The 63,769-nt window shown below is 57.1% G+C and overlaps 1 protein-coding gene across 3 annotated transcripts; it reads left to right on the top strand.

Annotated features, from left to right (window-relative positions):
• Positions 1 to 9,881: 9,881 nt before the first annotated feature.
• Positions 9,882 to 60,630, top strand: CCDC57 (coiled-coil domain containing 57). 3 transcript variants are annotated; one of them, XM_035025728.1, is made up of 15 exons: positions 9,882 to 9,949; positions 19,264 to 19,355; positions 21,113 to 21,741; positions 24,546 to 24,654; positions 31,855 to 31,956; positions 33,313 to 33,470; positions 33,588 to 33,662; positions 38,039 to 38,239; positions 42,063 to 42,221; positions 45,240 to 45,402; positions 45,837 to 45,971; positions 50,922 to 51,144; positions 51,685 to 51,837; positions 56,122 to 56,225; positions 59,459 to 60,630. In XM_035025728.1, exons 3-15 carry the CDS (start codon positions 21,335 to 21,337, stop codon positions 59,837 to 59,839), a joined length of 2,370 nt encoding a protein of 789 aa, XP_034881619.1. In that variant the 5' UTR covers positions 9,882 to 9,949; positions 19,264 to 19,355; positions 21,113 to 21,334; the 3' UTR covers positions 59,840 to 60,630. The 3 variants fall into 3 exon arrangements, with proteins under 3 accessions (XP_034881619.1, XP_034881620.1, XP_034881621.1); XM_035025729.1 differs by lacking the exon at positions 59,459 to 60,630 and adding an exon at positions 56,403 to 57,399; XM_035025730.1 differs by lacking the exon at positions 56,122 to 56,225 and having other exon boundaries at positions 59,459 to 59,600.
• The last annotated feature ends 3,139 nt before the right edge of the window (positions 60,631 to 63,769 follow it).

Below are 63,769 nucleotides of genomic sequence, written 5' to 3' on the forward strand. Positions count from 1 at the left end.
CAGGGTGACAGTATTGGCCTCCTGGCTGAGTCCACCATCCGACTGCCCCTCCTGAGATGCCAAGTCCACCAGGGCCTTCTGCTTTCTCTTTGGGATGCTGAGAGACCACACCCGACGTGTCCCCTGTGAAAAGAGGCCTGGCACTCACAGAGGCTGGGCTGGGTCTGCCCCTACCCCTGCTTGGGGCCTGACCACCCTCACCCCAAAAATGCTAAAGAAATCGCCCTGTAAGAAAAGGGTGAACAGAGCCCAAGTCTCCAGCTCTGGCACACGGTCGGTCCTAGGGCTTCCGGATGAAGGCCTGGATCCTGGGTATCTGTAGGGGCACTTGGGGGGGGGGGGACGCAGATGCCCACAGGGTCTCACAATCCAGCCCAGCCTCAGGAGTACCCCCCATTTGCCTACACCAGCCGATGTTCAACCCACAGGCTGGAGGTGGGGGTACCCTAGTGTGGGAGGGCATCAGAGGGGGTGGTGAGGCCTCAGGGTGCTTGGGGCAGGGTGCAGCTGCAGAAAGGAATCCCCCCACCTGTGGTGGTACTTCCAACCTCTGGAGGGTGGAGCACCGTCCTCCCCTGCCTCAGGTTATTTAGACACACACCCTGCCCAGCTCAGGCACCTCTTATCCCTCTTACCGCCACCCAGATGCCTCCCATCTTCACGGAACTTGGGGGCTATTGCACCCCACCCTGAAGACTGAAGATTCCTCTTGGGTAGGACCTGTGCAGCCCTCAGCCCCTGACCCCCAACCCCTGCCCCCACCCCAAGACCGAAGAGCACAGAGTGGCCAACAAGGAAAGGCAGGCGGGGATGGCTGGGGTCTTCCTGCTCTCTCCCAGTCTACCTAAGCCTACAGCTCGGTCTTCTCTGAGCTCCAAGACCTGGGAGGACCCCACACCTCCCCCAGTGATTGGAGGGAGTGCCTGGGATTCAGCCCTTGCGGCCCTAGGAGGGAAGGGACCTCGCAGGTCCAGCTAGGAGAGCTGGGGGCGGTCAGCCAGGGACACCTGGTTCTACAGGAGCCCTGAGGAGGGAGAGGACAGTCCCCCAGACTCAGAGCCCCTCAGGCATGGTCTTCTGTGGGTGTGTGTCCTGGGGCCAGCCTGCCTGTCCACCCAGAGCTGAGGCAGAGGGCAGGCTGGTCCGACACCCGCTTTGCAGCCTCCTCCCCTGCCCCAGTAGAGCATTCCAGGGCAGAGGGCTTTGACTGGGGGTGGGGTGGAAGACCAGAATGGGGGCTGGCAGAGTGATGACTGCTGGTGTGTGGGCAGATGGTTCTTCGTGGGAAGCCAAGTGGCTGACAACCAGAGGAAGACTCTCCCCAGGGCTTCATCCGGACCAGCCCTGCAGGGGAGGGCCAGGAGCCTCTGAGACCGGAAACCCTTGGCCTCACCTCTGAGGCCTCTGCCGGTCCCTTAACAAAGGTGCCCAGCACTGGGAGGGGCTCAGGTGGCCAGGCTCCATCCTGCACACAGCCCCACGCGGCACCTTCAGGCTTGGGCTGAGCCCCCTACCCTGAGCTTCCCCTAGACCCTTCATTCCGCTCAGATGGTGCCCTGTGCATTGCAGGCAGGAGTGGCTGCACTTCTCCAGGAGGGGCAGAGAAGGCCAAGGGCACCCACCGCAGACCCAGCCCCGATGCCCTTTCCCCGCCAGTGGCCCTGGGCCAGCCCCACAGCCCAGGCTGCCCTTTTCTGAACGGAAGGGAGTGGAGGACCTAGAGAGGTGTAGCCATCCTGGCGAGGGAGTGGCTTCACAGGATGGCCCTGTCCTGGGTGAGGGGCACTTCCGGATGACCTGATCTGGCCCTGGCCCTGCCTTCCCCCACGGTTAGCCACACCCCTCCTCTCTGTCTCCTGGACTCCCAATTCCTTGAATGGTTGCAAGTCACAGCTTCGGATCCTGTCAGGCCCCGCAGGGTGCTCCGAGGGGCCTCCAGGGCTGTCCCCAGCACCCCGCCCAGCCAGCTGCAGCCCCCGGGGGATACACTCTGCCTTTCTCAAGAGCTACTGGGTCTGGAGATGGACTCGGAGGAGGGTTGTCTGCTCAGCCCATCGTCTGCGGCTCGTCCCATCTCCATCTTCCCTGTGCATCCAGACAGAGGTGCCAGGCTCTGCCAGGCTCTGCTTCTCTCTCCAGAAATGACCCTGGACACCTGGAGAGACTTTGAGGGCAGTGGCCACAGGGAAGAGGGTGGAGGACAGGCTTCCTGCTCCTACCTGGGGCCAGACCTAGGGCTCCAGGTTGCTGATGGAGCCATGCAGATCTCCCATTCTCGAGTCCTGGGACCTCACCACTGGACTCCAGGCCATGCCACCCACCGGATGGACAGGACCAGGGCCAGGACCGGCCAGGGAAGGTGAAGAAGGCCATACCACGGCCCCTGCCCTCCTTAGGGAGCTGGTGCTCACTCCCTACCACACCTTCACCCACTCCAGGGTGGAGAGGCCACTTTTGCAGATGAGGCCAGCGGGAGCAGGGGACCCTCATCCAGCCAGGGCAGCTGGCCCAAGGCCGGGGGTTTCTTTTTTCTTTTTTTTTTTTTTTTAAGATTTTTATTTATTTATTTAACAGAGAGAACACAAGTAGGCAGAGCGGCAGACAGAGGGAGAGGGAGAAGCAGGCTCTCCGCTGAGCAGGGAGCCCCATGTGGGGCTCGATCCCAGGACCCTGAGATCATGACCTGAGCCAAAGGCAGACGCTTAATCATCTGAGCCACCCAGGCGCCCCTAGGCCAGGGGTTTCTAACCACTTTCCTCCCACCCCCTCCCTCCCCCAGGGCCTTTACCTGGGATCTGTTCAGGCTCCCAGAAAAATAAACACATTAGCCGCTTGGCCGGCCAGAGCTGTGAACAGAGGCAGAAAGAGGCTGCAGAGGCCAGATCCCAGCCCAGCCTGGCATGACTCACCTGCAGTCCCCACCGGGGCAGGTGTTGGGCATGGTGGCTGGGTGGTGTCTATTGGGGGGTGGGGCTGGGGATATCTGGACTGGGCGTATCTGGGGGAGGGTGGGGGTTTCTGGGGAGTTGCGGGTGTCTGGAGGGACATTGGCGGTATCTGGGGTTTGGGGTGTCTGGGGGGTTGGGGTACCTGGGGAAGGTTGGGGGTTTCTATGGATGGGGGTGTCTGGGGAGTTGGGGGTGTCTGTGGGTAGGAATCTGCGGGTTGGGGTCATCGCAGGTTGGGGTATCTGTGGGTAGGGCTATGGATTGGGAGTGTCTGTAGGTGGAGGTGTCTGGGGGCTGGGGGTGTCTGGGGTGGGGGTTGGCACGGCTGCCAGAACATTCACACCCCGAGGTCAGTGGGATAGCTGGGCAGATGTGCCCGAGAACCTGATCCAGTTGGGGAGAGGAAGCGGCAGAAAGCAAAGCCAAGTGGAGACTGGCTGGATTCAACCCTGAGACCTCTCCGGACCCCTCTCCTGTGTGGGAAGTGGGGGCGGTGAAGCCCGCCCAACTGCTCTTGGAAGACAAAGGTGCTGCCCTCCCTCCTGCCCCCGCCCCCGCCCCCCAGCTCAGCCTTTTGGCCTGGGGGCTGGACAGGGAGCAGCCCCAAGCATTTGGGCTCTCCCTGCCCCCACCTGCCGCCCCTCAGGCCCTGGTCTTGCCCCTCGTATGCTTTTCCTCCCCCTTGCTCCACTACTCCTGCCCTCCACCCCATGGATGGCCACAGGGGCTCTACTACTCTGTCCTTCCCAAGCTGTGGGGCCCTGGGGGTGGGACTGGGGCAGGTTTGGGAGGGGTATGAATTAGGATTACTAGGATTGGGATTGTTACTTGCTTCCCACTGGTGGGAGCCTCTGGCCTCCCTCCTCCCCACAGGGTCCTCCTGGACCTGGGCCCTCCAGGTCCCACCTGCCTTGGTCCCCGTGGTCCCTGTGGTCGCCGTGGTCCCAGCACCAGCAGACAACGCCTCTGCTGCCTGAGGTCCTGCCCTTCCTCCAGGTCCCCCAGGCGCAGAGGCAGTGGCTGTGGAGCGTGACTGGTGCTCTTCTCCCTCGCCTGCCACTGTTTGCCCCGCTCCCTGGCTGATGGAGCTGTTGCGAAGGAGCAGTGGGACATCCAGGCAGGGACCTCAGACACGACCCGTGAAGGGCTGGGGGTGGGGGCCCCTCCTGTGGCCCGGCCTGGCCCTGCGCACCCTCAGCTGCCCGGGAGACTCGAGTCCCAGCAGAAACTGGGGGCCCCAGGACCTCGGCTGGCAGTGGCCTGAGGGTGGCCACCCATGCCTACAACTCTACCTGCCCTTCAGGTAAGGCATGGCACCCATCCCCGGCCAGAGACAGCTCAGAAAGTTGGCTGAGCCTGACACTGCACAGGACCTCACTTCGTTAGGGCACCTTGCCCAGGGGGCTCCTGGCAAATTCATGCTACCCCTGTCAGGCCCCCAGACCTAACCCCCAAATGCAGTGGCCACTTCTCCGGCCCCAGCCTGCAGGGGTCCTCTGCCTGGCTCTCCCCCTGCAGCTCCGAGGGCTCTCCCAGGCCTCCTGACCCCTCTCCTCCTCTGTCCGTGACATCTGGGGTGTGGCCTCATCCACTCTCAGGGCTCTCAAGACCATCCTTGTGCTGGCGACCCCGAGACACACTGGAGCTCAGGCTCCCCAGGACCCCACACCTCTCGGCCCCAGCAGAACTCCCTCTGTGACCCTGCTCAACCCCTCTGAAGCCTTCCGCACGTCAGGCTACCCTCCGGTTTCCTCTCCTTTGCTCCAACATCCAGTCCCAGGCAAATCCTGGGCTCCTGTTGCCCGGGGCCATGGCCCCCCAAAGCTGGGAGAGCCTCTGCCTACCCTGGTGCCTGGAACGGTGCCTGGAACAGAGCAGGTGCTCCGTGAATGTAGGTGAGGGAGGGACGCTTGGGAGATGGAGCCCCCACACGCCAGGGGAGCCACCAGCCCTGTCCCTCCCTGGTCTAGTCTCCTCTCTGCCCACGCAGTGCCAGAGGGAACCTCCCAAACCACCCCTGTGGTCCAGCGCCCTGGCTGGGCCTCTGTCCTCTCTTCCTTGGCCATCGCTCAGGTCCAGTCTGCCCAGGTGGGCTGCGTGGTGGCCCAGCTGATGGAGCTCCGTCCACACACTCTGTACCTGACCTTATACTCAACCGGGCTCTGCGTCCCTGCTGAGGTGTGGCACAGGAGCGGGCCCACCCTGTTCGTTGATTTTACTCTCCAAGGATCAAGCTCGGCTTACGTGGGCTGCCCCCTCCATTACAGCCCCCTCAAGTCCCCCTCCTCTCAGTGTGGGGCATTCCAGGCCCAGGGGACAGAGGTAGAGACCTGGGCCCTGCCTGGCACATGGAGATACCGTGAAGGGTGATACCAGGTAAAAGATGGGCTTCTCAGCCTTCTGCAGGCCAGAGTGGCGGGCAGGAGGGTGGCAGCCAGGCCTTGGCTGGGGGCTGAGCCAGTGGGGCTGGGCTGCGTGCCAAGTGTGAGCGTTCCTACAGCCCACGGGGAAGGGAAGGCCTTGCCCCACCTTCCTGCTCCGACCGCAGTCCCCCCTCCCTGGTGACTCAGCACTGAGAGCTCGGCAGAACCACCTGGGGGTGCTGGGGAGGGGAGGTGGGATGCGGTTGGGGGACTCCGACAGCTGAGCCCAGTCCTGTGCCTCACACAGGGACGCCAGCCCTCAGGTGGGTTTCCACTGGGCGTGCGGGGGCCGGGTCCTGTCCTAGCTGTGTGTGGGCCACGAGAGCCCCTTGGCTGCCCTCACCTCCAAGCCCAGAGAGGTGAACCTCACAGTCTCTGGGATCCACAGTGTGAACCTGCCAGTCCCACGGGGTCCCCCAGCCTCTGGGCACCACCTCATAGGCTACACAGGAAGGTGGACGCCCACTCCCTGGTCAAGACAGCCCTGGGGCCGGGCCTGGTGGGGCACGCCCCTCTTGGTGCCCTCCTGTTGGGCAGCGTGCCCCTCACACCAGCCCTGGGGGGACGTCCGACAGCTCTGTATGTACCTCTGGGCTTTGACCTCTGGTCCCTTTGTCCCTCCAGGAGCACTGCCCTGCCCCCGGGAGTCCCCCCAGCCTGCTGCCCGGTTCAGGTTCTTGGAGGCAGGGACCACATAGCTGGCTGTCCAGGGCCTGGCACACACTGGGGATTGAAGGACATCTCCCACCAGCCCCCCGTCTAGGTACCCTTTTCCCCAGGATCCCACCAGGGGGTTACCCACCCCTTCTGGAGGCATCCTTCCAAGAGGCTCCTGCAGTGGGTGGCAGCCCAGCGTTCCCTGCCCCCAGGACCCACACGCAAATGGGGAAGTTGCTGTGGACCCAACACGGGTGAGGGGTACAGGGCAGGGTATTTCCTAATCCCAGAGGGAAGTGGCTTGCTCAACGCCATGCAGGTTTGTGCCCACACCAGCCCCACCCCCGACTGCTGGGGGGGGGGGACCCCATGGGAGGCCTACAAGGGGCATCCCACAGCGAGGTCAGCTCCGGGGCCAATGTTGGAGGAAGGAGCTGGAGTCCCGGGCCGTCAGGACGGGACCTCCTTGGGCAGCCCCCTGGTGCTCCCTCCATCCCCCTGGGGTACTGTCCTGGGAGGGAGCGCAGCGTCCAGGCCAGGCTGCCCACCCAGGGGCCACTCTGGCCACCAAGTCAAGCTGTATTACAGGATCCTGGAGCCACAGCCCAAACCCAGCCCTCTGAGCCTCGGCCCTTCCTGGCTTATGCCCTGACAGCAGAGTCAGCCTGCCACCCAGTGTTGAGATCCACTCTGGGCTTTGGCACTGGGGGCACAACAGAAGCAGGACAGCCCCTCTGGCCTCAGTCTCCTCATCTGTAAAGTGGGGAGAGATCCGGAACCACCCGAAGGGTGGCCATCCCCTATGATGCGCCAGGAAGCACGGCCCTCTCACTGGCCCTCCAGGCCTCCTCCAGTGTTGTTACTACCCCAGAACAATTACTGAGCTCCAGCTGCCCTGGGAGCAGTGCAGTCCAATCTTGGCTGTGCTAGTTGCCATTGGGCTGGGCAGGGTCCCTCAACCTCCACGGCTCTGTTTCCACTTCTGTGACAAGGTGACCACAAGGTGGCCTGGGGGACCTGGCCCCGGGGGGCTGTTGGCCAGCACAGCCCAGGGGAACAGTCTGTAGTGGGCTGACGGGTGGCCCCGAAGAGACAGGTTCCGGTCCTAACCGCCAGCTCTTCGGGATGCGACCTTACTTGGAAATAGGGTCTTTGTGGATGTAACCAGTTCAGATGAGCTCACTCGGGAGCAGGGTCCTAATCCAACATGACTGGCGTCCTTATAAAAAGCACAGCACGTGGAGACACAGGGAGAAGGCCAGGTGCCGACGGAGGCAGACACGGGAGCGACGTGGCCCCAGACCGAGGGACACGGAGGAGTGCGGGTCCACGCTAGAAGCTGAAGAGGCAGGAAGGGTTCTAGCCAGGGCCTTCAGCAGGAGCAAAGCCCTGCAGCCACCTTGAGTTTGGACTTGTAGCCTCCAAAACTGTTATCTTAAGCACCCCAGTTTGTGGTCATTTGTCCCCACAGCTCCAGGACACCCGGTCAGCGGTCAGCAACAGGGATTGTGGCAGGCTGGACGAAGCTCACAAGCCCTACAACCATAGGGTGAGCAGAGGGCATTCTGAGTGGGGGAGGGGAGGGTGTGAGTCTGGTCTCCCAGGAAGACTGGGAGAATGTGGGGTCTGGCCTGATGGGTGGGGAGACCAGGGGGAGAGAGGTGGGGAGCAGTCAGTGATCAGAGATGCAGGCAGGGAGGCTGTGGAGGGGGTCAGGCTACTTGGGTCACTGAGTGGATGCTGGCCCCAGCGGGGGTCGCCGTGTGTCAGTGCTATCTTTGGTGGGCCCAGGAGGCTGGAGCCCCTGGAGGACAGGGGAGGGCGGGCTCTGGCTAGGTGGTCACTAAATGCTGGTTAGATCAGTGAGGGATGAGGCAGGGGGGGCCTGAGGCGGGTGTGGGCACTGCTGAGAGGGGCATTGGCCAGATGGGGGCAGCGACTTTGGAAGGGCTCTGCAGGCCTGACTCTGGTGGCCAGGATGTCCCTTCATCTGCCCACAGACATGTAGTTGGCTACTGGGCATGGGGTGTGGATAAGCAGCCCCGGGGAAGCTGACTGGCAGATCTCGGAGGGGCCGTGGGGGTTGGCCACGTGTGAGGAGGCTCCCAGTAGGGCCCACTCTGGCTCCCACCATCTTGTTGGCTGTGTGACATGCAAGGGGAGGTGAGGACGGCACCTCTCTGGGCCTGGTACCCCAGAAGCCTTACTGGGATTCTGGGGAGAGGGTCAGAAGTTCTGGGGTTGTTGGGATCCTGAAGGGGCAGGGAAGGTGTGTGTCTCCCCAAAGGGCGGTAGGAGCCGGCCCTTCCCATGAGAAGTAAGGCCGTGCTGTGCCTTGGGGTTATCATAGGTTCAGGGGTGGGGTTGGGCTTAGTGTTGGGGTTACTGTAGAGTCAGGGTTGGGGGCCTAGGATGGCGAGGAACGGAGCTCATTGTTAGGATTTGTTCTCCTTCAAGCAGGCAGGTCCTGTAGGCACCTTTGTTTACCCAGACACACCTGGGGCCCCTTCAGGGGCCCTTTCTGACCCTCCAAGCAACAGGGAAGGGAGCATGTTCTCTCATTGTGTGGAGAAGCAAACGGAGTTCTGGAAAGATAGAAGACAGGAGTGGACTAGGATTTGAACCCTGGCTCTCTGACAGCAGGTTACCCAGGTCTGGAGGCAGCAAGGGGGCCCAGGACCTGCAGAATGCAGGTTCAAGGTTATGGGGACCCACTACAGCTCCTCCAGGCCAGCACAGCTATTTTCACCGGTTTCCGTGCAAGATGTGGAACCTCCCATTTTTCATGAGGCTTGAATTACTGACCTGCTTGATATTTAATAGCTCCTGGACCCCCTCCAGGAGCTGCCTCCTGAGCAGAGCCTTTCTAACCATTAGCTGGATTGGGACGTGTGTCCATCACTGGCAGGACTCGCCTGGGGATCGGCCTGGGGCAGCCAGCAAGCCATCGGGTGGAGAAAACACAGACAGACAGGAGGGGTGGCACCGAGGGCGGACAGGTGACTGTGTCCCCTGGGCTTGGAGCCCCACCCAGCCTCGGGCCAGGTGCGCCGAGCATGCGGTTCGCCCCGGCTTGCTGCGCCCATCGGGTCCTCTTCAGGCCCGTGGACCCTCAGAGGCTGGCGAAAGCTGTCCCTAAAGCAATGCAGGGGCCTTGGCAGGAAAGTCTGCCGTTGCCTCGGTGAGTGAGCAGGCTGCCTACAAAGGGGATTTCGTTTTGTTCTGAACTTACAATGGAACAGAAAAACAAAAGCGCACCGTGCAACGGCGCCCAAAAGACCAGCCCCACCCGGCCGGACCGCCCCTTCTCTGCCCCAGTGGGGTCCCCCCGCCGCGTGCCCTCCTCAAGGCCGCGCCTTTCACGGCCCATGCGCGATGCCGGGGGCGTGGAGGTCCAGCCGTCCGCGTGCAGCTGCGGGTGCCCCCAAGGACCCCCGCCCGGGGCAGCTCCGGGCCCCCTCCCACCGCCCCACGTGCATGCCCAGGCCCCCCCCACGCCCTCCTCTAGCAGCCCCGAGCCCTTGCCCTGCTCAGCAGGGTCCGGCCCCCGCCCGCGCAGCCCCCAGCCCCGGCCCGTCGGGGCAGCCAACAGCTTCGCGGCTGCGTGCTGCGTGCGCTCGGGGACCGGCGTCCGGGCGCCCCCGGGCCCAAGCGGGGCGCCTCGGCCTCCTCCGCTCCCCCCGCCCCGCCCCCGACCTCCGCGGACCCTCTCGCGGCGTCGGGTGGGCGCGGGGGCCCGCCCCTCTCCCCTTGGCGCCTGCGCGGGAGGCGCGTCGGAGGAGCCCGGAACCGTGCGCCGGCGCTCGCGTTTCCGGCCGGGGCGCCGCCGCGCTGCACCGGCGCGCCCGGACCGCGGCTGCCGGACGCGGGTCCCTGTGGCAACGCGGCGGGACCGGAGGCTGCTGCCGGCGGGCGCGCGCGGTGAGCCGGGCGCCGGGGCGGCGCGGGAGGCTCGCGTGGAGCGGGGGGTGCCTCCTTACGCGGGTCGGTCTGCTTTCTTGGTGGGCCGGGCGGGCCGGGCCTCCCGGCGCGGGCGTCCCCGCGCCCTCTCCCCCTTCCTCGTGCGGGCGTCCGCCCTCCCCCGGGTGCGGCACCCGCGCACACCCTCTTGGAGCCGGTGGCCCCGCGGGTGCCCGGTGCCGCCGACGGTGAGGGCCGGTTCAGACCGGGCGGTCTGGTCCCGGGATTTGTGTTTGTTCCAGTTGCCTGAGCCTCGCACAGAAGTTGGGAAAGCAGCGCCGAGATTTCCCCTGTACCTTTTTTTTTTTTAAGATTTTATTTATTTATTTGAGAGAGCGAGAATGAGAGAGAGCACATGAGAGGGGGGAGGGTCAGAGGGAGAAGCAGACCCCCCGCCGAGCAGGGAGCCCGATGCGAGACTCGATCCCGGGACTCCAGGATCACGACCCGAGCCGAAGGCAGTCGCCCAACCGACTGAGCCACCCGGGCGCCCCTCCCCTGTACCTTTTGCCGGGTCGCGTCGACGTGTTCTGCTCCCACGGGTCATTTAGCAAACTGAGGAATTGAGCGCTAGGACAAAACCGGGCTTCATGCCCGCGCCCCAGTTCCCTGCAGGTCCGCTGTGGGGCCTGCGTGGTCCCCCACTCTTCTTTCATCTGGACTTTTAGGAATTAGCTGTTTTGTAGAATGCCCCTTAATTTGGGTGTGTCTGATGTTTCCTCATGATTAATCTCAAGTTACGCATTTTTAAAACATTTTTATTTTAAAGTGATCTCTAATGTGGAGCTGGAACCCACACCTGGACTGAGCCAGCCAGGCGCCCCTCCAAGTTACGCATTTTTTATTTATTTATTTTTATTTATTTTTAAAAGATTTTATTTATTTGACAGAGAGACACAGCAAGAGAGGGAACACAAGCAGGGGGAGTGGGAGAGGGAGAAGCAGGCTCCCCGCCCAGCAGGGAGACCGATGCGGGACTCAATCCAGGGACCCCAGGATCACAACCCAAGCCAAAGGCAGCCGCCCAATCAACCGAGCCACCCAGGCGTCCCTGCCCCCCCAATTTTTTTAAGTAGGCTCCACACCCAGCATGGGGCTCGAACTCAGCACCCAGAGATCAAGTCACATGCTCTGCTGACTGAGTGCCCCAAAAACCTTCCCTTCTCCCCATTTTTCTACTTACTTATTCACGTTGGTATAGATGTTTTTATTTTATTTTTATTCCATCGGTTATAATCCATTGCTGTAATGTATTTTGTTGCTAATTCTCCAGATTTGGGTGTTGGGAGCCCCTTCAGGTTGGCTTCTGTGTCCTCTCAGCGTGCCCCCTGACATTTCTCAGCACCACCCCCATGTTCAGGCTCATCTTGTGCTTTCCGTGACCTAGCCTGAATCCATCACTTCTCTAAGGAGCTCTGGTTCCTCTTCGTTTCGAAGGGGGTGTTTAGAAATCAACGTCAGGTTGTAGGTATGCTTACTGCTCCTGCAGTGTCCTTGCTCTGTGGCTTTCTCAGTGGGCTAGGAAACCAGACCTGTCTGTATCTGTATGTGTAGATCTGTGTATATATTAAAAGCTGTGAGTTTAAATTGATACCTCCGATCAGTTACCCCAGGGTTCGTTCTACATTCCTTTTCCTCTTTAAATCTGGTTCCTGTTGTCAATGTATTTACTTACATGTACAATCCTAGACTACACATGAAGTAATTTCAGAATTGCCAATCCGTATTTCTGTGAAAAACCTATTAGCCAGAATATTTACTTATTTCTAATATTTGCATGCAGTTGTTTTTATCCTTAGAATATATAGTCAATGGGGCGCCTGGGTGGCTCAGTTGGTTAAGCGACTGCCTTCGGCTCAGGTCATGATCCTGGAGTCCCGGGATCGAGTCCCGCATCGGGCTCCCTGCTCAGCGGGGAGTCTGCTTCTCCCTCTGACCTCCCCCCTCTCAGGTGCTCTCTCTCATTCTCTCTCTCAAATAAATAAATAAAATCTTAAAAAAAAAAAAAAGAATTTATGGTCAAAATATTTCCTACAAGGTTATTTTAGTGCATTTATGTGGGTTTTTTTCATTTATGTTAATCATTTGTAATAAAGTTAGGTTCACTTGTTTCTATTCATCTTTCGTTATGAGTCCTTATTGATTTTAAGTTTTGGTATGTGAACCGTGTTGTTCTAAAGGTCAGCAGCTCGTGGGGCACCTGGCTGGCTCAGTTGGAAGACTACAGGTCTTGATTTCAGGGTCATGAGTTCAAGCCCCACCTTGGGTGTAGAGATTACTTAAATAAGTAAATAGGGGCACATGGGTGGCTCAGTTAGTTAAGCATCTGCCTTCGGCTCAGGTCATGATCCCTGGGTCCTGGGATGGAGCCCTGCATCGGGCTCCCTGCTCAGTGGGGAGCCTGCCTCTCCCTCTGCTGCTCCCCCTGCTTGTGCACTCTCTCTCTCTCTCCTGCCTCTCTCTCTCTGTGAAATAAATAAAATCTTAAAAAAAAAAAAAAGTAAATAAACAACCAAAAAATAAGTCAACGGTTTTTAACTATAAGATGATTCAACTTCCCTTCCACTTTATTTCTCATTTACTCACTTAATTTTTTTTTTTTAAAGATTTTATTTATTTGAGAGGGAGAGCACAAGCAGGGGGAGCGGCAGGCAGAGGAAGAGGGAGAAGCAGACTGCCTGCTGAGCAAGGAGCCTGATGCGGGACTCGATCCCAGGACGTTGAGATCATGACCTGAGCCAAAGGCAGACACTTAACCGACTGAGCCACCCAGGCGCCCCTACTCACTTAATTTTTATTTGTTTTTTGTTTTTTGTTGTTTTTGGCAAAGGAATTTGGCAGGTGTAAATTCTAATAAAGCACCACATACCCCCCACTGTAGTGGTACCCCTTACCCCCAGCAAGTGCCAGTGGTGGAATTAAGATCCATTTGTGGCTCATCTCTCTTATTTCAGATTTTGCAGATGGTTGTGGGGACTATTTGGCAGTCAGTGAAGGATGGGAAAAAAGGCTTGTGGTCATAGGCCCATGATTTTCATCCCCTAGACACGCTGAAAGAGTCCACGTACCGAGTTTAGCTCAGCCCATGTTGAGATTCCAGACGGCACCAGCGCTGAGCCCCATCTTGAGTGTAGAACAGATGAGCCACCTCTGGGCTTTCCTTCCAAGTCCCACAAAAACATTTTGTAAATTAAATTCACTAAATATGTTTATAGAGCAACAAGAGAACATTCCTTAATGAAGTCACTTTGGGTTCTTCTGCATTAGGAATGGTGGGGCTTATCTTATTAGTGGCTGAGTCCAAAGCCAAATGCATCCGGAGCCGCAGTCCTTCAGAGGAAGGAGCTAAAAAGAAACCCCTGCTTTGGATGTCTCTCTGCTTAGCTAGCGTGCCTAAACAACTTGTCCGTGAGCGTCTAGTGACCGACTTCTACCCTTTACGAACGCTCCCTTGTGTAAATTGTTGAGCCTGTAACTGCTTAGCTGTAAGGAGGTCATGCAGTGCTTTTCCAGTTAAGTACTTACCAAATGTTTATTGTAAAACAAATTGCCCCAAATTTTTGGTCAGCTGCACAGAGTGTGATTAATTCTAATGTCGTATCTGCGGAGTGGGTACCCTGCAGGTTCACATCTGATGATCTGGTCGCCTGCGGGAGTGGTAAGATTCATCCATGGCACAGAAGCGTCCTGTCATGGTCCTTCCCTGTTCATCCAGCATCTAGACACTGCAGGAGGGGTGGGGGCATGCCCAGGACGAGGCGAGCCCCCTGCAGAGCCCCCTGTGCTTGGAAAGCCCTTTACCTCCCGTATGGTTCTTTGTGGTTCACTGGGACACACCTTGGTCCCGAACTCTTCCCTCCTAACCGTGGTACCAGCTGTCAAGAACACTTGGCGTGGGCCCCGCCTGCGGCTCCGGCAGTCTGTGGCTCCGTCCTGATTTGTGAGGACTTGTCTGAGTCTCTCACTAACTGCAGGTGCCGACCTCTGAGCCCCTCTCTCCCTGTGCTCTGCGTGAGGAGCGCCAAGCCCCGGGCGTTGCCCTTGCTTGCCTCTGACAAGGCTGCCCCTGTGGTCAGGGTCACCCACTGCAGACCACTGGCGAGGTTCGGGTGAGCGAGTCCCACGCTGCTCCACACCCCTGGCGGCCCTGTCCTAACATCAGGGGCGCAGTCATGTGTATTTTGCTGACTGAGGTCATCTTCCAGATGGGGCCTCTGCCGCCTGCTTCCGTTTGGGGCCTGCAGGTTTTCCGTGTGTGGGAGACCATGGCTTTCATGAGGTGTTCTTTCCATCTTCTTAACACCTGGGGATTTCCAGGTGCTTTTCAGACCTGACAGGTCTGAAATAAGGGTTAGAAAGCTCAGTGTTTGACCAGCGAGAAAGAGTGATGGCATGGCCTAGTGTGGCTCTGCTCCATCCCCTACTCACCCCACCGGCTCTCCTAGGACACTCAACGCCATGAGCAAAGCCATGGTAACTGTGCATCTCTCCCCTCAGTGGAGATTTCTGTAGTTTCCCCAGAAGTTTCATGTGATCCCTCCTGAAAACCCCTGCTTGCTGGGGACATCTGCTGGCTGACAGGTTGGGTCCAGACTCTGAATCTGTGACATTGAAAGCGGATTAGCGTCAGCCTCAGGGCTTTTAGGATCATCCTTTGGTGAGATTACACAGCAGCAGGGCACAGCTGTTCTGCGATGAGGGAAGGGGAGGGCTCCTGGGCGCTGGGGGGGTCCAAGCTGCTCGCGCTGCAGGGAGGGAGCTGTCCTGGGCCTCTCCGAGTACTCTGCCAAACGGGTTGGACTCTACCTTGAAAATGGCCAGAGCCGTCTCCAGATACTGTACAGGCCTGGTGTCACTGGCCCCCCATCGGTACGGCAGGAGCAACCCCTGTGGGTGGCTGTGTGACCGGTGCATCTAAGAGGCGGAGCTGGTGGCAGGGTGCCCAGCGCAGGACAGGGCGCTAGTGAGCGGTCCCCGCAGGAGGGGAGGCCCGTTGACCTTGGTGTGTTCTCTGTGAGGGACCGTGGTGATGACTCATGGGCACTGCTGGGGACAGTCTGAGTCACCAGAGGTCCCAGCGGCGGGAGTGTTGTTTAGTGGTGTGTGTTTGCTTAAATCCTCTGCTTCCCCTGTGAGGCGGCACAGGCGTGTGGGGGGCCTGTGTGTGCGCAGGTGTTTGTTGACCAGACTGCCTGACACCAGCTCCCGGCTCCTACAGCCCCCCTGCTAGTTGGGGGGGGGGGTGCGTTGGGTGTTTTGGGCAGTTAGTGTGGGCAAACCCCCAACCGTGGAGGTCACCAGCTCCACCCCAGGGCGTTCCGTGGGCTTTGTGGCCTGCTGGCCTGCCGTAACCCTGGGTTCCCAGTGGTCCTGGGAGCCCTGCAGCCAGCGCAGGGACCGTGGCCCAGCAGGACCTGTTAGCCTCCTGAAGGCCAAGCAGAGCCCCTTCCTGCTCTTCCCTGGTGAGCGGAGGCTTCCCTGACCTCTGTCCGGAGCAACCCACGGCCCCTGCCACTCTGTTGATGTGGACAGTTACCTCCTCTGCCCATTTTCTTTTGTGCGTCTGTCTTGCCCCAGGATGAGAGTCCATTGGTGCAGGGACCTTACCTGTCTCCAGGAGGTAAAAAGCCCCTGGCACCTAGTAAGCGCTAAATAAATACTTGTTAAATGAACAAAGGAATGACTTTAAGAAAGCCTGCGGTGTCTGTTGGAATTTTTTGTTACCAGCCTCACTTCTTGCTGGTGACAGTGATGTGGCCCTTGAGATCAACAGCAGGGGTTTGCTCCTGCGTGAGGCAAACGTTTGTCATCCCCGTCTGTGTGCGGGGGCCTGCGGCTCCGAACAGCGTCTGAGGTGACCTCTGCACAGCTCAGCTGTCTACTTGGGGGAGATATTTGGCCACTGACTGAGTTTGAAGCCAGTGGCTTCCCTTTTTTATTGAATTAAAAACTCTTGAAAGTAAACGTCTCTAGTTTTTCTGTGATTCATTTATTCATCCACTAACACGTCTGAAGATTCAGTGACTGTGGATCTGGAGGGATGAGGGCTGGCGATTGGAGGGTGGGGTGCTTGGGTGTTTTGGATCGGGAGAAACCGTGGCCAGGGTGGGCCAGGCACCCCAGCAAACGGGTGCCCTGCCCCGTGGTGGGGCCTCCCACGCGGCAGGTGGTGGGCTCCAGGGCGTGTTCCAGCCCTGACAGAACGGGACAGTGGTTGCAGGTGTTGTGAAATGGGAACTCCCTAGCCGTAGGGAGTTAGGCTTTTTTTTCTTTTTTGTTTTTTGTAAGATCCCTTTGGCAGCCCTCAGAGTGAGTGCACAGCAGAAGGGCACTTCAGGGGCCCTCGCAGCGAGGTCAGGGATGATGGCGGCTGAGGTGTGCGGGGGTGAGAGACAGCCGGAAATCAAGGCTAACCCCACGTGTTTAGCTTGGGCAGCTGGATAGAGGGGTGCCTTTTTTTTTTTTTTAAAGATTTTATATATTTATTTGACAGACAGCGAGAGAGGGAACACAGCAGGGGGAGTGGGAGAGGGAGAAGCAAGCTTCCCACCAAGCAGAGAGCCCGATGGGGGCTCGATCCCAGGACTCTGGGATCATGACCTGAGCCGAAGGCAGACGCTTAATGGCTGAGCCACCCAGGCGTCCCTTGACTTTCATTTTCTTTTCTTTTTTTTTTTTACATTTTATTTATTTATTTGACAGAGAGAGAGAGAGGGAACACAAGCAGGGGGAGTGGGAGAGGGAGAAACAGGCTTCCCGCCGAGCATGGAGCCTGATGTGGGACTTGATCCCAGGACCCTGGGATCATGACCTGAGCCGAAGGCAGACACTTAACGACTGAGCCACCCAGGCGCCCCTAGAGGGGTGCCTTTGAAGGAGCCAGGAAAACTGGGGGGCAGAAGCGTGGGGTGCTGGGCTCAGGAGGTCTGTAACTCAAGACAGCAAGCAGGTGCCTGATGGGCGTGTTGCAGCTGAGCAGGGGTTGATGTGGGTGCAGGGCGAGGCCGAGAGGCATGTTGGCTCTGCCCGCAGTCCAGTCCGCCGTGGAGGAGCGCTGCCCTTCTCCGGACCCCTGCAGGGAGGAGCCCTGGGGCTGCCCCTGGGCAGGACTGGCCCCTGGGAGGATGCGGTGATCAGGGCGCTGGAGCTCTGCTGCCCCTAGCGATTAGGCCCCTGCTTCGCAGGCCTCCCTCCCTCTGCGCTCACACTCAGCTCTGCTCTGCCTCCAACGGGCATGAGGGGGCTTTTCCTCCACCAAGCGTTCTCTACAGTTGAACCAGATTCCCGGTTAGCGCAGGCCCCACAGGTTAAGGGCTCAGCCCCACAAGACTGGCCCCACCCAGACGCCAGTTGCAAGTCCAGGTTGTCACGACTGTGCTCCTGACGACCCGCGATACATCGGAGGATCCACGACCCCCTCCTCGGGCTCCATTTGCTGGAGCAACTCACAGAACTGAGAAACGTTTTACTTTCCAGATCACCAGTTTATTATAAGAGGATATTAACTCAGGAACAGCCAGATGGAAGAGGCCTGGGGCGAGGGGTGGGGGACGAGGTGCAGTGCTTCCACGCTGTCTCGGGGCACCTCCAATGTGTTCACCCACCTGGAAGCTCTCTGAACCCCTTGGCTGAGGATGTGTGTGGAGGCTTCATCATGTAGGCATGATTGATCGAGCCAGCCTCACGGTGGAAGCTGGCAGGCGGAGTCGAAAGGGAAACCCTGTAATCCCAAGGTTGGCTCCCCTGGCAACCAGCTCCATCCCGTGGTTCTCTGGGGCTTTCCAGAGTCACCTCGTAAACTCAGGTGTGGTTGACAGGTCTGATACGAGAAACAGAAGGTAGCCTCTCGCCTGGAATTATTTCAGAACCCGGGAAGAAGAACTAAAGCCAACGAAAGCTGCCCCTGTCGCTCCTGTCACTCGGGAAGTTGTGAGGGTTTTAGGGGCCGTGTGCCAGGAGCTGGGAATGAAGGCCATGATGTCTTTTTTTTTTTTTTTTAAAGATTTTATTTATTTATTTGACAGAGAGAGACACAGCGAGAGAGGGAACACAAGCAGGGGGAGCGGGAGAGGGAGAAGCAGGCTTCCCGCAGAGCAGGGAGCCCGATGCGGGACTCGATCCCAGGACCCTGGGACCATGACCTGAGCCGAAGGCAGTCGCTTAACCAACTGAGCCACCCAGGCGCCCCCATGATGTCTTTCTTACTGCACTGCCCATGGCAGGGTCCTGCGGTCTCCCCAGCCCTCTGCAGGCCCTCCTGCTGCTTCAGCCTCTCCCTCTGGGTCTTGGCACGGGCATTCCCTCTGCGCTCTGCTGCTCCCCTCCAGCGCCAGGTCGCCCCAAGACCGGCTGGACGTGAGCCCTGAGGGTTCGGGGCTGCAGGGGGCAGCCATTAAGAAATGACAGCAGCTGTTACCCGGTGATAAAGGTGCCCTGCACAGAGATGGAGGGCTTGACAAAGCAGGCTGGTGGGCCAGACCCAGCCCGCAGTTTGCACACTCTGTGCTGCTTTGCACGGAGCTGAAGAGTCGTGACAACCCTGTGGCCCACAGAGCCCTGAGTAATTACCCACTGCCCTTTACAGCGAGAGCTGGCCAGGCCCTGTCCTGCGTGATTCATTGCTCTTCCAGGAAGACCTGCATAAGGAATTCATTCAGATCCAAGTGCCAGTGCTGAGAAAATATTGGCTTCACCTGAGACATCGCCTTACTTTTTCCTTACGAAGGTGGGGGGTGCTGCGCTCAACCCTGTTCTTGGTGCTTTGTCCGCCGGCAAGCCTCCGGTTGGATGCGTTGTCTGATACTCCACAGTTACGTGGCCTCGATTGCCCAATCCTGACGTTTATCAAGCCGTGTTTTCCTCTTCGACTGCCAGTGTTCTAAGATTATTATTTATTTATTTATTGAGCATAAGCAGGGGGAGAGGCAGAGGCAGAGGTCAGGAGCAGACTCCCCACTGAGCAGGGACCCCGACGTGGGGCTCGATCCCAGGACCCCGGGATCATGACCCGAGCCGAAGGCAGACGCCTAACGGACTAAGCCACCCAGGCGCCCCTACTGTCCGAGTTATAAGCACTGTTCTGCTGAGCCCAGGGCTGACGTGTGTCTCTCGTTCGCGGGTCAGCTCCAGCCAAGCACGTGTCTTCTGTGAAATGCTCATTATCGTTTCTGGGGTCCTGGCAATATTTTGGGATTCTCCAAATACCAGCCCAGACCATTTTGACAGTTTCTCTTTTACCTTTTTTCCCCTTTCCTTTCTTTTTTTTCCACTTGTAGCGAGAATTACTACCAAACTCGACTCATTGGGCCAGAGACCCGTGTGCTGTTCGAAGACGACTTGCCCCTCACATAACATACTACCTGCACCTGTGAGTTCGTTGTTTTGCTTTGTTTTTTCATTTTTATTTATTTATTTATTTATTTATTTATTTATTTGAGAGAGAGAATGAGATAGAGCATGAGAGGGAGGAGGGTCAGAGAGAGAAGCAGACTCCCCGCCGAGCAGGGAGCCCGATGCGGGACTCGGTCCCGGGACTCCAGGATCATGACCTGAGCCGAAGGCAGTCGCTTAACCGACTGAGCCACCCAGGCGCCCCTGTTTTTTCATTTTATTACCAAGATGTTACAGTAACAGATTTGATTATATGGATAATTTTTTGTCGGTGGTTTTTATTATTAGTAATTTCAGGAGTGAAACAATACTTCATGTCCCTAAAAAGTAGTATCACTGATTCAGAGTGGTTGCTTACTTGAGAATTCTAGAATTAACATAAAGGATACCAAAAGCAGTAGCCCTTAGGTTCTCTTGTTCCTGTTTCTGAGTTTCTGTCTTTGCTCTATGCTGATGAGGTAGACCAGTGTAGGTGCTGTGGGGCTCACCTCAGGAATGGCTGCCTTTTACCTCTGTGACCCCACACAGAGTGTCCCCGCTGTCCATCTCCCCCAGTCCCTGAAGGCTCACCGTAAACACTGCTGAACCAGTGAGTCAAGAATTCGTGGGATGGTGGGAATTTTCCTTCTTTTTTTTTTTTTTTAACATTTATTTATTTATTTGGGAGAGAGAGAGAGCTCGAGCACATGTGAGCAGGGGGAGGGGCTGAGTGTGGAGCCTGACCCCAGGACCCTGAGAGCATGACCCGAGCTGAAACCAGGCGTTGGTTACTCAACTGACTGAGCCACCCAGGCACCCTGGGATTTTCTCCTCTTAAAAAAAAGACCCACTTCAGGGGTGCCTGGGTGGCTCAGTCAGTTGAATAACCAACTCTTGGTTTCAGCTCGGGTCATGATCTCAGGGTCCTGGGATTGAGCCCTGCATCGGGCAAAAAAAAAAAAAAAAGACCCACTTTATATGAATCAGACATTTTAGATTCTTTGGGATGACAGTGATACTCAGATGTCACTGGCAGGCGCCCCCGGCCCTTCTGGAGAGGTGCTCTCAGAGAAGGGCTGTGTCTGCCCCTGGCGCATCTGCCCCCAGGATGACCGTGGCCCTTGGGCCCAGCCTGCCTACCTTCTGGGCTTGCTGCGTGGCCGTGGGCCTGTTTGTGTAGGTCAGGGCCCCGAGCACCACGTGGTTTTCCGTGTCAGAATCCACCCCTTTCTGCCGGGCGATGGGACGTCGACAGTCCACGTGGTCTCTGGCACGCCTAGCGGCCCTTGCTAGCCCCCCCACGCATACTCATGCGGCCCACGCTTGGCAGACCGCCAGAGCAAGAGGTGTTTAGACCGTTGTTAGCAGTTTGACAAGGTGGTTTTATGCTGTTGGATCTAATAATTAAAAATTGGTCTTTGCGTTATATATCTTTGTTTTTTAATTATATTTTCCTTGAGTATTTTTATTGTTTTAGAAAATTATCAGTCTGTGATGGGTTGGAAATAAAAGAGCCAAGGAACGTGCTCCTGAGTGCTGGATCTCCAGGCGCCCCAGGCTGCTGCAGGAGCGGAGTGTGGGGCCGGAGGGGGCCTTGGCTCTCAGAGGCTGGCGGGCCCCAGCGCTTGCTCAGCTCCTTAGCGGCCCCGTTTTCTCACCTGCAAAGTGGGAGAGCCCTTCATGAGCCTGTTTTGAAGGACCTAGCTCTTGTTGGTGAGCAAACGGTGTTTCCTACCTTTCCTTCCTCTGCTGCAGGGTGAGGATCGGCTAGCAGAGCCCTCAAGGTCTGGGCCCTGGCGGGGGCCACCTGTGGCTCTTCCGAATGTGTGACCACACAGCTGCTAACTGGCCCAGAGCGTGCTCCCACTGGGTGACAGCGATGCCGTAGACGGGGATCTGGCGCGGGTATCGAGAAGGACAGCTAGAGCCCCTAACCCTGGGCCCGCTGCCCACCTGCTCCCCACTGCAGCTGTGCCCATGCTGCCGCCGCCCTCAGAGCAGGCCCTGAGCCAGCTGTGGGCTCACAAGGAGGGCGAGAGCAGAGCCCTGCAGGCCCAGCGCTGCCAGCCGCGGGACGCCGCGCTGCAGGACGCGCACAGCCAGCTGCACCAGGCGCAGGGGGCGCTGCGGCGCCTGCAGGAGGACTTCGTCTACAACCTGCAGGTGCTGGAGGAGCGGGACCGCGAGCTGGAGCGCTACGACGCGGCCTTCGCCCAGGCCCGAGGGCTGGAGGAGGCGCGGCAGGCGGAGGTGAGCGAGCTCAGGGTGGAGGCGGCCCGGCTGAGGCAGGCGCTCGCCCGCGAGGCCCGGCGGCGGGAGGACCTGCAGCGGCAGCACCAGCTGAAGCTGCAGGAGCACCGGCTGGAGCTGGAGCGCATCCACAGGTGAGCGCCCCTCGGGCCGCGCGGTGAGGGCTCCGGGAGACTGGTTTCAATGTTCCGAGCTTTCTCCATGAATTGCAAATCTGTATCATTTCAATAAAAGATATTCGAGCCCATGATTGTTTTAATGATGCAAAACAGGTATTGATTCCCAAGCGCAGTGAGCTCACTTGAGGCAGGTTGACTAAGAACCCGAAGCTCGGGTCAGAGGGTCCTGTTGGCGGGTCCCCGGAAAGCCGCTCTCGTGTCCCACGCACTCTCCTCCTCAGTGAGAAGAGAAGACAAAAATCTGCCGTCCTTCCCCTGATTTCAGGGTGTGTGTTTGTTTGGTTTTTTTAAAGATTTTATTTATTCATTTGACAGAGAGAGACACACAGCGAGAGAGGGAACACAAGCAGGGGGAGTGGGAGAGGGAGAAGCAGGCTTCCCCTGGAGCAGGGAGCCCAAAGGGGGGCTCGATCCCAGGACCCTGGGACCATGACCCGAGCTGAAGGCAGACGCCCAACGGCTGGGCCCCCCAGGCGCCCAGGGTGTGTGTCTGTGATGTCACGTTGACGGTCGGGTGCATCTCTCTGGCGTGTGTGGGCACAGACATCAGAGTGGCTGGCAGCACCCTGCGGGTTCTGTTTTCACTTAAAACAGGATCCTGGATAGTGTTTCATGTTGTCACACATGCCCTTCAAAGTACTTGTAGAAAATCACAACAGTGACGATATTCTTGTTCTAGACAATCGTTTCTTCCTGAAGGTGGTGAGGTGGAAAGGAAGAGCTGCCCGAGGACTCTGTTGTGTTCTCCCTGGGAGAGCTCCCCTCACGCCCACATAGACACGTCCCGTACACGCGGCCTACAACCTGCTTGTGGCGGTTTCCCGTCTACCTGGGCGGTTTTCTTCGTGTCGCGCACTGGGTTCTGCCACATCCTTTTAAATGGCCACCCAGCCCCGTTTTCGTTTGCTGGGCCTGTTGGCCCTGTACTTTTCAGCAGCAGGAGACTCCGTGGCAGGCTGGGCGTGAGCAGAGACCTCCCTCAGTGGGCGCGGGACCACCTTGGCTTATGGGCCTCCGAGCCGCCAGCTAGCATCTCCCGTAACAACCACAGGCATAGCTCCCAGGGTCCCGAGCGTCGCTGTCCTCAGGGAGGCCCGGGAGCCCAGGTGTTCATGGCCTCTGTGCAGGGGCTCCCAGTCCCGACGCTGTGTGCCAGGGAGCCTGTCATTCCTGCAAGCAGTACGGCTGGTGGTGTTCACAGCCCGTGCTGCCTCCCCAGGGGCCGGGGAAGACAGGTACAGATGCTGACCAAGGTCAGCATCGCCTGGAGCAGGGACGGGGATCTGTGACCTTCCCCTGCAGGGTGGGTGTTGGCATTGTGACTGTTCCCCAACTCCATTGTTAAAAGTCACACTGTGATGCACCTGGAGGATCAGAAGCAGGTGCTCTTAACACTGGGACACGTGGGCCAGCTTGCCTCTGTGGAAATACTGATTTTCTTTCTCACAGCTGTATTTGAGACAGTTTAAAGCATCCTTAAAGTGTTCTTCTTTTTTTTTTTTAAGATTTTATTTATTTGACAGAGAGAGACACAGCGAGAGAGGGAACACAAGCAGGGGGAGCGGGAGAGGGAGAAGCAGGCTTCCCGCAGAGCAGGGAGCCCGATGCGGGGCTTGATCCCAGGACCCTGGGACCATGACCTGAGCCGAAGGCAGACGCTCAACGACTGAGCCACCCAGGTGCCCCAAAGCATCCTTAAAGTGTTCTATACCATTCTTGTAAAGTGTCTCCTCACGTCATTTGTCCCCCCCCCCTTTTTTTCCCCTTAATTTGAGACCTTTTCAGCCATTATTTCTTCAAGTACATGTCAGCCCTCCTCTTTGTCCTCCCGTGCTCGGGCTCAGGGTGACTGTCCCACACCTCCCTGAGGCTGTGCTCATGTTTTTCAGTGTGTTTCTCTCTGTTATTTGCTGGGGTAGTTTCTGTTGTTCTGGTTTCAAGTTCGTGGATTCTTTGCTCCGTCATGTTGTCATGTTCATTCTGCTGTTGACCCCACCCCAGTGAGCCTTCTGTTTGGTTGTCATACTTCCTGGTTCTCAATTTGTTTGATTCTTTGTAAGCTTTTCTTTGCTGAGAGTTTCTAATTTTTTACGTAAGAGTGCACTACATTGCTTGCTGAAGCATTTTAAATAATGGCTGCTTTAAAAACCCTTGTTAAGGGGGCACCTGGGTGGCTCAGTTGTTAAGCATCTGCCTTCAGCTCGGGTCATGATCCCAGGGTACTGGGATCGAGCCCCGCATCGGGCTCCTTGCTCAGCAGGGAGCCTGCTTCTCCCTCTCCCACTCCCCCTGCTTGTGTTCCTGCTCTCGCTGTGTCTGTCTCTGTCAAATAAATGAATAAAATCTTAAAAAAAAAAAAAAAAAAGATCCCAGGGTCCTGGGATCGAGCCCCGCATCGGGCTCCTTGCTCAGCAGGGAGCCTGCTTCTCCCTCTCCCACTTCCCCTGCTTGTGTTCCCTCTCTCGCTGTGTCTCTCTCTGTCAAATAAAAAAAAAAAAAAAAAAAAACCCTTGTTAAAAAAATCTCAACATTTGTGTCATTTTGGGGTTAGCGTGTGCTCTCTTTTCCCGTTCAGGTGGGGACCTTCCTGTGCTCGGTGTGACTTGGGCTTGTGTCCTGGGCACTTTGGGAATTACCTTGTGAGACTCTGGACCCCATTTCAGGCTCCCTCTGCAGGCAGGCGCCTGTGTGGTGTAGGGTCCCACTGAAGCCCCCGAGAGCAAGCCCTGACCTGTCTTACTACTGCCATGTTTACATAGTGACAAGAACAGCGAGATGGACCAGCAGCGGGAGCAGTACGAAAACCTGAAATGGAAGCTGGAGAGAAGGCTCGAGGAGCTCGATGGCGAACTTGCCCTGCAGAGGAAGGTAGGGCCTCCAGCGCGCAGCCCCCCTCAGGTGCCCGCCCTGCCTGCCCACTGTGAAAGCAAGTTGTGGAGGAGAAGACAGCCTCTTTGTTAGCTGTGTGGTATCCATGGGGTCAAGGTCGAGTTACTGGAGCAGATTTCCATCGGGGGCGGCCTGGAGGGATATGGTGGACATCCAGACCTCGGTCTCTAGGAACTCCCTCCGTGCTCTCTCTCCTCACAAAGGGATACATGTTTTCTCCCTTATTTATTCCAGAAAAAAAGGATTGAAAATCAAAATCTGAGTTACTTACTGTAGCAGAGAGCTGGGAACTCAAATTGTGGTAACTGTATTTCTTTCAAGACAACCGTAGGTAATCCTAAGTGTCAACACAGATGTGTCAGCTGACAGGTGCCACTTGGCCTCGCCCTGTCACCAGAGTTTCCCTCCGTGACGCTGAGCCTCAGCCTGCGCTTCTGTGAGTGCAGATGCTGGGGTCGCCGGGTCCCCTTGTCGCCTTCGAGCCCGGGCTGAGCTCATGACATCACAGCAACAGCGGTGTTTATGGAAACTGCCTCATGAAGCTCTCTGTGCTCCTCACGACAGAGACACGGTTTTGATCTGAGCTTTACAGGTGGGGGGCTGAGCCCAGAGGCATTAAGTAACCTGCCCAAGAGCCCCTTAGTAAATGGCAGAGGTGGGACTGGATTCCAGTGTGTAAACTCCTAGCCGCTGTTACCCTGGCCTGGGATTGCCGTTGTCGGGGAGCAAGAACTCCCATCCCCTCAAAGGTCCTTCTGGCTGGACTGAGAATCAAATCAACGTGAGACAGATGAACAGGAGAACATCAAATTTAATAGGTGTATGTTCGGGGAGTCCACACAGACATGGAAATCCCAGAGTCAGGCAGAATGAGGTCTATATGTCGTTCTGAACTAAGGAGAAGGGGCTGGGGGTCTGGGACTTCAGAGGGAAGGAATGCACCTCACGGGGCAGTGAGAAGAGCCGGTGTTCGGTAAGATGTTTGTCCTGCCAGGGGCGCCCAGCCGGCTCCGTCGGTAGAGCATGTGACTCTTGATCTCGGGGTCATGAGTTCGAGCCCCACGCTGGACATAGACGTTATTTAAAAAAACGTGTGTGTGTGTGTGTATAAGGTGTTTGAAAAAAAAGATGTTTGCCCTACCACACAGATCGGTCTCTCAGATAAAATTTATCTCTGCTAATGACCCTTGGTCTGGGAAAGACGCGCGATTTAGACCGTTCTGTGTGGTAAGACAGGGACAAAAGTTTCTCTTGAGGCTGCAGGGTCTCAAGTGCCTTCAGCTCAAAACAGTCCTTGTGCCAAGATGGCACATTCTGGGGGGCCTGCCCTGAACCCCTTCCCTACTCTTCACATCTTAGTTGTAGACTCCTGTTCGTGATTTGGGACAAAGAGCTGGATCCAAGTCAGCCTGTATTGTGTCCCGTTTCTGCCTGTTCTCGTAGCCACTGAACCCTGGGCTTGTTCCCAGTTTCTTGGTGACCGTACCGCGGGGTAGATGTGGGTGGTGTGACTGGCCACGACGGCTCTGATCCAGGTGCTGGGGCAGCAGTTACGGACAGACCTGTCCTGCTGGTGGGCGGGGGCCTGACTGCCCGGCCTGCTGTCCTGAGGTGCTGTGTCAGCCCCTGAGACAGGACAGTGTCTCCCGAGAGGCATTGTGCCAGTCCGGGTGGAAAGGCACCAGGGGACACGACTGTCCTCTGACCACAGAGGAGGAGGCCGAGGCCCCGCTGACAGCCCTTTCCTTCCCCTCTGGAAGCTCCACATTCATTCTCTGCGATGCTGCCGTCAGAGCACCCTTAGAGCCTTGAAATCTGCAGAGGACTCCTGGAGCTTTCCAGGACCAGTGAACTTTGTCCGTCACGGGCAGGTTGGCCTTTTGGAAACAGCTCAGGCTGGTAGGGCACTAAGCCAGGGCCTGAGCAGCAGGGTGAGGGCAAGACCTGTTGTGACTTACTGGGCAGTGATGAGGTTTCCTCCGGTAGCACCAGGGACGCTCCTGCAGGAGCATCAGAGGGCCCTGGGCAGGCAGGGTCTCGGTGACACTCGGAGGCAGCAGTGACCCCTGGGGAACTGTGGTGGCCGGGCCAGGCCTCTGCAGGGCTTCCCAGGCTGTCCACACTCAGCCTCTGCTGTGACTCGGGCTGGTTCCGGCTTCGAGCTTCTGCGTCTTCGGGGGCCCCTCACAGCCATGGGGGACGTTGGTCTTTGTAGGAGCCCTACCTCTGGAAAGAAGGAAACTTGATGTTTAAACTCCCCAGCTTTGCTGGTCTACCCAAGGGGGCTGCTGGAAACGTGGGTGGCACCTGGCCAGTGTGGTTCTGGAACAGTGTGAGCCGTGCCGGTTCTCAGGGTGCAGCGTGCCTGTGCTTGAACCCTACTCTGCTGCCCACATCTTACTCTTTCAGTGACTGAACTAGGCTCCTATGTGCTCACCGGCTTCGTGGTCTCCTTGGGGCTGGTTTCCTGTCTCTTGTTTCTGAAGATCTTGTGTCCGTTGTTGACTTGTCAGAAGTAGAATTGATTCAATGGTGATAGTGATTTTTCTCTTGAAAAGTGAAATATAAGGTGATGGGAACAGAGTTGGTCTGTTTGAGTCTTACTGTACCTGCAAGTTGTAGGCTGTGGGGTTAAGGGAAGCTTTTTTCTGTGTTGGTTAGCAGGACAGGATTAGAAGCCACTGACGTAGAAATGGAATGATTAATTGATTTCTTCTTTCATTTAACACGTATTTTTTGAATGTGGACCATGTGCTGGGCGTCCTCCCAGGCCCTGGAGTTAGGGTGTGAGCACCTGGACCTGGGAGCTGCTCTGGGAGCAAGCTGGGCCTCCGTGGGTCACGATGGACACTGAACAGCACGGTCTCTAGTGGAGCCCCCCAAGGGTGTCCCCTGCACGACACCATAAGGCAGGGTGGTCGGGAAGGGGAGTCGTGAGCAGAAGCCTGCAGGTGGTCAGGGGCGTGGAGGGAACGGTGGCATGCTTAGAGCTCCCGGGGCAGGCGTTCAGGGTCCAGGGGGGCTGAGGGGCAGGCAGCCACGTGGGGCTCACAGGCAGCAGCCCTGGGTACAGCACTGTGCTATCAGGCTGTGTGGGAGCTGGCTCCTGGCCCGCTGGAGGTCAGCGTCCAGGGCTGGGAGTCTGGGGCATCGCCAAAGGGCAGGTGTAGACAGAGGGGCCTGAGCGGAGCCTTCAGCGGGAGGATGGGAGGTGAGGGCCCGTGAGGGGCCCAGCAGGAGAGTGGGTGCCCTGCAGCCAGAGAGGAGGGTGGTGGCAGTGGACGTGAGCTGTGAATCGGGACGAAGCGCTCCTTGTTCCTAGGCTGGACTTTTCACTCAGGTCAGCGCTCCCCTGCTGGCCCTGCTCCGTCTGCGTGACGGCCCAGCCCCCACAGCCTGCAGAACTTTGAGCAGAAACCAAATGCTTCGTAGTTTTGTCATATGTTAGGAGAAAAAATCTCAATGATTCTCATGTTCCAGGGGCGCCTGGGCGGCTCAGTTGGTGGGGCGTCGGCTCAGGTCATGGTCCCGGGGTCCTGGGATCGAGCCCCGCATCAGGCTCCCTGCTCAGCAGGAAGCCTGCTTCTCCCTCTCCCACTCCCCCTGCTTGTGCACATGCTCGCTCTCTCAAATAAATAAATAAAATAAAATTTAAAAAAAGATTCTCATATTCCGGTCCCAGTAAGGGGTATTCATGTGACTCCTTATACTTCGTTTTGCTTTTCAAAGGATAGAAAAAAGTAAGGCATATGCTTTCAGTTGTGCTTCTGTGAGTGTCTCTGAGGCTCCCACTAGACCTTCAGAGATTTGTCACCTGGCAGGTGTGTGGCTCCCGCCTCCCTCCCGAGAGGGCAGATCAGGGACATGGCAGATGTGGCCGCATCCTCGCCGGCAGTCGGGCTGGGCTCAGCCTCCCCTCAGACTGTCGAGCCCCGTTACTTCATCAGCCGCTTGCGGTCTCGCGTGCTGTGCCGTGTTGTCCACGCGCTATGCTGAGGGCCTGCCCTCGCCAGCTTCTTTGTGGGGACGGGCTTCACCTGCCCCACGTCACCTCCGCTCTGCTCTAGGCACCAGGGCTGGGTCGGGTCACTGAGATTTTAGGGCGGGGGAGACAAAGTCAGGATTCTGCATCTCGGTCGCACTCTGCACACCCCTTCCCCCTGCGTAATTTCTGCGTGTGGGTTTTTCACGTGTGAGCCGCGTCTGAGGAACAAGCACGTCCACACCTCAGCCCACATGGCAGATCAACCATGGAGGTCTGTCTCTTCTTTGAGACCACAGGAGACAGGACATGAAGGGACTGACAGCGGTGAAGGGGACGGAAGGGCCTCAGCTGGAAAAGCAGCAGCTCGCGGGCAGGCGGCTGGCCTGGCGTCAGTTGGGGGGCTGTGTAAGGGGCAGTGACCCCAGCGTGTGCACCCGGGGTACCAGGCAGGCAGGAGCTCCTTCCCAGGCAGAAGCTCAGCACGGTTCTGTTTAACAAATTGAATTACCCCTGCGAGCAGAAGCAGGGCAGCGGGTGAGTCCCAGTGTGCCCCTTGCAGTCCGTGGGTGCCACCCCCGCCCCAGCAGTCTGCTTGCGCCTTGACGGGCGACGTTGTGCTGTGCTCGGTGCTGCTCCCTCTGTTGCTGGCGGGTAGCGCACCGGGCGCTCACGCCGCTCGGCTCGCCGCTCGCCCACAGATACGTGTGTCAGACATTTGGGTCGTTTCCAGTTCAATGCCATTTCGAACAAAGTTGCCGTGAACGTTTTTGGCAGGCCTCTATTCGTTTGGGTAAATAACTTGGGAGCATAGTTTCTGGGTTGTGCGCTGGGGCACGTTTAATTTGGTAAGAAACCGTCAAACTGCGTTCCCAGACGCTGCTCCACATCCCTGTCAGCACTGAGTGTCGTCGGTCTTTCCCATTTCAGCTGTTTATAGGGTGGGTCGTGGTGTCTGTCTCGTTGTGGTTTTAATTAGCTTGTTCCTGATGGTCAGCATGTAAGCATTTTTTCATGTGTTCATTGGCCGTTAAGATATGTTTTTTGTGAAGTGTCGGTTCACTTTTTTTGCTCTTCTTCCAAGGTGGATTATTTGTCTTCATGTTATTGATATGTAGAGTTCCTTATGTACCCCAGAAACAAGTCCTCAGGTACGTGTGTTACCATGATCTTCTTCCGTCCTGGGCCCCACCTTTTCCTTTCCTCAACAGTATCCTATGACTAGCAGGTGATTTAATTTTGGTGACGTTCCAGTGAGCTTTTTATTGCCGCATTCCTGAATAGGAGCATCCAACTAAGGCAGGATTATGAGACATTTGAGAATTGCCAGCAGCATGGGAAAGAAGCCAAGAGTAACAGGGAGAATGGCCCTGATAGAACGATGATTCCTGCCTGGGTCAGTGATCCTGCAGCCCATCACTGTGTGCCCTCTTCCGGGGTGAGGCAGCAGATGTGCCCGCACAGGCCTCTGGTTGTCTGTGCCGGTCTGGCCGTCCGCAGGTGAGCTGGTGATCCTGTGACCCCCCTGCCGTCTCCACAGGTGAGAACTTGAGCCTGTCTGGAACAGGGTGGGGACAGGGCCAGCCTCGCCTCATGTCAGGTCTTAGTTTTCAGGCTCTTGGGGTGCATTGTGGGGCCTTCCTGTGATTAGTGCTACCAGAGATGTGTTTTGCATCCATAACCCAAGAACAGGATGCTAGGAGGAAGGGCCATTCACAAAACAAAGAATTTTGACAATTAAAAGTATATTTAAAGAAATAAATTCAGAATGTAAATAAAGAAAATCTGGGAAAAAACTTAAGAGACGTGGAGGATAAATTGGAATGTTCAATCCAGCAATCACATTCCAGAAACATGCAGTGGGAAACAGGAAGGGGCAGACTATTGAGGAAATGGACCAGTTGCTTCTCGGGGCAGGGGCTTCAGAACAAAAGAATGGCGGAGGCCTGAGCAATAGCGCGAGATGTTTCAGAGAAGGGGAGAATGGGTACGGAGCCTGCCCCGCTGCTCAGCTGGAGCTCAGCACGACAGACCGGCTGTGAGGTGTGAGCGCAGGGCCCTCGGGTCTGCACACAGGTGGAGGGGGGATGCCTGCAGATGCCGGGCTCAGCAGGAGTCTCCTGGAAGTTACTGGATTATGCTCTGCAGCCTGGCCAGTGGCCAAGGGCTCAGCCCTCAGCTGCCCCCATTCCCTTCTGAGTTCAGAACAGTGGGAACCAAGAGATGGGGGCCTGAGCTGAGCAGACTCCCTGGCGTCCCCAGGATTGGGTAGCCCCAGCTACAGGGCCCAGCTGGCGGCCCCATACGCCCCGAGTGCTCCGCAGGAGCTGGTGGGCCTGGGCCAGGCCAGAGCTGGGCTTCCAATCCCCCGGTGAGGCCGCATGGGGCACAGGGCACGGCAGAGGCGCTTCCCAGGAGGAGGAAGCCACAGACAGGAGGAGGCCCGGGAGTGCCGGGGAACGACAGGGAAGTGTGAAGAGCAGCCGGAGAGATAGCTGTGCCACAGTCCAGGGAGAAGCCAGGCCAGATGTGGAGGCCGCGGCCTCCGGAGGGGCCACACCCCAGGAGAGAGGGTCACGCTGCGCAAGGGGACACCACGAAGGAACGGGAGGGGGTGGGACGACCGAGGAGAGAGAGGTCGGGGGAGGTCGGAGGGGAACCCAAGCTCCAGGAGAACAGCGGGCTGTCAGTTTGAGCGGCGGTCACCTTCGCTGGTGGTTGCGCGGCTGTTGTCGTAATAACGTGTCGGGTTTTTAGGTTCAGCCTGGGGGTGAAGCTCAGAAGACTGTCTGCTTGCAGAGCCGGGGTCAGCGTACTGGCAGGTGTGGGATGGGGTCCGGGCGAGGAGCCGGCGGGGAGCAGTGTGCAGACCCAGCCGGAAGCAGCCAGAAAGCTGTTGGCAGTGCTGCCCCCTCGCAGGGGCGGGGTGAGCAGGCCCGGGGGCCTCTGTCCCGAGTCCCCAGCAGCTCCTTGTCTGTGTGCCCAGTGGACAGGCCCGGCAGCTCTGTGGCGTCTGGCAAGAACCGGTGGCCCCCTGGGCAATCCGTGGGGGCCCTCTGACGCCTGGTGGGGCACCTCCACCACCGGGGGCCTCTGTGTCCCGCGGCTTCAGGCCTGCTCGCCCGCTCACCTGGTGCTTCTTGTGGCTCTGCTGGGGCACGGCAGCCTCCTCTCACCGCCGGCCCTTTCTGTTTCAGGAGCTGCTGCTGGAATTTGAGTCTGAAATGCAGAAGAGGGAGCACGGGTTCCGCCTGCAGGCGGACAGCATGAGCAACGTGGTCTTGACTCATGAGCTCAAGGTGGGGGATGGCCTTCGGGCGGTGACTGTTCCCTCCTCAGAGGTCAGGTGCCGCTCCTGAGCCGTGAGGCCACCTCTGGGCGGGACGGCGGGGTCCACACAGAGGCCTCCCTCGCTGTACAGGGGCCAGGGGTGACATGCCTGGGGAGCGCCCGCCACGGTGCCTGCCACGTGGCCCGTCTCACGAGGGACAGAGGAGGGGTGCCCCCCCAGGATAAACGGCCACCCGACCCTGGTCGAGACAGCCTGTCACTGGCATGTGTCCTCTGTGAGCACTGGGAATGGGCCTCCAGGGAGGTGCTGCTCGTCCCGCATTTACAGCAGAGGCCAGGCAGGTGGTCAGGGCCCGCGTGCACCTTGTGCACCCGGCTGCGGTGAGCGTGGGTTCCCTGGTGCACTAGTCCACCAGCTGCCAGGGCACACACGAGCAGCGTGCACAGCTGACCTTTAGCATGGAGACGGGCCAGCCTTGAGGAGGCGGGAGGGCGTGCAGGGGAGGAGGAAGCAGGAGAGGGCACCCGGTCTGGCCTTGCCACCTGATAGGTTACACCTGTGTGGGCATGCAGCTGGTGTCAGTAAGAGCAACCCCACCCTAGCGGTCAGGGTGGGCCCCTCCCGCAGGCCTCCAGCCTTCCCACAGTGCCACAGTCCAAGGGCAGCACCCGGCCAGCCAGGGCCCCCAGGAACCCTGGCAGTTCTCTGTGGCCGGCGTGCAGACCAGGCAACTCCCAGCCCAGCCGCACCTCCTGGCAGGGACACCGGTTCTCCGCACCCTCTTAGGCCCTGTCTGGCCCCCTGACCGCACTCCGGTAGGAGCCCTGCCCCCCGCCAGCCAGGCCCAGGCTGCCCTGCAGTGACTTCGGGAGGCCTCGGGGACTTCTGAGAGCCGGCGGGGAGAGGGCTCGCTGGATGTGCCCTGAGCTCCACAGTGGGGTGGGCCCTGCCCCACCTCCGTCTGCCGTGCCTGGCCGTTACAAACCTGGGAACACCTCCCCCGGAGGGTGGCAGCATGCACGCGCGGCCTGAGGCGGGTGCTGCAGCCATCATCGTGGCCCGCAGTCGCAGTCACGGACCGAGGCCCAGAAAGGTTGTTCTAAAATGGAGCCATGCTCTTGCATGCTCCACCTGCTTGTGTGAGTCCAGTATCAGCAATCTTCACATAGGAACCGGACGGTCTTTTGGGCTCGCCACGCGTGGGCCCCATTGTGGGGTGCGGCGTGCCCTCAGAGGTCGTGGGGCCCCGGCATGTTCACTGGGGGGTGCGTGAGGACACCCTCACTGATGCGCTGCTTCTTGAGTTGTTTTCTGTCTGCTCGGTTCCAGTTCAGCCTCATTTTGAATTCTTTGTCTCTTGAAGGTAAAACTGCTGAACAAGGAGCTCGTGGCTCTGAAGGACGCGGCCGCACAGGCCGCGGAGTCGCTGCAGAGCGCCGAGGCCGCCAACGCGGGGCTGGAGGAAAAGCTGCGGCACGGTGGCCGGGAGCTCAGGGACCTGGCCGCCGCCAAGGACGCCCGGTGCGCAGCCGCGCCGGCCTCCTCTGGGCTGGGGGCTTCCGCCTGTCCTGGCTTGCTGGGGGCCGGCCTGGCTGTGGTCCTCGTCTGCTCTCCCTGCTAATACTTCCTCCCTTTCAGGATAAAGGACTTAGAGGGCAAACTAAACTGTGTGCAGCTCTCCAGGAAGAAGGAAGAGGAGGTGTTCAGGAGGAAGTGAGTGTTCCTGGCTCCCAGCCTGGCGGCGTGGGGTTAGGTCCGGGCAGGGGCTCCCACCAACCCAAGGGCCATCCGGCCTTTGAATTCACTGCCTTGGGTCGGCTTCCATGCTCTGTCCAGGATTTTCTCAGTGGTAGTTAGGCTTTTTAGTGTTTTAAAACTTTTTTTTTTAGGTTTTATTTTTAAGTAATCTCTACACCCAACGTAGGGCTTAAAGTGAGAACCCCAAGATCAAGAGTCACGTGTTCCACTGACTGAGCCAGCCAGGTGCCCTGATGTTTTAAAACCTCTAAACTTAAGAGTTTTATGAACTAGGGAGCACCTGGGTGGCTCAGTTGGTTAAGCATCTGATTCTTGATTTTGGCTCAGGTCAAGATCTTGGGGTCGTGAGATCGAGCCCCATGTCGGGCTGGCGCTGGGCATGGAGCCTGCGTGGGACGCCCTCTGCCCCTCCCCCAGCTTGAGCACATGCACGAGCTCTCTGTCTCAGAAAAGAAGTTTTATTAACCAGTTCATTAATTTTAGACTGCAGCAACAAATGTTACTTTGGTGATATGGTCACCTTTCATTTCTACGTTATTTTGGCAAAATAATCCTGCTCTCCTGGTTATACATTCTCTAGATTCTCAAGAGCCCCCTTCTTCCTGCTGAAATGCTCACCTCATCCCTCACTGTGGGCTGCGTGCCCCGCACTGCCAGGTGTCAGGATGCCCAGCCCGTAGGTGGCGCGGGGACTCTGAGAAAGCCCATGGTGGCCCGCCCAGGCTGAGACCTGTGAGGCCCACAGGATGAGGAGGGCTCAGAGAGGCACAAGGCAAGCTTCTGGGGGAGGGCAGGTGTGGGGGAGCACGTGCCCTTGGGAGCAGCCCGGGCCTGGGGTGACGTGGGCCCCGGAGAGCACGAGGCGGGCACCGTCCACCGTTCCACCTGTCACCCTCTTCCTTTTCTGGAAAGCACCAGGGTGGCTATGGGTGAAGCACGCGTGTGGTGGTTGTGAGGATGCTCTGTCACGGGAGTGGGCGAGGCTGGTGGAGCATGGGCCATCTGGGGCATTTCTGTGTTTTCTGGCCATGATGTTTGTGCACTCTGAGGAGAAAAGCTTTACAGCCTGTCCGTCTACTGCCTTTGCACCTGCAGTCAGACGGAACTGGGAGCTGCCTTCCAGGCCACCGCACAGGGGTACACTATCGGCCCGTGTACCCCTCGGCTAGGCTGGCACACGGGACGAGGGCGGGCGTTGTGTGCGTGCTTCTGGGGGCATGTGGGGCCACGACACAGCAGGATGTGGTCCGGCTTGGACCCACGCAGGCCCGTGGTGCTGGGATGCGCTGTGGCGGCCAGCCTTTGGGAAAAAACAGTGTTCCCCTTCATGTCCAGAGCTAGAGCCTTTTTTTTTTTAAAGTTTATTTAAGTAATGTTTACATCCCGCGTGGGGCTTGAACTCACGACCCCAAGCAAGAGCCGCACACTCACTGACAGCGCAGGCCAGGTACCCCCAAAGTGTTTTTATTCATAAACTGAAATAGTTGAAAATGAATATAATTTTTAGCATATTATAAATATTGGCTTTAAGAAGTAAAACTGTTCAGGGGTGTCTGGCTGGCTCAGGTGGTGGAGCACATGACTCTGGGTCTCGGGGTTGTGAGTTTAAGCCCCATGTTGGGTGCAGAAATTACTTTAAAATCTCTAAGAAAAAAAGAGAGTAAAACTGGTCACTTTTTTTTTTAAGATTTATTTATTTTAGACAGTGAACGTGCACATGTGAGGAGGAGGCGCAGAGGGAGAGAGAGAAAGTTTCAAGCAGGCCCCCCGCTGAGCAGGGAGCCCAATGTGGGGCTCGATCCCAGGACCCTGGGATCATGACCTGAGCCAAAGGCAGACGCTCAACCAGCTGAGCCACCCAGGTGTCCCTATAGTGTATTTTTTATGATTCACAAATTTGAAATCAGTCTTCTCTAACATAATGCATATATTTATATAAACTAAAAACAATGAAATTTGCTGGGGCCACAAGGCTCTAAGTGTTCTAAAAGGTTTCTACGTGAAGGTATTCTGGTAATTATTTGCACATACTTTACAAAACAATATAATATACTATAAAATTCAATAATTAAGTAAACTGTAAGTCTCCTTAGGAATGCCCCCCGACTGAGGGGAAGGGGTCCCCGCATCAGTCTGTGAGCACCTTTGTGGGGCTGGCCACCTCGTCACACGCACAGCCCGCAGACAGCCGGGTTGGGCTTTCTGGCAGCATCCCCCAGGCTTTGAACACCTTCCAGTTACGAGCCAGGAGCCACCTGCTGGCCTCGCCCCTGCATGACCGTCTGTCGTGTGTCTGCTGGTCACTCCATAGGAGCAAAGAGCTGGTAGTGCCTGGCTCAGTCGGCAGGATCATTCACGTTCTCTGTCTCCAGAAGTTTGGATAAGAGGCTTTCCTAAGACTTATTCCGGGACCGTTATATACACCTGGTGCCCTTCTACTTAGCGGCAGCTTGGGAAACCCTCGTCCTGAGAGGCTGGGAAACTGGAAGGTTGTGACTTGGAGTACACGTTCACCAGCATGACGTGTATACAGTAAGATGCTCTTTATTTTGCTGCAAGCTTTACCATTTCTCCCTAAAACCTCAAGCTTGCAGATTTCGTTTCCAGTTAGGGAAAGCGTTCAGCAGACCACCTAAGCAGCAGAACCCACCTTGCTGTGAAACCATTAGCTGGTCGGGTTGCTCTGCAAGAACATCTTACTTTGTTTTTCAGTCCCAGTGAATCTGTATGTGTCTGGAGGAGTAACCTCAAAACCCTGAGAATTACAGAGCACACCTGTGAGGTGTCCTAGAGCGCTCTGGTACAGGTTAGGGCAGTTGAGGGCTCCCGCGCGTGGCGCTACGCAGATGCTGCCCCTCGGACGGCGCCGTGGGACTCTGGCGTCACAGGCAGCATAGAAGGCGGGCTTCCCACCCCGGAGTCCGCTGTCGGCCTTTGAGAGTCACTGACCAACAGTCACGCGGTGCAGTTCGGGAGTGACTCGACTCCTTCACCAGCCGTCTCGACCAGACCTTTCCTGGTTTGATGAGACAGAGGCTGTGCTGCTGGATGCCGGTGGGTGCAGACGCTTGCACGTGTTCCTCTTTTGCTAAGAGAAGGTCGAAAATATTGAACAGTTTGCAAGATGGATGAGGCTTCATTGTAACTGGAATGAAAAGTATGTTAACGTGACGTGAAAAATGCAGCTGGAGGGGCGTCTGGTGGCTCAGTCAGTGAAGCGTCTGCCTTCGGCCCAGCTCGTCGTCCCAGGGTCCTGGGGCCGAGCCCCGCGTCGGGCTGCCTGCTCTGCGGGGGGTCTGCTTCTCCCTCTGCCGCTCCCCCTGTTTATGCTCGCTCTCTCTGTCAAATAAATAAATAAAATCTTTTTTTTTTAAAAAAGAAACGATGTAGGGGGCACCTGGGTGGCTCAGGCGGGTAAGCATCTGACTCTTGATTTTAGCTCAGGTCATAATCTCAGAGTCGTGAGTTCAAGCCCCGAGTTGGGCTCTGTGCTGGGCATGCAGCCTGCTTGAGATTCTCTCTCTCCCCCACCCGCCTCTCTCTCTCTCTCTCTCTCAAAAACTAAATAATAAAAAAATAGCATGTAAAATTACATTTTTTAGGGCTTCTAAGTTTTTTTCTTTTTAAAGATTTTATTTGACAGAGAGAGACACAGAGAGAGAGGGAACACAAGCAGGGGGAGTGGGAGAGGGAGAAGCAGGCTTCCCGCTGAGCAGGGAGCCCGATGTGGGGCTCGATCCCAGGACCCTGGGATCATGACCTGAGCCGAAGGCAGACGCTCAACGACTGAGCCACCCAGGTGCCCCCCAGGGCTTTTTATTGAAACCAAATAGAATAAAAGCATAAAAAGTCCTGAGCGTTGCCAGTCAGATGTCCGCATGACGCCCACCAGCCCACGCTGTCCTGTCCAGATGGACGTCTGTCCTGGTGAGGGGATTCTGATAGGTCTGGTATTTCTGGCAAAGACAGAAGAGCCGCTGACGTCCCTCGGTCCCCAGTCGCCCTCAGCGTTCCGGGTGACTGACGGCTGCTGAGCCGAAAGCCGGTGGGGGTGGCGGTAAGACTGCTTTACCAGAGCTCCCGTCGCCGGGGTCTTTCTTCTGGGGGAGCGTGCGCTCCAGAGCCGTCCGGGGACGTGGCGTCTAAGAACTGTTCGCCAGTGTTTACCTGAGGAGCGTGAGCTGCTGGTCAAGCGGCCGCTACAGAGGTAGCTGGGCAGGATGCGCCGCGGCTGAGGTCCCGAGTGCGGCAGCCGCTGTGCATGGGAGAGGGAGTGTGGTCCGGGGTCCAGCCGGGGCCTGGGCACTGCGTGACACCTGCCTGTGTTTCAGGCATGAGGAGCTCGACCATCTGGCCAGGGAGAGGGACGCGGTGCTGGCGGCTGTGAAGGGCGCCCACGCGGAGCAGCTGCAGGTGCTGGAGGCCAGGGCCCTGGGGCTGCAGGCCCACTGTGAGGCCCTGGAGCTGCAGCTCCGCAGGGCGGAGTGGAGGCAGGTCGATGCCCTGAAGGAGAAGGACGCCGCCATGGACAAGTGAGTGTGGGCGGGAGGGCCACTGACCGCACCCGCTGCAGGGTGGGCACTGGGCGGGTGCACCTCTACGGCTCTCTGGTCCTTTTTCTTAACCCTTTTTCCCCTTCTTTTTCAAATTCTGCCGTGTGTGTATGTGTATGAACATGCAGTTATTTGTGGTAAAACATACATAATACAGAATTTACCATCTTAACCGTTTCAAGTGCACAGTTCGCTGCCGTGTACCACCACCAAAATGTCCCTTCCCGTTCCCCTCCCCCACCTCCTGGAACCCACCGTCTACGCTCTGTCCCTATGACGTTGGCGACTCTAGGACCCTCATATAAGGGGACCCTGCAGTATCTGTCCTTCTGTGACTGGCTTACTCCCCTTCCCGTAATGGCTCCTCGGTCCACCCATGTTGGAGCAGGTGACAGGATGTCCGTCCTTTTCGTGGCTGAGTGATACTCCACGGCGTGGGTGGACCACATTTTCTTTACCTATTCATCTGTCAGTGGACACTTGGGTTGTTTCCTCTTTTTGGCTCTTGTGAATAGTGCTGCTCTGAACATGGGTGTGCAGATACCTATTCAGGTCTCTTTAAAATTTGGAGGGGGATATACCCAGAAGGTGAATTGCTGGATCATATGGTAAATCTATGTTTAACTTTTTTTTTAAGATTTTATTTACTTACTTGTCAGAGAGCATGAGAGTAAAGCAGGGGGAGCAGCAGGCAGAGGCAGAGGGAGAAGCAGGCTTCCCGCTCAGCAGGGAGCCCGATGCGGGGCTTGATCCCAGGACCCTGGGATCCTGACCTGAGCTGAAGGCAGACGCTCAACGACTGAGCCACCCAGGCGCCCCTGAAATGCGTTTTTTTTTTTTAAAGATTTTATTCATCTATTTGACAGAGACACAGAGAGGGAACACAAGCAGGGGGAGTGGGAGAGGGAGAAGCAGACTCCCTGCCGAGCAGGGAGCCCGATGCGGGACTCGATCCCAGGACCCTGGGATCATGACCTGAGCTGAAGGCAGACGCTTAATGACTGAGCCACCCAGGTGCCCCTATATTTAACTCTGTCCTGCTGTGTGTGGCATCCACTGGGAACTGGACTTGGCATTGGACTCCAGTCCTGGCTGCCAGTGACGAAGTGATACTTGGAGAAGCTGTGTTTACTAAGAATGTCTGATTAAGACAGTTAAATCAGGGACGCCTGGGTGGCTCAGTTGTTGAGCGTCTGCCTTCGGCTCAGGTCATGATCCCGGGGTCCTGGGAACGAGCCCCGCATCGGGCTCCCTGCTCCTTGGGAGCCTTCTTCTCCCTCTGCCTCTCATGAATAAATAAATAACATCTTTAAAAAAAAAAAAAGACAGTTAAATCAGTCATTGGTTAGGGTTCACTTTACTTAGCAGCTGGCTTTTCCTGTATGTTTGGGGAACGTGCCTGGCTCCGTTCCAGAGAGGGTGCTCTGCCAAATTGTATTTCCATCAGGGGAGGATGGCCCTTACAACTGTACAAACCAGGGAGTTAGTGCTCACTCAGGAGGGTTTCCTTAGACTGAACCTATGGTCTTGCTTGATCTGTTCAGCACAAGCAACGGCAGTTAGGGAAGCAGACGTGACAGTCTGACGGGCGGATATGTTCCTGCCGGGCTGCGCGGCTCTGCGTGGGCCCTTCTCACAGCTGCTTCCGGAGCTACAGAGCTTCCTTGCGTGAGGCCCTGGGCTGGCCTCCTTCCACCTGCACCCGCCTTTCGATGTGTCTGTCCCTGTGTTTCCCGCTCCTCCGTGCGGTCCGGCACGTGGGCCGTGGTCGGGTGCTGCCTGGGGCCGCCGTGCCCGGGACAGTCCATATCTTCTCACGCTGAGACATATGCTGTTTGAAAACCAGCCACAAAAACAGCCCGTGTTTTGAGCTCTTTCTTTGGGCATATTTGTGGTGATTTTCCTGAGGGCACGAGGTCGTGAACGCCACAGTAGAGAGGCCATGGCCCCGAGAGGCTCTGCGAGAACCCGACCGTGCCCTGTGCCTACCGTACCTACTACGACGGGGTCACAGCCGGCCACACGGGCGGCGCCAATTTCCAGCGTCCACAGTTACGGCACAGAAAGAAAGAGGGGAGACGGTTGAACCCAATCAGGTGGTGCATCGTTAACAAGTAATCAGTATAAAGACTAATAATTTTTGCCTGAAAAAAATTATTATGGAGATATTTTGCATTTTTTGGGTGCTAAATTTTGAAGGTGCACCTCAATTCAGACCAGCCACGTGCTCAGGAGCCATGCGTGGCCCGTGGCCCATGGTGAGCGGCACAAGCCTGAGTGCTTGACTGCGGGGGTCCGGGACGCGGTAAGGGTGAATCCCCACGCTCTCCAGAGCCCCGACCTTATCGGGCTGGGTTGGTCTTAGCAAACTAGTGCAGGGAGCACAAGCAGAGCCCTGCGGTCGGCAGATCCCTTGGTCGGTGTGTGTTGCAAACAGAAGACGTACAAACACAGCTCCGAGTTCTAGCGGCTTCTCCTGTCGTTGGGGGGGGGGGCTGCCACACTCGGGGTGCATAGGAGCAGTGTCGGGGAGCGCAACAGGAGGTCCACGCAGAACGTCCCCCTAGTGCTGCTTGAGGCCCGGGCAGGGGACCTCCAGGGCTGCCAGCCACTCTCCCACCTGGAAAGTCGGAAAAAGCCTCAGTGACAAGTTCCCTGCTGGCTGATGTCCTTTGCCTCTTAGAGCAGAGTTGCTGACAGGTGGGTGACGAGGAGGGCTACACTTCAGGAATCCGGAGGAGGGCCCGGGGGTTTTGTGTCCGTCCAGCTTCTTGGTGGCGTGTGCGTGGGAGTGTAGCCGGAGGAGAGCCCTCATGTCCCCCCGTCACGTCAGACCCTTGGTGCTGGTGCAGCACAGAGGCCGAGGCCCAGACCCCGTGGGGACGCAGCTCCAGGGCAGCGCGTGCTGAGGGCCATCTTGGCAACGGTCCTGGCCTGCTTGGGCAGGCGTGCGCCTGGAGCGGGGGCCGGGCAGCCCCCAGGCCGAGCCAGTCCCGGCCCCCGCTCCAGGCACTTGCACGGTGTGTTAGCTGGATGTGTTCTGAAGTTCCCAACGTCGCGTAGCCCTTTGTGGTGTGAGAACAGGTGTGGGTCAGGATGGTTTGGCGAACCGTACTAGAAATAATTTGTTGCAAGTGTATGAAGAAAAACGGTCTTTTTCCAGTGGCTGAGAATCGTGCTGGGAACTCTGTCAACAGACTCTCTTCCTCCTCTGAAAACGTCTGGCGCCATGCAGCTTCCAGGCAGCTTGGCAGCAGAGCCCAGAGACGCTAGCGGCTCAGCAGCAGCCTTGCTCTCCTCGGGTGGCGATTCTGTCCCTCCCCCTGTGGTGATCGGCTTCCCTGGGCAGTATCTCTGGGTGTCTTCTCTAGAGCTCTTCTTCTGGGGAAGCTTATCCAAGCTGTGGTGGTTCTGCCAGGGAGTGTAGGGTTTCTATAGGACCTCGTCTTACCGTTGAACTTGAAGACATGTGTCTGCACGTTGAGGGGCTGCCTGAGGCGTGGCAAAGGTGAGCCCAGCGGCACCACCCCAAGACCCCCGTGGCTCACTGTCCTCTGCACGTCTGGCGCGGACTTGCCGTGTTGTAGGTGTTCAGTGGGCACCTGGGTTGGTGGGATGGACGGGTGGGTATTTCTTCTCGGGTAGGACCGTTTCCTAATCTGGGTGAGGAAGTCTCCACCCTGATCTGGAGACACTGGTGTGTCGGTTTCCTTTGAGGGCGGCGTGCATGTGGGTGTGTGTGTGTTGGAAAGCTTGAGTGAGCACCACACCCACATTCACACAGCTTTCCTTCTTTGTGCAGACTTCGGGAAGATGCATCAGCTCTAAAATCCGGCTGGGATGCCCAGATCGCTCAGCTGTCCAAGGAGATGATCTCCAAGGACCTTCAGCTTCAGTCGCTGCAGGAAGAGGAGGTAGAACTCAAGGCACATCTGGCCAGATGCCAGCAGGACATTGGAAGGTGACTGTCCCCACAGCTTCCCCGAGAGCGGTCTTTTCACTGCACACCTCCTAGGGGCCTGGTGCTGTTCTGGGTGCTGCGGGTACAAAAGGGAACAGAATCAAGGCCCTGGCCTCGCATCCTATTGAGGGAGAAAGACAAGAAACAGGAAAGAGAAGAAGAACATCTGGTCGTGAGAAGGGAGAGCACAGGAGGGACGGGGTGATGGAGGGTGGCCGGAGAAGGCCTTTCCCCGGGAACGGGCCCGGGTCCGGAGCGAGCACCACAGCAGCGTTCTTGCTGCTCGGTCCCGTGTGGACAGTCGCTGCTTCGTGCCTCCTGTGTGATTGCTAAGGAAGCTTGTGTAAAGAACGTGTTCTCTCTCTCGAGGAGTAACTTAAATACAACAGATGCCCTTGTTTCAGCTGTACGGTTGCTGACTCTTGACTCAGCCTCCCCCGCAGCCGAGACGCGAACCCTGGCCCTGGCCCCAGCCCTGCGGCCGCCCCGCCTGCCACTCCGCATTCCGTCTGTGTGCACTTTGCATCTGGCTTCTCTGCATGCTTGTTGCACGTTTTCTGTGTTTCTGTGTCAGTTTGGGGAATTTGCGTCTTTCAGTGAGTTTGCCCATTTCGTGTCATTGTTGACTTTATTGGCACGGAACTGTTCGTGGTGTTTCTTTATGTTTCCCCAGTGTGTGCAGAGCCTGTCGTAACCATCTCTGTCCTGTTCGTGATCAGCCTAGCTGGACATCTGTCGATTTTACAGATCTTTTCAAAGAGCCAGCTTTTGGTTTCATTGACTTTTCTCAGTTGTTTTCCGGGTTTTTACTTTCATTGACATCTACTCTCAAAAGATTATTTCCTTTCTTCTGCTTCCTTTGGCTTTAATTTGATGTTCTTTTGATAGCTTTTAATGGTGGGGTCCTCGATTATTATTTTTGAACCATTGTTTTTTTCTGAGAAACGTGAGCATTTAATGCTGTGAATCTCCTTCCGAGCACTACTTTACTGCATCCCACAAATTTTGATATTATTCAGTTAAAAATACTTTCTGATTTTCCTTGTGATTTCTTTTTTGGTCCATGGGCTGTTTAGAAATGTGTTGCTAAGTCTCCCATCATTTTGAGATTCCCAGATATCTTTTTGTTACTGATTTCTGATTTAGTTCTGTGTGTCTGCTCCACGGGATCCAAGTGCGGGGAGCACGGGCATTCGGGAACTTCATGGTCACGGGACAGCGCTGTGGCGGTTCCTGACGTTTTACAAAGTATTGGCCCTCCGTGGACATTTTAAGAGTCTCATGCTCTACCGACTGAGCTAGCTGGGCGCTTCTCCGTGGACATTTTAAAAATAAACAACTCGGGGGTGCCTGGGTGGCTCAGGCGGTTGAGCGGCCGACTCTTGGTTTTGGCTCAGGGTGTGGTCTCAGGGTCCTGGGATCGAGCCCCGAGTCGGGCTCCTCACTCAGGGGGGAGTCTGCTCGAGATTCTCTCCCTCTGCCCCTTCACCAGCTTGTGTTCTCGCTCTCTCAAAAATAAATAAATAAATCTTTAAAAAAAAATAAGTGGGCTTTCACCACAGTTTGCAAAGCCTTGTCCCACTGCTGTGAGCCTTTGTGTCTGAAGATGTGCCCATGTTTGCCTTTTTGCGTGAGTGCTGATTTTGCTGGGTTTAGGATGCTAAATTCCAAATCACTTTTTCCCTGGATTTTTAAAAAATACTTTATTTATTTATTTGACAGAGAGAGACAGTGAGAGAGGGAACACAAGCAGGGGGAGTGGGAGAGGGAGAAGCAGGCTTCCCGCCGGGCAGGGAGCCCGATGCGGGGCTCGATCCCAGGACCCCGGGATCATGACCCGAGCCGAAGGCAGTTGCTTCACCAACTGAGCCCCCAGGCACCCCTTCCCCTGGGTTTTAAACCCATTGTGTGTTACTTTATTATTGATCTGGAACAAATCACTGCAAACTTAGTGGCTTAAACGACGCCCATTTATTATCTCAGTTTCTGTGGTCAGGAGTCCGGCTCGGCTCGGCTCAGCTGTGTCCCTGGCAGAGGGTCTCACTAGGCTGGGACCACGGTGCTGGCCAGGCTGCCCTTTCCTTCCAGGCTCCTCAGGGTGGTGGCAGAGGTCCTTCCCCGCGGCTGCGAGCCCTGACAGTGTGGCTTCCCGGCAGCTACCTCTCAAGACCGGCAGGAAACCCTCCGGTGGGCAGGACAGGGTCTCGTGTGGCTCACCCGATCAGGGGCGCCCATCCGGTCGTGCACACAGCCCGCCACCCTTGGGGGAGAGGCCGTCTGGAGCCCCCCACCATGCGTTGCCCCACGTGGCCGACGAGAAGCCTGGGGCCCATCTGGCACTCTCTCTCTCTGTCCCTTAGGCTTCTCTTTCATCCTGGAACCCAGCACCGCACACAGCATCTGTGCATGTGGTCCTGTAAAGCTCCCCCTGCCTGGTGCTTGGCGAGCCCTTGTGGTCCGAGGACGTGCGTCCCCCCAGTTGTGCAGGCTTTTCTCCTTTGTCTCCTCCGTTCTGATCTCTCTGGACCCGCTCTTAGATGGACGTCGGTCCTCTGAGCTCTGGAGGCTCTCTCTGTCCTGGCGGCTCCGAGCTCTCCGGCTCGGCCCGCTCTGCTCTCTGGTGGTTGCTCTGAAACCTTCTCACATTTCTCTGCTGGAACCACTTCTCTTTTTTTTCCCCCAAGTTTGTTGGCTTTCTTCCCTTCTCTTCTTACGAATGGGTTCTTCTGTTTCTTGAGTTTGATGTTCCGTGGTGCTGGTTTCCTTGGTGTTGGGAGTCCCTGCTCCTCTCTGAACCCGAGCCTGCCCGCAGATGCCCTGTCTCCTCTGTGTCCACACTGCAGACTCCTCCCGGCTTCGCCAAGCATGCCTTGTGTCCGCGAGTGCACGGGAACAGGGCCAGCCCACAGGGGGCCCCCGAGGGACCCGACTGCAGTGTGGTAGCGCCCTCCCTCCACCCCGCCACCTTTGCTCTTCACGTGCAAGACATTAACCTCCGTGCTTTTCCCGTCCCCGGAGGTACAAACAGCAGCTGTCCGCGGCCGCGGAGAGGGAGCGGTGCCTGGAGCGCGAGAAGATGCAGCTGGAGCTGGACTGGCGGCAGCGCTGTGACAGTGTGGAGAGGGACCAGTACCGCAAGTCTGAGGACCTGATTCAGGCCCTGACCGAGGCGCGGGATCAGGTCTGCGTCCCCAGGCTCGTCAGGTTTCGTCCTGCGCTGGGAGGGCCTGGGAGCGCCCTGTGGCCCCTGGAGGAGGGCTCTGGGCTCTCACCGCATTGTCGTTTGGATTGGAAGATGCCGAGCCTCACTGAGCTGCGTGAAGTGTAGCAACAAAGATGAGAGCAACGAAAGGTGTCCCTGTCCTGCCCACAGCCTCTGACAGCATCTTAGTTTTGCTACATTGGTTGTTTCCCTAACTGACCAGTGCTGGGAGGATCCCTGGCCACACCCGAGCCTGGGGCTGCCTCTCAGCCGGCCCTGGCCGCCGCGTGGTCCTGGGCCCCGGGGGCTGCTCACTCACGCGTCTGCTGTCTGCTCCCCGGGAGGGACCCCGGAAGTTGGCCTGCTGCCTTGTAACCCCCCCAGCGGGAGCTGAGTCCCACATCTCCTCCCAGGTTGCTGCCAAGCTCCAGGAGACAGAGCGGACGCTGCGTGACCAGGAGGTGGTGCTGAAGGCCTTGACCCTGGAGAGAGACCAGGCCGTGCAGGCGCTGAGGACACAGGGGCTCCTTCCTGAGAAGGAGGTGCAGGTCAGTGCTGCCCCTCTCCTCCCTAAGCCTCCCCTGGGAAGGCCCACCCCCAGCGGCCCGCTCCTTGAGCCTTCCCTCAACAGCGGCCGTGGGAGAACGGGGCCACACAGAAGCCACCTGGAGGCCGGTCCTCTCAGCCCTGTTCCTTTCCCGTGTCTGTCAGCAAACGGGCCAGTCTGGCCCCTGGAAGAGCTGAGGTGACCCTGTGCTCAGACTCTTCTCCGTATCTTTAGTTCTTGAAATCTCAAGAACACCCACGTTCTGCCGTTCTGCCATACAGATGGTTAGTGTACAGTTGCTTCCGTGGCCTCCTCCACGGAGCTGTTGTGGGGGGTCGCTGTGTGCCGTGACCCCGTCCGCAGGGACTGCCTGAGTCAGGCAGGTCTGCCGAGAACTCTGTCCCGGCCCCTGGATCCTCCGATGCCGAGGTCGGTGCCGTGGCCCGAGACACAGGGACCCTGCGGAACGGTTTGGAAGGAGCAGGGCCGGGCCCCAAGGTCCACGGTCAGAGGGGCAGGGGCAGCATGAGGTGGGGGAGCGGGAGGGGCAGGTGGAGGATTTTTCCAGGCCCATGAACAGTTCTTGTCTCGCTTGACACACAGTGAAACACACAGATCTTCAGTGCACACAGGTCAGTGTGTTTGCCGTGACTGTGCCCATGGGGCCCAGCCTTCCAACAAGATACAGAGCATTTCTGTCACCCCGGAAGTTCCCCTTCCCATTGGTCCCCGTCCCCGTCCCCACCCCAAGGGCAGCAGCCGCTCAGACCTCTGGCTTGTCACAGGGACCCAGGTGGGCAGGATTTCCTCCAAGACGATGCGCTGGCCGAGTGTCCAGGGCTCAGCTCCTAACCAGTGTCAAGATATTTGTAATTTGGGACGCCCGGCCAGCTCAGTCTGTAGAGCATGTGACTCTTGATCTCAGGGTCGAGTTTGAGCCCCACGCTGGGTGTAGAGGTTACCAAGACGTACGTGTGTATACATATGTTCCTAACTTGTCCTAAGCTGTGTACACGACCCAAGACCTCTACTTCTTCTCTCAAGAACGTAAGTTCTGGCGCAGGCTCAGAGTTGACATCTGGTGATCCTGTCTCGGTCATTCATGAGAATTGTCAGAACCCAGGAAAATGACCCAGTGTCTGTGAGGACAGCTGGGCGGGAGCCACAGCCTTGGGGAGGACGTGGCACATGACCACGGAGGCTCCCTCGGGCCTCGGCAGCACAGGGCAGCGGGAAGGCTCACGGGGAGGGATCCGTGGGCGGCAGGGACACCAGTGTCCTTCCTGCCACGTCACTGGCCACAGAGCCGGCTCACTTACTTTAAAAATTGGGAAGAATGCTTCCTGTCCTGGTAGCTTTGTCGGCGTCGGTGCTGATTTTGGAGGACGCAGTGTGGTCAGACGTCCGGAAGGAAATCCCAGGGTGCAGCCGAGGGCCCTCTTGTAATGGAAACCTGTGTCTCTCCAGGAAGGACAGAACTAAGGGGCTAGAATTTATCCCAGAGACATGCGTCTTCACACCTGCTGTCTGAGCCACCGACATACAGCCGTGACCGTGTCCTCCCCACAAAGATCTCTGCGCTGACGGACAGCCTCCCAGAGTCTGACAGTGACCGTGAGGGGCCTGCGGGCTGACGGTGGCCCCGAAGAGACAGGTTCCGGTCCTAACCGCCAGCTCTTCGGGATGCGACCTTACTTGGAAATAGGGTCTTTGTGGATGTAACCAGTTCAGATGAGCTCACTCGGGAGCAGGGTCCTAATCCAACATGACTGGCGTCCTTATAAAAAGCACAGCACGTGGAGACACAGGGAGAAGGCCAGGTGCCGACGGAGGCAGACACGGGAGCGACGTGGCCCCAGACCGAGGGACACGGAGGAGTGCGGGTCCACGCTAGAAGCTGGAAGAGGCAGGAAGGGTTCTAGCCAGGGCCCCCGAGGGAGCGTTTGCTTCCGGCCTGAGGCACGTGCCCCACGGTCAGCGTCACAGGAGACCCCAGCCCCCCACAGGTCTCACCTCAAGGCCCCTGAGGGAAGCCGTGTCGCTGGGAAATCGGGGAAACGCGGCAGGGGAGGTGGCTTCCAGGGCAGAGCCAGGGGCCGTGTGTCCGGTAGTCCAACCTCTGTCCTTTATGAAAGGTCACTCACCCGGTTGCATGCATGGAGGCTGAGCAGGGACCGCGTCAGGCTCGGAAGACCCGGCCCTCCCGGTGCTACGGGGCGCAGGGCAGTGCACAGCCCGTGCCAGACGAGATCGTGGCTCTCGGAGCTGGCTGGGCTGCCCCAGGGTTTGGGGGCTGATGCTGCCGTCCCATCCTACGGATGAGGGAGCCAGGACCCCGAGAGGGGTGGTCCCTGCCCCACAGCAGCAGAGGGAGCATCTGAGCAGGGCCGGGCCAGCGGCAGGTCCCACGCGGCTCTGCTCTGGGGTCTGTGAGGGGCAGCTGTGAGGTTTTGTGCGAGATGTTCCGACGGGCATGGGAAAGGGAGGTTGGGGGTTTGCAGGGAGACAGGTGGCCCTTCCTGTCTGCAGTGTCCGCGGTGAGCAGTGGGGCCGTGGAGGGCGTGACGGGGGGAGGGTGTTGGAAAGCTGAGGTCTGTGTTCAGTAGAAAAAGAGCTAGCTGCCTTCTGGAGGGAGAAGTAACGTGTGGCCACTGCAAGAACTCAACAGTCTCCGTTCAGCGGCGTGGCCTCGAACCCGGCGGACCCAAGGTCCAACCCGGCTCAGCTCCTGTGTGGCCGGAGCAGGTTTCCTCTCGCAGCCTCCAGGGCACTTTCGTGGCAAATGAAAGAGTGGCCGGCGCGTGGCAGTGGGTTGAGCACGCGGGGGCAGCGTGGAGACGGCGTGGCGGCTGGGTCAGACCTCGTTAGCTCGAGCGTCCATTGCTTCATCTGTGTGATGCGTCCCCTTCGCAGAGCATTGAAGGGGGGCTGTGACCCAGCGCCTGGCCCTCCAGAGGACGTGGAAGTACCCGTGGTCGGGCCTTTCAGGCACTCTGGTGCGTTTCTCTAGTTGCCTCTTCCTGTGGGTCTTAAACGTGCCCCCATGCACGTACTATTTTTATAGACTTCAGGTTGTGCTATATAATTTTGAGTCTTTTTTTCCACTTCTACGACGACTGTGTTTCATGTCCTTGTAATTCTTCAAAACACAATGTGAATGGTTGTACATTTGACCGTATGGCCCTTCTCTTCCCCGCGGCCGCTGGGCCGGTTAGCGCCTGTCGTCCTAAGGCTGCATGGCCGTGTTGGAGCTTGGTGGAAGCTCACCTTCTGCTCGGGTGGGTCAGTGCCGCAGGACTGGGCAAGCCGCAGGAAGGCTGGAGCTGCGGAGCCTGTGTGGCATCCGGGGCGGCCGGCCCGTCGGCAGGTGCCTGTCTGTGGGCTTGGACCCAGAACTGGGCAGTCCGCCTGCAGGGCCGCGTTCCCTGGCCCGAGCCTCAGGCATCCCGGTCCTGTGCTGGCCTGTGGGCAGACACTCGTTTCCTGGAACGTGTCTGGTTTTCTGGTTGTTTACAGCCAGCAGCAGGCCCCGCTGCAGTGAGCCCCTCGTGGTCACTGTCATTTCTGAAGGATGCCACCGCTGACCGTTGGATTACAAGGCAGCCGGGGTGTCCCTTCCTGCACGCCGCACACCAGCCCTCTGTCTCGAGGGTTTCAGCGGCTGTCACGAGGGGTCGGCAGAAACCTGCGTTTGTGCCCGTCACACCACGTAATACCCTGTTTTCCTCTGATCACTTCCGGGAGTTTTCTCTCTACCACTGATCTTTTTTAGCAGTTTGATCATGATGTGCTGTCTGGTGTGATTTTCTTTGTGTTTATTCTGCTTTGGGTTCGGTGGACTTCTTGGATCTGTGGACTTACGTGTTCATCACATTTGTTATAAATGAAGTACTTCGGGCGCCTGGGTGGCTCAGTCGGTTAAGCGACTGCCTTCGGCTCAGGTCATGATCCTGGAGTCCCGGGATCGAGTCCCGCATCGGGCTCCCTGCTCAGCGGGGAGCCTGCTTCTCCCTCTGACCCTCCTACCTCTCATGCTCTCTGTCTCTCATTCTCTCTCTCTCTCAAATAAATAAATAAAATCTTTAAAAATAAATAAATAAGTAAATAAGTAAATAAATGAAGTACTTCTTCTGCTGAGCCTGATGACTCTCTCCGGTCTCACTCGGTGCTCGAGCTGCACTTGCTGTTGCCGCGTGCTCGCGCTCACGGAGCCCTCCTCTGCGACGTCTCGTCAGCTCAGTGAATTTCTCATCTCTGTGGGTGGTGTCTGGTTTTCTAAAATTATCTTCCATTCCTCTTCCTGTTATGTCCCTGTTTTTCTTTACACCCTTGAGCGTGTTTATGATCATAACTGCACTGAGCTCTTGGACCACCACTTAGCAGGTCTTCATGGTTCATCTGTGTGATCTTCATGGTTCATCTGTGTGATCGCATGTATTAGAACTTCATTCCTTTTTGTGGCTGAGCGCTGTTCCACTGTGTCACGTTTGTTTTCGTTCACTCGTCCACTGGGGACACTTGTGTTTGCACATTTTGAAAAACGGTGCCGTGAACACGCACGTACAAGTTTTTAGGTGGACGTATGTTTTCGGGGTGGAATTGTGGGTCATGTAGTAACTCCGTGTTTAACCCTTTGAGGAGCCGCCAGACTGTCTTCCCCGCGATGCAGCGGCGCCTGCCCGCAAGCAGCCTTCCCGGCGGCTGACGGCCCCGCGTCGCCTGCCTGTCCTTTCCACGCCAGCCGCCCCATGGGTGGGCGGTGGCTTCCAGGTTTCTCAGGAGAAGCTGCCTTTGGCCAACAGCAGCCTTGACTTTGCGACAGCTAGAAGTTCGGTGTCGTCAGTTGAGCCGGGAGGGCAGACGAGGGGGGCGCGGACACAGCCGGCTCTGGACGGGCAGCGAGCCGCAGGGTTCTTCTGTAGCTGTGAGCACTCTCTTTCTTTCTTGACAGATGCTCCTAAGGCATCACGAGGAAGAAATAAGGGGAAGTTTTCCGTCTAGTGAGATCCAGAGGCTCCAGGAGCAAAACACAAGCTTACGAAGGGCTGTTTCAGAGATGAGGAAAGAAATGGAGACCCTGAGTGACCTCGTTCTTCCTCCTGCCCCGTCAGGGGGTCAGTCCTCCGACACAGAGCAGCCCCGTCCAAGCCCAGAGGCAGCAGCTGAGGCTCCTGGTGAGCGAGGGCGAGGGCAGCAGGAGAGGGGAGGGCAGGGGACATGGGTCTCCACTGGGTCCAAGATGGGCTTCCCCTGGAGTCTTACGCATGAACGTCTGCTTTAAAACGTTACTTCAAACTGTGGCAGCAGCATTTCCTCGGAGAGAGAGTGTCTTAAGTCCGTGCCTCTGTGTGGGATAACAGCGTGTATTGGTAAAGGGAGAAGGACCGCGAAGCCTGTGTACCCGGCACGGGGAGGTGGCTGGGCACCGGGTTCGAGTGGCGGGCAGCAGGCCTCTCCTCGGAGCGTCCTGTGCTGTAGCCGAGCTGGGCTCCGCCCCGTGCGCGGTGAGGAGGGGCCCAGGAATGGCCATGACACTGTGCGCATGAAGGCTCACGAGGGGGCGCCGGGTGTCTGCCGGCTTGTGGCGGCCAGTGGCCGTTGTGGGGGGCGGGCCGCGAGCAGGCGGCCCCAGCCTGGGTGGGCCTCTGCCCTGGTGACGGTGGAGGGGAGTGTCAATGTGTATGCCTGTGTATTCACTGGTTTTTTGGGGGCAGATCACGTTACAGTCCTTGAAACAGAAATACGAAACCTAAAGCATAAATTTAAAACCTTGGAAGAACAAGTAGAAGATGTGCTAGATCCTTCCAAAAGGCCCTGCTCTTACACCGACTTTCAGCCCAGCGTCTGCACCTCGGCCGGAGTCCCCGGTAAGAGTCCTTGTCTCGTCCTGTCACGTGCTCTGCCCCAGTAACACTACCTTTGTTTTGACTGAAATATAAACCTTACAGAAAGTCCTGAAATGCAAATGCACAGGTCAAGGAATGGCCGCAAAGTGTAGGTCCCTGTCCCTGCCTCCAGGAGTCCCCGGGCCAGGCCGTTCTCAAAGTGTTTACGCCGGTTCACCCCTCTGTGTGGGCGCCTCCCTGCCCCACCCCTGCTCCGACAGCACGCAGACGCCCCCTCACCCCGGCTGGGGCGCTGGCCGGGTGGAGGGCCCACCTGGGGGAGCTAGGGGGACGGACGCAGGCCAGGCAGCGCCCTCAAGCTGCCCAGCAGATGGGTTATGAGAAGAGAAGGGAGGGAGCAGGACGCTGCCCCTCTCGATCATCCCGTCTCTGCTCAGGAGCTGGCTGGCTTCCCAAAGCTGGTATCTTTTATTTCTTTTTCTTTTTTTTTTTAAAGATTTTATTTATTTTTTCATGAGAGACAGAGAGAGAGAGAGAAGTAGAGGAGAAGCAGGCTCCCAAGGAGCAGGGAGCCCGATGCGGGACTCGATCCCAGGACCCTGGGATCATGACCTGAGCCGAAGGCAGACGCTTAACCGTCTGAGCCACCCAGTCGCCCTTTTATTTCTTTTTCTTAAGTTACGTTTCCTGGCCGGCATCTCCAGTAGGATGTTGGTAACGGCTGGCTTTCTTCCTGATCCCAGAGAAAAATTTTCAGCATTTCACTTTAATACTTGGTAAGGATTTGGGGGCGCAGGGTCAGAGTAAGGAAATTCCTTTCTCTTCCTGTTGTTAGGCAGATCTTTGCTTTTTATTGTGATTCTGTCAGTTCTGCGTCATGTGTTCTGAAGCCTTGTCGTTGGATGCGTACAGCCCTAGGATTGCTGTGTTTGTGACGGGGACGGACCCTTCCAGGGTCCCGCAGCTCTCCTTGCCCCAGGGTCCGCTCCGCGTGCTGTTGGTCACTAACCTGGCCTCCCCCTGGTGAGTGCCTGCTCGGCGTGTCTTCGGGATCCTTTCCTCTGTTAGCGTGCTTCTACCACATTTGGAGTGAATTTCTTGTGGACAGCACATAGCTCGGTCAGTTTCTAAAATCCATTTTGCTAATGTTTCTAACCAATATACTTGCACTTGTCGTGTGGAGGGTGAGCAGCCGCTTCCTGCCTGTTTTCTGTCTTCCTGCTCGTGGGTCATCTGCACGTTGTTGGTGTTCCATTGCCATGGGTCTGTGGTTGCTGAGGGCACAGCTCTGGTGGCTGCAGGACCACGGCCAGCCCCCGTCCACACTGCACAGCCTCCCTCGGAAGGTGGAGGTGTGCCTGCCACGCACGCCCCGTGCCCGCGTGGCTGTCACAAACCCCGCCTCTCCTACGTCGGGAGCTGCTTCAGGCAGGATTATCGTTCTTGCTTTGAAATGTCGAACGTACGTCAAAAAACTCAAGAGGAAAGGTGGAGTCTGTGACCCTGCCCTTTGCCCTTTGTGTCCTTCCTGCGTCCCGACGTTCCAGGTTCCACATCATCTGCTCTTAGGGCAGGTGCTGGTGCCAGATCTTTCCCTTTACCCGAGAAGGGAATATATTCGCTGGTGTCAAAGGAGGAGCTTTCAGCCCTTAATCCAGTGGTGCCACTTCCTCCGAGAAGGCCTCTGCCATCCAGCCCTTTCCCCGACCAGTCGCAGGCCGAGTCTGTCGCTCAGGGCAGGTATCTGATGGTGCTGTGTCTGGACACATGCTTCTTTGGCTTATCACGTTGGGCATTGAATCTGAAGGTTGTTGTCTTTGCCAAATTTGGGGAGTTTTCAACCATGACTTCTGCACGTGTTTTCTCGACTCCGTGCTCTTTTTCCCTTTGGGACTCTGGCGGCAAAAACGCTCGCTCTCTTGTTCCTCTCCCACAGGTCGCTGTGGCTCTGTGACTTCTTTCCATCTGTTTCCCCTGTTGTTCAGATGGGCAATTTCTACGTCCATCTCAAGCCCACAGGCCTGCTGTCACCTCCATGCTGCTCTGGGGCCCTTCGGGGGCACTTTTATTTCGGTTTCAGTTCTAAGATTCCATTGTGTTTTTCTTTATCTTTTACCGCTCTGCTGAAACTTTTCTTCTTCCATTGTTTTAAGACTGTTGATACATTCTTGCTTTAGGTTCCTTGTTCCCTATTCCACATGATCCCGACATCTGCCCTCTCAGTGCTTCATTTGAGTTGGGATTTTCCTGGTTATCGGTGTGATGAGAGACTTTGGATGATGACATGCACATACCAAGGGGATGCTCTGAAACTCCGATCTTTATGACGTCTGTTTGATTCCTCTTCTGCGCTTTCGGGCCCTCCACCTTGCTCAGGCACAACGCACGTCTGTGTCCTGGCCCGCTCTCTCGGGCTGGGTCTGAACGGCCCCTTGGTCTCCAGAGCCTTTGCGATGATGCTGTTCTGTGCCTCCTTGTGTGCGGCCCGAGGCCATGGTCCTGGCGCTCTCTGCCCCCCCCCCCCCCCCCCCCCAGCAGAGCTCAGCTCGCAACACTTCGGCCATCCCCATGCTGCCTGGTTTCCACAGGGGCCCCTCAGGGACTTGGTGCAGAGTTAAGGAATCCCTTTCTCTGCCCTGCGCACCCGCCCCCCCGCCCCCTCCACACATGCTCTTCCCAGGAGGGTGCAGGCGGCTGGTGCAGATGAGCCTCTGTCTGCACCACGCCCGCCTGTGGAGTCCCCCTTCCCTGGCCCTTCCACTGCAGGGAACAGGCCTGGCTGGAGCCTTTCTTGGTGCGAGCTCCCTGGTGTGTCTGGGCTGTGGCTGCTCCAGCATCAGAGCTCGGAAATACAGGAGGGAAACGACGGGGAGCCCTCTGCGGGGTGTCCCCATCCCCGGAGCCCCCGGCCCTCGCCCGCTGGGCCTCCCCCCACAGCCGCTTTGGGCTTACAGCCGCACCGAAGGAGAGGGCGGGGCACGCACGCGCTGTCTTGTCCAGAACAGTGAGCTTGCCTCGGTTTTTGAATGTTAAACCAACTTTACATCTCTGGAATAAACTCAACATGTGATATATTCTTTTACTGCTATTTTACTGACAATTAATACGTTTATGTTAGTGAGTGACTTTGGCTGTACCCTTTCTTTCTCATGATGCCCATTGTCAAGTTTTAGGACCACGGGTCTGGCCTCAAATGTGTTGGGAGATGTTCCCTAGTTCTGTTTTCTGAAAAAGTTTTATATTAGACCCATGTTAATTTTTCCTGAACCAATTAATAGAATTCAACTCTGAGCCCCTCTGGGTTTAGGATTTTCCTTGTGAGAAGGTTTTAAAGTGTGAATTCAGTTTTTTTCACAGTAAAGGACGATCCCGATTTTCTTTTTCGTGTGTCACTTTTTGATAATATATTTTACTAGAAAATTGTCCATTTCATCTAGATTTTTAAAAATTGCCTATAGTATTGTCCTTCGAATTTTATTTTACTGTAATTTATTTATTAGAGAGAGTGAGAGAGAGCATGAGAGCAGGGGTAAAGGGCAGAGGGAGAAGCAGGCTCCTCCCTGAGCAGGGAGCCTGGATGCAGGACTCAACCCCAGGACCCCCAGGATCCTGACCTGAGCCAAAGGCGGATGGATGCTTAACCGACTGAGCCACCAGGCGCCCCTGTTTTTAAATTTTTTAAAAGATTTATTTATTCATTTGAGAGAGAGCATGCACAAGCAGCGGGAGGGGCAGAGGGAGAGGGAGAGAAGCAGACTCCCCCCTCAGTGCAGAGCCCAAAGCGGGACTCGATCTCACGACCCTGAGATCATGACCTGAGCCGAGATCAAGAGTCTCACACTCTACCGACTGAGCCGGCCAGGCAGCCCTGCATTCCAGAAGTTTTGATAAGCAGTGTATTAATGATAATTCAGGTCAAAATAATTTCTAACCTCCACCGATCCCTTCTTTGACCTATGGTCGTAAGAACGTTTCCCTAGTTCCCAAGCAACTGGGAGGCTGGTGCAGACCAGCCTCCACCTGGCACTAGGTGGCAAGGCCGTACTGTTTTCCTGCAGAGGTTCCTGCTTCCTTGACACGAGGATGAGACTTCATCCCAGCGCCTCTCAGTCTTTGTGGGGACCTGGCCCCTTCCGCTCAGCTCTAGAGCATCTTCACTTCCCAGTGGACGTACAGTGACAGCAGGCATCCCCAGGGGAGGGCAGCGAAGCATGCATCTCTGCCCTGGACGGCACAGCCTCCACTCCCAGGACCTTCCCCGAGGCTGTAGGAGGCCTGAGCCTGACAGAATCACTCTTTCTGCAGGAGGAGCCGTGTCAGCTGATGGTTCACCCATTGGGCTAGCCCTCAGGAGGCTCAGGGACAGGGCACATCTCACAAACTTCCTGGTGGCCCGGCTCAGGCGGAAGGTAGGGCCGCCCCTTGACCCTTGGGCTGGGCAGGTCTTCTGGCTGGACCGCTTGACCGCTCTGTGCCTCGGTTTCCCTCCAAAGAAGGGGTTGTTGTGAGGTCACGTGTGGTCCCTAGAGGGCGCACCGGAGGACCTGGTAAAGGAGTCCAGAGCCTGTTCCCTCTGCCGCACACAGGGCTGCTCCTGCCTCGGGGTGCGACACGCCGGAGCGCGTCCAGGTGCTGAGCTGTGGCGGGACGTGCGGGGCCGGCGATGAGCGTGTCCAGACACCCCGGGGCCTGTGTGGGGTCAGGCCACAGTCACGCACTGGGCCGATGCCCACTGCTTCCTGGGACCCGAGCTCTCCCCTGCCACACGTGTGCCCATGCTTTATTGCTCTAAACTCATTTCTCTTTTTTTAGTGTATTTTTCATTGTGGTAAAATACACAAACATAAAGCTTACAGTTTTCAAGCACACGTTCAGTGACGTTAACTATGTTCACAGCACTGTAAATGTCACCACCACCTATTACGCCCAGAACTTTTCCATCATCTGAGCAGAAACTGTCCCCATTCAACACCAGCCCCACACCCCTTCCCCTGGGGACATCCGTCCTGCCGCTGGGCTGGATGACTCTCCTGGGACCGGGGTCCTGCGGCAGCTGTCTTTTTGTGACCAGCTCATTTCCCTCAGCACCATGTCCTCAAGGTTGCTCCACAGGTGGGAGCATCAGTCAGTCCTTGACGCCTTCTAAGGCCTGAGTGATATCCGTACCTTGTGGATCCATTCATCCAACGGACACTTGGTTGTTTCCACCTTTTGGCACTTGGGAGTAACGCTGTGAACGTGGTGTGCAAACATCCGTGCAAGTCCCTGCTTCCCATTCTTTCGGGTACACGTGTAGGAGCGTAAGTCTATATTTCACTTTTTGAAGAACCACCAAACCATTTTCCCACGTGACTGCACCGTCTTATGTCCCCCCGGCCGTGTGTGAGGATCCCGACAGCCCACATCCTGACCCACATGACCTGTTTTCTGTCTTTTTAATTCTGGCCAATCCAGTGGGTGCGAAGTGGTACCTCACTGTGGTTTTGAGTTGCATTTTCCCTGATGACTAACAATGAGGAGCTTCATCTCATGTGCTCACTGGCCATTTGTATGTCTTCTTCAGAAAAATGTCTATTCGGATCCTTTGCCCATTTGTAATTGGGTTGTTTGTCTTTTTTATTGTTGGGTTCTAAGAGTTCTTTATATATTCTGGATACTACTAGTCCCTTATCAGATGTACAATTTGCAAAGTTTTTCTCCCATTCTTTTTTTTTTTTTTTTAAGATTTTATTTATTTATTTGACAGAGAGAGACACAGCGAGAGAGGGAACACAAGCAGGGGGAGTGGGAGAGGGAGAAACAGGCTCCCCGCTGAGCAGGGAGCCCGATGTGGGGCTCGATCCCAGGACCCTGGGATCACGATCTGAGTCGAAGGCAGATGCTTAACCGACTGAGCCACCCAGGCGCCCCATCTTTTCACTTTCTTGATAATTTGCTTCGAAGCACAAATGTTTTTAGTTTTTATGATTACCAGTTTTGTCTATGTTTACTTATTTATTTATTTATTTTTTAAAGATTTTATTCCTTTTTTTTGAGAGAGTGAGCGAGAGAGAGAGAGCACAAGCAGGGGGAGCAGTAGAGAGGGAGGGAGAAGCAGGTTCCCCGTTAAGCAAGGAGCCCGATGCGGGACTCAATACCAGGACCCTGGGATCGTGACCTGAGCTGAAGGCAGACGCTTAATGACTGAGCCGCCCAGGCGCCCTGTCTTGTCTATATTTTTTTATTGCTTGTACTTTTGATGTCATACCATCCTGCTGCCTTTTGCACAGATATGTTTTTCATGAGGCAACAGGAAGAGGGAGTTTTCACGTGTCCTTTTAAGTCCGTAAGTCCATAAGTCCGCTTGCCCTGTATGCTCTGCAGCTTGTGTGAAGCATAACACGCCGCTGGATGCAGCTTATTCCGAGCTCTCCAGCCGCTCTCTGGCGCTTGGGAGGCTGGCACTTTACCCTGATTGAGAGCAGTCTCACTGTCATGATGGAGGGGACTTAGCACTCTCCCGTTTCTCCTCCTGGCCTGAGGGGAGGGGGCTCAGGACGCTCAGACTTGCTGCTTCCCCTTCTGCCCACTGTGGGAACGTCACAAACAGGAAATAGACATTTAAGGGCGCCTGGGTGGCTCAGTCGTTAAGCGTCTGCCTTTGGCTCAGGTCATGATCCCAGGGTCCTGGGATCGAGTCCCGCATCGGGCTTCCTGCTCCTTGGGAGCCTGCTTCTCCCTCTGTTTCTGTCTCTCATGAATAAATAAATAAAATCTTAAAAAAACAAAACAAAACAGGAAATAGACATTTAAATACAAGCTTTTAATTTTCTTTTGATAATAGTAGATGCTATGATTATCATGGGGACAGATGTCCACCTCAAGGTGTTTTTTGTTTTTTTAATTAAGTGTCTGTTTACCAAATGATCACCTTTTTTGGTGTGTATGTGACAAATTCAAAGAATAAAATATTCACCAGGAATTCATTCTAGGAATCCCTGGAATAGGCACATATTTCCTCTTCCTGAGAATAAAACGGAAACGAGTGTAGAGAGGTGTCACTCTGTCACCTCCTCTCTTCTCCCTTACGTCAGCAGGACAGATGTCCAGAGAAGCTACCAGAGTGAGGGTCTCACGGCTGACCTGTAACGACCAAGGACGCCCTGTGCCTAGGACTTCCCTTCCTGACCCTCTGTCCTCCTCCACCCTCTGTCTGCCTTCCGAGCTCATGCTCGCTCTGGCCTGTCACTTAGCTCCTCCTGAAAGGCTTGGCCTCACCCCTCCCACCACACCGCCTCCTGCCCTGAGCCCCGGATTGCCCCCTACTGGTTACCTACATTTTCTGCACGTGTTTGTTTCCACCTAAACTGGGCTCAGGAAGAGGGTTCTAGGCCCTCTGCCTCTGTCCAGACAGTTTAAGGCCTGGATGCTCCCCAGCCAGCCTCGGGGTCCAGTGCAGGCTCCGCCATGGGCTCCCGAGTCCACACTGCAGGGGACAGCTGGGATGCCGGTGTGGGGAGCAACGGCATTAAGCCAGAGACCGGAGACTGACAAATGTGTTTCCTTTCTGATCCGCCTGCGGCTTCTGCTGGGTGCCTCTGCCCTTCTGCTTCCCTGCCCTCCTACCCTCCTTCCTAACGTTGCCCCTGAAACGGCCTCTCAGCTGCTGCAGCGACCCCTGGACATGGACACTGTCCAGCACGAGCTTCCCCGTGAGGTGGGCCAGGTGCACCTGGAGGTTTCAGAGCTGCGGAAGCAGGTGGCTGAGCTGGAGGAGCATCTCAGGAGCAGGCCGCAGTTGCAAGCCTTGGACAAGGTGGCCCCTGGGAAGGAGGTAGGTGTCCTGTGCCGATTGCTCCCACCACAGCTGTGCTGTCTGGGGCCTGCTGCAGAAGTCACCGGAATGGCCGTCTGCAGAGCCCTCCTGGGCCCCTGGGGTGCTGCGCCCCACTGTCCTCCACTTCCGCCTCGGCTGGCTTCCGTGGTCAGAACTGGTCTGTGGCCTCCGGGCCTTAGGATCCTGCCACTTAAAAGTCCAGCATAGGATGGGGCACCTGGTGGCTCAGTTGGTGAAGCGTCGACTCTTGGTTTCGGCTCAGGTCACGATTTCGCAGTCATGACATCAAACCCCGCGTCAGGTTCTGTGCTCAGTGGCGAGTCGGCTTGAGATTCTCTCTCTCTGCCCCTCCCCCCTCTCAAAATAAAGAAACAAGTCTTAAAAAAAAAAAAGTCCAGCGTGGGAACCACACGTATGAAGAGGGCTGTTCTGTTTCCTCTAAAAGGGAGTCCCTGACTCTTGCTGGGAGGGCCCTGAAACTGAGTGCAAAACTGGGTTTCTCCTTCGAGAGGACCCTTGTGGGGACTCTCCGAGTGTTTGAGGCTCCTACCCCCTCGCTCGTGACAGTGGGGCTTCCGTCCTGGTCCTGGCCCTCCGCACCTGGTTAGTCCCGCGGGCTCTGTGGCTGGTTCAAGCCATGGTTCTGAGCTGTGGAGAGAGCCCTGCAGCAGCCGTCCCCACGGATCGGACACACAGGCCACTTCTCTTCTTACGACGGCTGTGATGGAAATGCTGTTGAGCGCGCACTTTCTTACTCTGTCAGTTACCTGTGGTGACCTGGGTCACCTCTTATCTTTGGTGACCTGTGGTACCTGCAGTTACCCGTGGTGACCTGCAGTGACCTGTGTTACCCGTGGTGACTGCAGTGACCTGGGTTACCGGTGGTGACCTGCAGTGACCTGGGTTACCCATGGTGACCTATGGTGACCTGCGTGACCCACGGAGGCCTGCAGTTACAACTGTACCCTGGTGTCTGGGAGGCGTGGAGAGCTCTCTGGCAGCAGCGGTGTAGACATAGAAGGCGATGCTGAGGGGCACCCGGGTGGCTCAGTCGGTTGGATGGCTGCCTTCGGCTCGGGTCCTGATCCTGGAGTCCTGGGATCGAGCCCCGCGTCAGGCTCCCTGCTCAGAGGGAAGCCTGCTTCTCCCTCTCCCTCTGCCTGCCACTCTGCCTACTTGTGCTCCCTCTCTCACTGTGTCTCTCTCTGTCAAATAAATAAATAAAATCTTAAAAAAAAAAAAGGCCGAGGGGCACCTGGGTGGCTCAGTCGTTAAGCGTCTGCCTTCAGCTCAGGTCATGATCCCAGGGTCCTGGGATCGAGCCCCGCATCGGGCTCCCTGCCCGGCGGGAAGCCTGCTTCTCCCTCTCCCTCTCCCCCTGCTTGTGCTCTCTCTCTCTTTCACTCACTCATTCTCTCTCTCAAATAAATAAAATCTTTAAAAAAATAAAGATTTGGGCGCCTGGGTGGCTCAGTCATTGAGCGTCTGCCTTCGGCTCAGGTCATGATCCCGGGGTCCTGGGATCGAGCCCCACATCGGGCTCCCTGCCCGGCGGGAAGCCTGCTTCTCTCTCTCCCTCTCCCCCTGCTTGTGCTCTCTCTCTTTTTCACTTGCTCATTCTCTCTCTCAAATAAATAAAATCTTTAAAAAAATAAAGATTTGGGCGCCTGGGTGGCTCAGTCGTTGAGCGTCTGCCTTCGGCTCAGGTCATGATCCCAGGGTCCTGGGATCGAGTCCCGCATCGGGCTCCCTACTCAGTGGAAAGCCTGCTTCTCCCTCTCCCACTTCCCCTGCTTGTGTTCTCTCTCTTGCTGTGTCTCTCTCTGTCAGATAAATAAATAAAATCTTTAAAAAAAAAAAAAAAAGGCTGTGCTGAGAGGCACAAGAGGAACTTGGCTCTAGGATGCCGGCTGGCCCTGAAGGACTGGAGGGAAGGGGAGGTCCACTCCTCTCTGGCTCAGGAATGACAGGAGGGCCCGGACAGGCCTTGGGATGGACGGACGGGTGAAGAACAGCTGCAACGGGGAGGCCTTCAGGTCACCGGGAAGTGGGACCCAGAACCGCCTGCTCTGACCTTGAGCAGGCACCGCCTGGAGAGCCAGAACCCCGGCCCCGCGCCAGGCCTCCCTCCATCCTGCAGCTCAAGGATGCCATCCTGGCCATGGGGCCACAGAGCCACAGAGGCAGGCGGGCAGCACGTCTGCCTCACCCCGTGCCCACCGCTCATTCCAGGTGCTGCCCGTGCTCGGCCCCGAGGTCAGCAGCACTAGGAGTTCTGTTAACAGCCTGGTTCACAGATCCTGCTTGCTTAGAGGGAGGAAATCATGTGCGTCAGCCGGATTTAAAATCGAGATGTTTAATTCTGTGACTGACAGGCTGGAGCTGAAATGACTGTGACCTTGGGGAGAAATCCAGTGGCTGTCCCTGTGCCCAGACCAGGCCTACCGCAGGAGGGCCAGCACCTTGGCGGCCCAGGAGCCTTGAGCGCCAGCAGTGCCGAGATCCTGGTTTCTGAATTTCTTGCTCTGCTGAGAGGAAGCAGGATAAGGGGTTGGCTCCACCATGGACTCGTGGAAATGGGGCAGAAGGACGCAGGCACCGAAGGGCCCCAGGCATTGAACACACAATAAGCGGGACTCCCAGGTCTGTGCTGACCAGGAGAGGGAGGAGGGAAGAGCGCTGGTCCTTGGCCAGAACATGGTCTGCAGACATGGAGGGCGCGTACGCCAGGAAGCCATCCTAATGCACAAAGGAAAAGCAGGGCTGGGACTCAGTGCCTCCCACCGGTGGTGGCTCAGCTACGAGGGAAAAGAAAACTTTCCAGGCGCAGCCTCCGGACACCCTTCACTGAGGGATGCCCTCGCGGACACTGCGGCAGGGCCATGTCCTGGGCTTCAGAGCCAGCTGTGCAGGGGGCGGGGGGGCGCAGCCTCACTGCTGACTCCGGCCACGAGTGACGCGCTGAAGTCGGAGGGTCCACACCCTGGAGAGAGTGCCCGTCAGGAGCCTGCAGGGACCAGGGAGGCAGATGTCCTGTGGGGTCCTGTGCCCTGGGCGGGAGAAACAAACTGTAGGACACAATTGGACAGTTGGTAAGGTTTGCGTGTGGCCCGTGTGTTGGGTCATAGTGTTGTATCTGGTAAATTTCTGGTTTTCGTAACTGTGGTTACAGAGAGAATGTCCATTTCTAGTAAGCATGACCTGAAGCATTGGGGTGTAAATGAGCATGATGTCTCTACCCTACTGGCCGTGGTTCAGGAAGAAATGCATATGGCGTGTGGGGCTGGTGGCGACGAAGCAGAGGGCAGTGCCCGGCAGCTCCTGTGCGAGTCGGACGCTCTCCCGGGTGGAGGTCGGTCCCCCACTCCCAAGCCCAGGACAAGGGCCCGTGCGGAACTCGGAGCCCCTTCCCCAGGGGACAGCAGAGACCACTGCCCGACCGGCATCTGTCGTGTCTCCAGTGACCCCTAGCCTGGTGGACTGACTGAGACCCGGGGTTCTCCCTGCCTCCTGTCCAGTGCTCCGCCCAGTGCCCTGAGCACAGCAGGACAGACGCTGGGCTCCACTGGGGGGCAGTGTTCGCTAGCCCTGCCTGCACCCCTGGGAGCCTGCAGAAGGACTGGGAGCCCTAATGTCCACCGTGAGAGCCGGCAGCCCTGGCAAGCACTCTCTGCGCCCCCGAGTTGGGGCATGCTCTGACATCAGCCTCTGTGGAGTGCCGTCGCCGCTGCCCTTGGGAGCAGACCCCCCCTCATGAGGACCCCTCTCCTGGCCAAGCCCTCCCTGGCCAGGATTCTGGGAGCAACCCCTGAGCAGGCGAGGGCAGACGGGGCCAGCATGGGGGTCTGCGGGGGCCCCAAAGCACGCAGTGGTTTGGGAGTCCCAGAATGCGTCCTGATGAGGGTTACATGGTGGGTGTGGGCAGAGAGGAGAAAGCCATCAAAGTAGTCGCATCAGGAACAGAGCCCCAGGTGGGGGCTCCTGGCTGCTATGCCCGCTCGCTGCCAGGTGACCAGGGCTCCCCGGCCAGCCGAGAGCCTGGCCACTGGCCCTGCTGAGGGGTCGGCTCCCCGCTCATGCCTCATGAGCTCATGCTCAGGGGCGCTGCCTTGTGGGCTGGGGTCTGCTCTCAGAAGC

Source organism: Mirounga leonina, unplaced genomic scaffold (assembly GCF_011800145.1).
Source record: "Mirounga leonina isolate KUSES-001 unplaced genomic scaffold, KU_Mleo_1.0 Mir_197, whole genome shotgun sequence".
NCBI classification, from domain to species: Eukaryota; Metazoa; Chordata; class Mammalia; order Carnivora; family Phocidae; genus Mirounga; species Mirounga leonina.

Coding starts and splice junctions, on each gene's coding strand:
- CCDC57 (XM_035025728.1), top strand. CDS start 21,335: ATGCTGCCGCCGCCCTCAGAGCAGGCCCTGAGCCAGCTGTGGGCTCAC. Junction 21,742..24,545: donor GAGCTGGAGCGCATCCACAG/GTGAGCGCCCCT, acceptor ATGTTTACATAG/TGACAAGAACAGCGAGATGG. Junction 42,222..45,239: donor TGCCAGCAGGACATTGGAAG/GTGACTGTCCCC, acceptor CCGTCCCCGGAG/GTACAAACAGCAGCTGTCCG.